Source organism: Heterodontus francisci, chromosome 8 (assembly GCF_036365525.1).
Source record: "Heterodontus francisci isolate sHetFra1 chromosome 8, sHetFra1.hap1, whole genome shotgun sequence".
Classification (NCBI taxonomy): domain Eukaryota; kingdom Metazoa; phylum Chordata; class Chondrichthyes; order Heterodontiformes; family Heterodontidae; genus Heterodontus; species Heterodontus francisci.
The window spans coordinates 121,971,250-122,043,338 of record NC_090378.1 but is presented as its reverse complement, the minus strand read 5'-3'; the positions used below and the strand labels follow the sequence as shown (position 1 = coordinate 122,043,338).

At 45.3% G+C, this 72,089-nt stretch overlaps 1 protein-coding gene across 1 annotated transcript; it reads left to right on the top strand.

The window, feature by feature from the left end:
* The first annotated feature begins 18,302 nt into the window (after positions 1–18,302).
* LOC137372600 (centrosome-associated protein 350-like) lies at positions 18,303–59,735 on the top strand. Its single transcript, XM_068036536.1, has 8 exons — positions 18,303–18,411; positions 25,291–25,358; positions 27,580–27,726; positions 28,779–28,954; positions 56,132–56,282; positions 56,404–56,501; positions 57,857–57,889; positions 59,652–59,735. The coding sequence occupies exons 3-5, from the start codon at positions 27,667–27,669 to the stop codon at positions 56,151–56,153; spliced, it is 258 nt and encodes an 85-aa protein (XP_067892637.1). The 5' UTR covers positions 18,303–18,411; positions 25,291–25,358; positions 27,580–27,666; the 3' UTR covers positions 56,154–56,282; positions 56,404–56,501; positions 57,857–57,889; positions 59,652–59,735.
* Positions 59,736–72,089: the final 12,354 nt, after the last annotated feature.

The following is a 72,089-nucleotide window of genomic DNA, read 5'->3' as shown; positions in this document are numbered from 1 at the left end:
CCTTTCCAGCCAGGCTGTCTGTTATCACCTCATGGACTGAGGTCTTCTTTCTTTCTTTCTTTTGGGCCTCCTTATCTCGAGAGACAATGGATACGCGCCTGGAGGTGGTCAGTGGTTTGTGAAGCAGCGCCTGGAGTGGCTATAAAGGCCAATTCTGGAGTGACAGGCTCTTCCACAGGTGCTGCAGAGAAATTTGTTTGTTGGGGCTGTTGCACAGTTGGCTCTCCCCTTGCGCCTCTGTCTTTTTTCCTGCCAACTACTAAGTCTCTTCGACTCGCCACAATTTAGCCCTGTCTTTATGGCTGCCCGCCAGCTCTGGCGAATGCTGGCAACTGACTCCCACGACTTGTGATCAATGTCACACGATTTCATGTCGCGTTTGCAGACGTCTTTATAACGGAGACATGGACGGCCGGTGGGTCTGATACCAGTGGCGAGCTCGCTGTACAATGTGTCTTTGGGGATCCTGCCATCTTCCATGCGGCTCACATGGCCAAGCCATCTCAAGCGCCGCTGACTCAGTAGTGTGTATAAGCTGGGGGTGTTGGCCGCTTCAAGGACTTCTGTGTTGGAGATATAGTCCTGCCACCTGATGCCAAGTATTCTCCGAAGGCAGCGAGGATGGAATGAATTGAGACGTCGCTCTTGGCTGGCATACGTTGTCCAGGCCTCGCTGCCGCAGAGCAAGGTACTGAGGACACAGGCCTGATACACTCGGACTTTTGTGTTCCGTGTCAGTGCGCCATTTTCCCACACTCTCTTGGCCAGTCTGGACATAGCAGTGGAAGCCTTACCCATGCGCTTGTTGATTTCTGCATCTAGAGACAGGTTACTGGTGATAGTTGAGCCTAGGTAGGTGAACTCTTGAACCACTTCCAGAGCGTGGTCGCCAATATTGATGGATGGAGCATTTCTGACATCCTGCCCCATGATGTTCGTTTTCTTGAGGCTGATGGTTAGGCCAAATTCATTGCAGGCAGATGCAAACCTGTCGATGAGACTCTGCAGGCATTCTTCAGTGTGAGATGTTAAAGCAGCATCGTCAGCAAAGAGGAGTTCTCTGATGAGGACTTTCCGTACTTTGGACTTCGCTCTTAGACGGGCAAGGTTGAACAACCTGCCCCCTGATCTTGTGTGGAGGAAAATTCCTTCTTCAGAGGATTTGAACGCATGTGAAAGCAGCAGGGAGAAGAAAATCCCAAAAAGTGTGGGTGCGAGAACACAGCCCTGTTTCACACCACTCAGGATAGGAAAGGGCTCTGATGAGGAGCCACCATGTTGAATTGTGCCTTTCATATTGTCATGGAATGAGGTGATGATACTTAGTAGCTTTGGTGGACATCCGATCTTTTCTAGTAGTCTGAAGAGACCACGTCTGCTGACGAGGTCAAAGGCTTTGGTGAGATCAATGAAAGCAATGTAGAGGGGCATCTGTTGTTCACGGCATTTCTCCTGTATCTGACGAAGGGAGAACAGCATGTCAATAGTCGATCTCTCTGCACGAAAGCCACACTGTGCCTCAGGGTAGACGCGCTCGGCCAGCTTCTGGAGCCTGTTCAGAGCGACTCGAGCAAAGACTTTCCCCACTATGCTGAGCAGGGAGATTCCACGGTAGTTGTTGCAGTCACCGCGGTCACCTTTGTTTTTATAGAGGGTGATGATATTGGCATCGCGCATGTCCTGGGGTACTGCTCCCTCGTCCCAGCACAGGCATAGCAGTTCATGTAGTGCTGAGAGTATAGCAGGCTTGGCACTCTTGATTATTTCAGGGGTAATGCTGTCCTTCCCAGGGGCTTTTCCGCTGGCTAGGGAATCAATGGCATCACTGAGTTCCGATTTGGTTGGCTGTATGTCCAGCTCATCCATGACTGGTAGAGGCTGGGCTGCATTGAGGGCAGTCTCAGTGACAGCATTCTCCCTGGAGTACAGTTCTAGGTAGTGCTCAACCCAGCGGTCCATCTGTTTGCGTTGGTCAGTGATTATGTCCCCCGATTTAGATTTGAGGGGGGTGATCTTCTTGATGGTTGGCCCAAGAGCTCTCTTCATGCCATCATACATTCCTCTGATGTTTCCGGTGTCTGAGGCCAGCTGAATATGACTGCATAGGTGTTGCCAGTAGTCGTTTGCGCAACGCCTAGCTGTTCTTTGTGCAGTACTTCTGGCTGCTTTAAGTGCTGCGGATGTTAAATCGCTGGGGGCTTTCTTGTAGTTCAACAGTGCAATGCGCTTAGCGGCTATGACAGGTTCCAGCTCGTCATTATGAGATTGAAACCAGTCTGCATTTCTCTTCGCACTTTTGCCGTAGGTGGTCAAAGCTGACTCATAGATGGCGTCTCTGATGTGGGCCCACTTGGTCTCAGCATCCCCTGTGGGAGTGTTTTGAAGGGCTGTTACAAGTGAATTTAGAAATTTTTGTAACAGCTGTGGATGAGAAATTCTGCTCGTGTTGATGCGCGGGTGGCCCTTCTGCTTGGAATGATGCAACTTCTTTGGTCTGAGTCTAACCTTGCTGCACACCAGGGAGTGGTCGGTGTCGCAGTCCGCACTGTGGAAGCTGCGTGTGATTTGAACACTGTTTAAGGCGGCTCGCCTTGTGACAATGAGGTCTAGCTGGTGCCAACGACGTGATCTTGGGTGCCTCCATGAAACCTGGTGACAGGGTTTAGTGTGAAAGAACGAGTTGGTGATGCAGAGGTTATGATAGGTACACAACTCAAGCAGTCTCTGCCCGTTCTCATTCATCTTTCCAACGCCATAGCGCCCAAGGCAGGAGGGCCATGAGTCATGGTCGGCCCCAACCCTGGCATTAAAGTCCCCCAGCAGGAATAGGTGTTCGGTGTTGGGGATGCTGCTAATGATATGGAGTTGTTCATAGAACTGGTCTTTAGCTTCAGGTGCGGAACAGAGTGTTGGAGCATAGATGCTGAGTAGGTGTACTGGACCAGAGGTGGTGAGCAGTCGGATGGACAGTATGCGTTCCGAGCCATTTGAGGGAGGCTCTATCATGCTGAGCAAGGAGTTTCTGATGGCGAAGCCCACTCCATGCTGTCTTGGTTCTTCAGGATCCCTGCCCTGCCAGAAGAAGGTGTAGTCTTGCTCTGCTAGAGAGCCACTCGCGGGGAGGCGAGTCTCCTGAAGTGCTGCAATGTCCACATTGAGTCTACTGAGCTCGTTGTTAATGATGGCGGTCTTCCGAGAATCGTTGATTTGTGTAAGGTCTTCCGACAGGCCAGGACACATAGTTCTGACGTTCCAGCTTGCAAAGCGAAGGGCTGGTACCTTCTTTCCTTTTTTCATGTTGTTTGGTGCGGTGTATCAGTCCACCTTTCGGGCAATGACCCTGAGCTCCAAGCACCCATTGAAGCAGGCAGACTGTGGCGGGACAGAACCTTATTGACCGGGGGCTGCCCGGTTTGAGGCGGGCGGTAGCTGTCCAGTGAGGTGCAATGACCTCTCCCACCGACAAAGGCAACCCGTGGCGCCCAGTTTCTACGCCAATTTATCTGGACTTGTAACCCGTAACTGCTGCCTTCCGTGTTGTTTCAGTCGCTGTGAGGCAACTATGGAGTGACCTCTCCATGTCGCATGCCTGGGCAAATTTATGGAGGTTGAGAGTTGCCCAGTCGTCAAAACCCCCCTCTCGGCCTTTCTGGTGGGGTCCAAAGGAGTGCAGGACACGACGTTTGGCACCAGTATGGCTGCAGGAACTGCCGGAAACATGCCAAAGGTGACACATGACCGCCTACGGGGTTCCGCTCCGGATTTTCTGTTAGGGTTTACTCCCTTAGCCTTGGTCTCTCCCGAGACGCGCACAAGGCAGTGGGGTTGTTGGGGCCCCTACACAGGTGTAGGATGGTGCCGGTGGGAGGAGGGGATGCAAGGGGGAGGGGTAGAGGGAGGGGGTGGGGGGGGGGGTGCAGGGGAAGGGGGTGCGTGGTGAAGATGGTGCGAGGGGGGGGCGGGCTGGGACGGGGTTGTGAGGGGGTGAGCTGAGAGGGTGGAGCAGGGAAGGGGACGGGGGTGGGGGGGAGGTGGAAGGGGGGGGGAGGGGGGGTGGAATCTGGTGCAGGTAATAAGCCATTTCCTCAGTGCCCACCATCGACGTCCGGAAAGCTCATCCACGTCCTTCGGGAGGTGAAGCATCATTTGGCAGACTTAGAGGTGATTACATTTGCTAAGGGTTTTTTTTTTTTGCAGTGGTTTAAATAAAGGCATGCAGCATTGCCGACAGTGCGCTGCAGATGCTCTCCGAGCCATCTCCCGCGGGCGCTTTGAAGTTGCGGCCGGGGGGGCCGTTCGTGGATGTTTTGGGTGTTCGGGGCACCTTTTCACAGGTCTTCTCTCGGGTCCCGCAGCTCCTTCTTCACCTCAATGGACTTACCGCATGCCGTGGCTGCAGACACTCTGGACTGTGAAGACAGCAGGATCGGAGATTGAAGTATCGGCAGCTGTGCTCGTCAGTTTCATCCGGATCAATTTCATTGAGAAAACAAAGAGCAGGTGTGGCTGGGGGAGGGCAGTGGGCCCAGGTAACATACACTAAACTAACTGTTAACTTTTAGATAGGGCTAAAATGAACTGCTTTAAAGAGCCAGGGGAATTTAAACAGTTTAAGAGGGCAGATTGGGGGAGAAAACGTTAGGGATGGGAGCAGATGGCCATGGATAGAGTTGAACAGCTAGGGAGCTTCCAGCCCAGGAGCCATCTTGAACAGTAGGACTGAGGTACCAGTGAGCATAACCCCAATTCCCCATTCACCGACACTCCCACACCTTAGTGACCATCTGTGTCCTCTTGGAAGCAATGAGGAAATAAAAGCCACCACAGAACAACCATTGCAAACTGACCTTATCAAGCAAAACATCTAATATTCCAAACAAAAGTCAAGTGAGCACCCTTGTGCATTCCCTTAGTGCCTGTATTGCAGGTGCTTAGCCTGTCCTAGTGCTCCTACGCACTTCTCCCAATGTGGCTGCAGCCTTGACTGGGGGAGACTGCAGATGACCTTGGAGAACACGCTCGAGTATCTGAATCTAGAAGGCCCAGCTTCAGACTGCACTATCTCAGTATGGGAAGCGACAATCTGGGCTGGCTGATGGACAGGCAACAGCAAGGGCACTGGTGGAGTGTAAGAGGTGAAAAGACATACATACGTACAAAGGAACATACATGAAAATTAGGAGCAGAAGTAGGTCATTTGATAAGATCATGGCTGATTGAATGTGGCCACATCTCTGCTTTCCTGTCTGCCCTTCATAACACTTGCCTCCTTTGTCTATCAAAAATCTATCTAACTTTATCCTGAATATATTTAATGACCCTGCCTGAACTGCTCTCTGAAGAAGTGAATTCCACGGATTAACAACCTTCAGAGAAAAAATTCACCTCACCCCCACCTTCAATGGGAGACCCCTTATATTTTTGGCAGTTTGAGTATCTGAAGCCATGATAGGTGCTATATAAACATGGATTCTTCTTCAATAAAACCTGGGGCTGAAACAAACTAGAAGTTAAAAAAGGGCCGTTAATGGAAATTGCATGACCCATGAACCATCTCGGCCTCCTGAATTCCCCAGCATCTAGATGCCAGTCTTTAATCAATTTGATTCCACGGGATATGAAGAAATGGCTGCAGGCGCTGGATACTGCAAAGGCTATGGGCCCTGCCAACATTCCAGCAATAGTACTGAAGACCTGAACTCCAGAACTTGCCGCGCCCCCAAGCCAAACTTTTCCAGTATGGCTACAACACTGGCATCTGCTTGGCAATGTGGAAAATTGCCCGGGTATGTCCTGTACATAAAACACAGGACGAGGAACCCGGCCAATTACCACCTCATCAGTCAAGTGACGGAAGGTGTCGTCGACAGTGCTATCAAGCAGCACTTGCTTCGCAATAACCTGCTCAGTGATGCTTTGTTTGGGTTCCGCCAGGGCCAGTCGGCTCCAGACCTCATTACAGCCTTGGTTCAAACATGGACAACAGAACTGAACTCGAGGTGAGGTGAGAGTGACTGCCCTTGACATCAAGGTAGCATTTGACCGAGTATGGCATCAAGGAGCCCTAACAAAACTGAAGTCAATGGGAATCGAGGGGAAAGCTCTCGGCTGGTTGGAGTCATACCTGCATGAAAGAAGATGTTTATTGGATGATCATTTCATCTCCGCTCCATAACAAGACTGCTAGAGTTCCTCAAGGTAGTGCTCCAGGCCCATCGATCTTCAGCTGCTTCATCAATGACCTTTCTTCCATCATAATGTCAGAAGTGGGATTTTTCACTGATGATTGCACAGTGTTCAGTACCGTTCGTGTCTCCTCAGGTACTGAAGCAGCCCGTGTCCATATGCAGCAAGACCTGGACAACATCCAGGCTTGGACTGATGTTTGGTGCCAGTGTTACTTGCCATTTAAGTGCCAAGCAATGACCATCTCCAACAACATAGAATTCAACCATCTCCCTTTGGTGTTCAATGACATTGACATCACTGAATCTCGTGCCATTGAAATTCTGGGGTTACCATTGACAAAAAACTGGATCAGCCACATAAATACTGCAGCTACAAGAGCAGGTCAGAGGCAGGGAGTTCTGCGGCGATTAACTGACCTGTCCCCCCAATGCCTGCCCACCAACTACAAGGCAGAAGTCAGGATTGTGATGCAATACTTTCCACTTGCCTGGATGGGAGCAACTCCAACAACACTCAAGCAGCTCGACACCATCCAGGACAAAGCGACCCACTTGACTGGCACCTCATCCACCACCTTCAACATTCACTCCCTTCACTACCGACGCACAGTGTCAGCAGTATATACCATCTGCAAGATGCACTGCAGCAACTCACCAAGGCTCATTTGACAGCTTCCAAACCTGCAACCTAGAAAGACCAGGGCAGCAGATGAATGGGAACACCACCACCTGCAGATTCCTCTCCAAGATCCACAACATCCTGACTTGGAACTATTTCTTCACTGTCACTGGGTCAAAATCCTGGAATTCCCTTCCTAACAGCACTGTGGGTGTACCGACACCCCAAGGACTGTGGCATTTCAGGAAGGAAGTTCACCACCTCAAGGATACTTGGGGATGGGCAATAAATGCTGGCCTAGCCAACGATGCCCACATCCCATGAACGAATAAAAAAAAAAGTGGAAACGTCCTTCTAACATCCACTCTTATTGGGTGCTGGAAGTTGCCAAGTTGGAACCGGCTCTTCCATGTTCCTTGACAGTGACCGCTACCCAACCTGAACCCACCCAACTCAATGACATGTCGGGGTCAGGTTGGGTCACTCTTCCGAGTCTGGCATTTGGGCTCGGGCTGGGTCGGACACAGTGACAGCCAGGACGCCAAGGTGGGGTATGTGCATTTGGACTCGGCACTGGTCTGCAGTGAACGATTTCATCCAAGGTAGAGCACAACCCCTTTAATATAAACAACTTTATTCTAGTGGTCGGGTTGGGCGCGGAAAAAATTTGAAGGTCTCAGGTCAGATGTAGTTCTGTTTGGCTCGAGTCGGGTTTCGTATGCAGACACAAGCAGGCCTTTAGCGACCGCAGGTTTTCTGACAGGCCTGAAAATGCACCAAGTATTTCATTGTGCTGAGTCAACAGCCTTTTTCTGTACGCTGCCCCATCAAAGTTCTCATCTGAGTCCTCTGCAGCAGAACTCATATGTGACCTCGCCCGACAGTGCATTGCTACCTGTGCTATCCTTTTTCTTGTGGCTGGTGTCTCACCACGTGCAGATCTCACCTCTGATCAATATCTGAGTTAGTGGCTGCGAATGTGATATTGAGTGACAATATTTCATTGTCATCAGTTTCCTGCTGCACTTGGACTTGACGCGCCCATAACATTGTCTGGCCAGGTGACAGTTCTTGGGTAGCTGAAAGGAGAAAAGCACAAGGGTAGGAGATTGAGAAGGAAAGCAAGTGGTACATATTTACACTATCTGCGGCTTGGAAATCAGAAGAGATTGTGGGATGAGGGGGAAGTGGCATGTCAGAAGGTGGATTAAGTAGGAACATCTGCTATTATTTCAGCCCCATCTCTGGCCATGACTTTAGTTACGGCTACTCCAATAATTGCAAGCACTGTCTCCTCCGTCAAGGTGAAGACATACAGCCAAGCCTATGCCCGCCGGTTAGGTGCTGCAGTCCCCAGTTATACCCCACCTTGCCATGCAAAAGAGAGGGAAGTGTTTCAGTGAGTGTGGTGCAATGTACCTGTCATTGATGAATAGCCGGCAGTGTGTGCAAGCTGTCAGGTGTGAATGTGAGGCTTGAAACTGTGTGTGAGGGTGAGGTGAAGTTTATGAAAGGTAGGAGTCTTTGATCAAGAATTTTGTTAAGTGAGTGAAGGGTGGTGGTGAATGGAGGAGTGTGTGAGGCTTGTTTTGAACGCTGGACTTTGTAGCATGACTGTTTTAAAAACTGGTTTTAATTTTGTTTAAAATGGTGTGAGAGAAATCAGGTGACCTTACATCAACTCCACTTAAAGACAAGGGTCTTGGTTACCAGGACAACAAAGAACCCCGATCAAAGACCTTTTTCTAAACAAGCAGAGGCATCTTAACATACAAAAATAGATTTGTTAAAGGGATACTGGCAAGTTCCTTTAACACCCCAAACTAAAGAAATATCAGCTTTTGTCACACCAGACGATCTTTACCAGTGCCGAGTGATACCATTCGGGCTAAAAAAAATGCTTTGGCAACCTTTGAGAGACTAATGAGACAAGTGGTAGTCAGTGTTCCTAACTATAGTTTATTCTGATGATGTGCTGGTATACAGTCTATTCTTGGAAGGAACACTTAAAACAGCTAGAAACTCGGTTTAAAAAAAATTCCAAGAAGCTCATTTAGTGGTAAATCTGGCTAGAAGTGAATTTGCAAAAGAGAGAGTGACCTACCTTGGGCATATAGTAGGCAAGGACAAGTGTTGCCAAGAAAGGTGAAAGTACAAGCCTTGGTGTAGTTCACTACCCCTAAGTCTAAGCAAGAAACCAAGAGGTTTTTGGGAATGTGTGGTTTCTACTAGAAGTTTGTACCAAATTTCAGCACTGTAGCTGCTCCGTTAATAGATTTACTGCAGAAAAAGAAAACCAAGTTAGTGTGTCAGGGGAGTGCCAGGCATCTTTTGAAAAGCTCAAGGCCACTTTAATGAACCAGTGTTGGCTGCTCCAAATTTCAGGAAGCCTTTCAAGGTAGCATTTAATGCTAGTGACCTGGGGGTTGGTGCAGCCCTGTTACAAGATGATCAGTTGGGCATAGAAAGACCAGTGGGATACTTTTCAAAAAAATAAATCAACATCAAAAAAGATATTCCACCATGGAAAAAGAAATGTTGGGTCTATTATTGGCTCTTAAACATTTCGAAATCTGCATTCGCCATGACTAGAGAGAACCGCTAGTATTTCCTGATCATAACCTCTGTGGAGAAGTTTAAAATGCAGAATGTCAGAATATTCCATTGGAGTTTACTGTTGCAGCCTTGTCACTTAAAGATTGTCCAGATTTCATGCAAAAATAATGTTATTGTTGGTGCTTTATCACAAATCTAACTTTGAGTTCTATGAGCAAAGATGGTACGAAGCAAAATTGTATTAACCACAAGGAAAGCGTGAATGGGGGATGAGTGTGGAAAATGTATTTTAGAATGTTTTCAACTTCTGTTTTTTTATACATTTCAATGAAAGGCATTCAAAATGGCATTTCATTTTGCCAAGGGTGGAGGTATTGCGAGAGTTTCTGTAGGTTTTGTTAAAACTTGGAATCTATGTTTTAAAACTGAAGAGGTTGAACTTTGGGTGTTTTTTTAAAAAAGGTAGATCAGTAAACAAGTTTTTACTGGAAAACATATGATTTCAATTCAACATAGGGTGTTTGACTTGAGAGCTATTTTTGTGTTTTGACAAGACAGAATTTAATTATCATGGGACTTGCCTGGAAAAGATTAGTTTCACTTTGAACTGTGAAAAGCCAGCTGTTTTTTGGACTAAAAGGAACAGTTGGACATCTGCATATGGACCTGCCAGGATCAGAAGAAAATCCAGACCACTGTTACCTGTCTTTGAAGCATTCCTGCTCTTGAAAAGCAAAAGCCTGTGTTACGACCAGATGAGAAAGGTGTCTCGGGATCCCTCTCTCAGCCTTCACCTGATCTTAACGTAACAGGGTTTAATTTTAAACACCCAATGTTTTTAGCTCCCCCTTGGTGAATCCATGTTCACTACTTTCCAATTATAAGGCAAAGAAACCAGCACAAACAGGTTTCTTAGGTTTAAAGGAGAAAGGTTGAAATTTATTAAATTTAAACTTTAATTTGGTTGAAGCTTACAGATACACGACGTGTCCACGCTAGCATGTATACGCGATACACACATCCAAAAAGAGAAGAAAAATAAAGTGGAAATGTTTGAGGCAATATATGAAGAGTTTTTCTTACGGTTCTTTCAGCTCACTGTAGCGTCCTTGATTGTAGGTAGGTCTTGCTTTTCGTTGAGGCCCAGTACTCCTCTTAAACCTTGTGCGCTGGAGAAGACTTTTCTCTCTTGGGGTTTATGTGTCTTCAGTGGATTCAGAGACTTGTGAGAAAGAGATGGGAGCAGACAGGAGAGATCTTCTTAGTCCAGGAGCAAATGGACATTCTGAGTTCAGACTCTGTGGCTAATTCAAAAAACCCTGGAACAGCCAGTTAGTCATGTGATCAGCTGGTCCAACCAGTCCTGGCCCCTGTGGATTGCATCATTCCAGTAGGCCCTGGAATGTGCTTCCACACCCCATCACTGTCCGGTGATCAACATCCATTGTGGGTTGAATGTGTCAGGAAATGGTCCTTTGTTGACACAAGCACTGTCTGTTTGTATGCAAATGATTTTGAATACCTCTATCAAGTCCCCTCTCAGCCTTCTCTTCTCCAGGGAAAACAGTCCCAACTTCTCCAATCAGTCTTCATAATTGTAATTCCTCATCCCAGGAATCATTCTTGTGAAACTTTTCTGTCCTCTGTCCAATGCACTCATGTATTTCCTAAAGTGTGGCGCCCAGAAGTGGATGCAGTACTCTAGCTGAGGCCGAACTTGTATCTTATACAGGTTCAATGTAACTTCCTTGCTCTTGTACTCTGTGCCCCTATTAATAAAGCCCAGGATACCGTATGGTTTATTAACCGCACTTTCAACCTGTCCTGCCACCTTCAATGACTTATGCACATATACACCGATGCCCCTCTGCTCCTGCACCCCCTTTCGAATTATACCCTTTATTTTATATTGTGTCTCCATGTTCTTCCTACCAAAATGAATCACTTCACATTTCTCTGTATTGAACTTCATCTGCCACCTATCTGCCCATTCCACTAACTTGTCTATATCCTTTTGCAGTTCTACACCATCCTCTTCACAGCTCACAATGCTTCCAAGATTTGTATCATCTGCAGACTTTGGAATTGTTACCTGTACGTCAAGGCCTTGCTCATTAATATATATCAGGAAAAGCAAGGGTCACAACACTGACCCCTGGGGAACTCCACTGAAAACCTTTCTCCAGCCTGAAAAACATCTGTTAACCATTACTCATTGTTTCCTGTCACTGAGCTAATTCCATATTTTTTAGCTCCCATCCTTTTTATTTCATGTCATATGTTCATTAACTTTTTGTTTAATAATAATTGCTTATCCTACGATCAGACTTGCATGTTTAGTTTAGAGATACAGCACTGAAACAGGCCCTTCGGCCCACTGAGTCTGTGCCAACCATCAACCACCCATTTATACTAATCCTACACTAATCCCATATTCCTACCAAACATCCCCACCTGTCCCTATATTTCCCTACCACCTACCTGTACTAGTGGCAATTTATAATGGCCAATTTACCTACCAACCTGCAAGTCTTTTTGGCTTGTGGGAGGAAACCGGAGCACCCGGAGAAAACCCACGCAGACACAGGGAGAACTTGCAAACTCCACACAGGCAGTACCCAGAATTGAACCCGGGTCGCTGGAGCTGTGAGGCTGCGCTGCTAACCACTGTGCCGCCCTGATGTCAAAAGGGTCATGGAGTTAAGGGACAGTGGTCAGTGGGGCTGGGTTTGCTGCGGTGTTATTGATGGAGACCCCATTTTCAATATGTTTGGGGAGCAATGGGATTATTCAGATGTATCTATGTTCTATAATTTCTCTCTGATGGAAAGTGAGTTACAAAGTCATCTGGCAAAAGGCTGAGAGCAACTCAAGTGAAACATTGCTGAATTAGCATGGCCCTTGCAGCCATGCAAGCCTCCAACTGCTGTGAGACCTGGGATGGTCTTCCTCCAATGCCTGGGCGCCAGGTTCCTCTGGACCTCCCCCTTTGCCGTTCTCTTCGTCCTCATCATCTCCACTGAGGAAGAGTGGCGTTCCAGCTTCTCTTCATCCAGCTCAGGTTTTTTTGTATTGTCATATTGTCAGCGCACAGCAAATGATCACAATAGGAGACCCCCTGGCTGTAGAGGCCTGCTACCGGACCCGAACCCAACGGGACCTGACAATGTGTGTCGGGTTTGGGTTGGGTCGGGCCCATCGTCAGGGTCCGGCTTTCAGGCTCGAGTTGGGTGGGGCCGAGTTCAGGTCGAGTCGGGTCAGGTTGGGCTGGACACACACGGTAAATGCTCTGCTGTTAAGTATTGAAATTAAAAAAACTTCCCTGAACTGGGAGTCCGGGATGAAACTGTGTCTGTGCAGTGAGCGAGTGATGTCGCAATGACGTCATCACACGTGTGCTGCAGCTGCTTGCAGGTTCGGTGTCGGGATGGACAGGTCAGGTTCGAGTCGGAGCTGGGTCGGGTCGGGCCCGGGGCTAAATCGGAGGGACTTGGGTCGGGTTCGGTTGGGTTTTGGTCGGGTTCCTTTTTCCCAATCTGAGCAGGCCTTTACCTGGCTGGTTCATACTGGAGGGCATCACCAGAGTGGTCAAGGTAACGGAAGTGCATTTTCAAGGTATCAGTAGTCTGTTCAATGCAGGTTCATGCCAGGAAATGGTTTTGGTTGTACTGCCTCTCTGCATCCGTGGCTGGCTTCTGAATGGGCGTCAGGAGTTGTTGCGTGTTCTCTTAGCCTTTGTGTTAACTGCTACTGTGCACAAAGCACTGACCACTCAAGATGGGATCAGCAGTGCAGTAACATGGATTCTTTATTTCAGGATGGTTTTGCATGTACACACAGGTCTTCACTGTACAGTTACTAACTTAAGTCTGCCCCAACCCAGAAGTCACATGCTGTGTTACATCACAACTCTTATTCTGCTGGCATGATAACATAGCCACACCTCTTAAATGTGTGCACACAATAGGCACAACCTTTTCAGAAGTTAAAACCCTTATCTCCCAGCAGCCACCCACAGAGCCTGGATGTTGGTTTGAGAGGTATGGCACCTGGGACTCTGGAAGAATGAAGACATCATGACACCTGCCTGGGAACCAGGCGCAGACCTGAAAGATGCATTTTCTGTGGTCATAGACTATCTGGACATTCATTGAGTGGAAGACATTTCTGTTCAGGCATCTGGCTGGTTGGTGCCTTGATAGTGTTATGGGTGCAATCGATGACCCACTGGATCTGAGGAATCCATAGATGGCACCAAACCCTAATGTCCTCTTTGCCTGCGTTGGCCCATCTATCTCAAAATGCATGTAATGTCTCTCCCACCGCCACCACTACACCAGCCCCCAGAATAGGGCATCCATAACCTGCCTGATAGCATGATGAGATGCCTGCAGGTGCACAGCTGATCGTTTGACCCAGATGAATAATAGTTCTGAGCGATGGTGACCTTTAGGAATTCAGGTAGGGGACTGCCATGGGGGCCGTGAAGTCTCAGGTCATTGTGGACCAGAGTGCAAACGTCCATCTACCGGGATAGGTGCAGCTTCCTACAGTACTGGCACTCTGTCATTTGCAGGTAGCTGACTCTTGCGAGGTACAGCTGATGTCTTGGGTAGTGCCTTCTTCCCGCTGCAGCTCCTCTGGCCTCCTCCCGACCAGGAGGATGCATCCTGCTGAAAGTCCTCCTCGTTACATTGTCCAGTGTCAGAGTAGCCTGTTCCCATCACAACTCCGTCAGCTACAACTTATTCATTCACCAGGCTGCTTCTAACAACCTCTGATGCCCAGTTGATGCCAGAAACCTCACGTCCCTCTCAGAAGTCCAACCACTCTGCTCACAAATGCAGGCCTCTCGGTACCAGCGATGGCAATTCTGTTCCACTGGTTGAACAGCCAAGCATAAATCTCCATCTTAAATTTGTTGACCAGTGCATCCATTAGCACTCGAGACTCCCCGTTGTGTTCATGACAGCTGCATCCTAACATATCACAGACCCTCAGTTTTCTCCATGCTCCCGATTGAAAATCTAAAACTGCTGTTCAAAAGCTTGTGAATGAGCTTCACAATGAGCTCAACAGTCAGTTAATTTGAGGGTTGCCTGCTCTCCTCCCGCCCTCCCTTTGAAAATCATGTTGCGTTCCAGAGATGTTGTGATCTAGTGATGCCATCGAGCATGCTATTTTCAATGCCGCCTGCACCTGTATGTGCCTCAGAGGCAATTGAAAATTCAACACCATGTATCTGGAATTCGACAAAAATCGAGAAGATTCAGTTTTATATTTCACTTTCATCTTCCTCAGCACTGAGCTTCTAGCACATAATAAATCTGTAGCAGAATACTGCTGATCATTCATAACAATTCTGAACTCCAGTTAGAGACTGGAAAGATGTATTTTACAGTTCACAATCTTGCCTGCAGTACAGCGATCCTCATGTTACCAATTTGGAAATCTCAAGCAGGTGAAATCTTCAGGAGTCCATCCAGTATATGAAATTTACTTGAGTCAGTTTCAGTCACAAGACTATTGGTCCTTACCATGCAGTATATTTCATGACGAGCAAATGTAAATAGATCGGACAGATGCAAACATGTGGAATCTGCCTTAGCTGTAGTGAGGCTAATTTACATTTCAGTCCTTCACTGAGAAATATTTGTGTTCCCAGCTCAAGCTGTTTTAGCCACCTTTTATAAATGAGGCATCGACACCGCCACATTTCTGTCCTCTTCCAGACTATTTTTGGTTCATAATTCTTCATTCCTTCGTTTCACCTAATCTCTACAAGGTCCAAACCAACTCACTGCTTTATGAATTGAATGCTCTGCCTGTTGCAAATTGCATGCATTCAAAAAAAAATTAAGATGGTGTCATTCAAGAGAATGGTCGTTTCAATAATTAATGGCCTGCCAATGAAAGTCTGATGTTTTCTAAACCACTTCATTCCATTATTTCAATAACCAGAGAGGGTGTTTGCCATTTTTATTGAAAAGAATTGTTCTTCAAGTCTTTTGCAGGTCAATCTCGCCTAATTGTCTTAATATTTAATTCTGTTTATGAAATTCTACTCATCAAATGTTGAAAAGAATTTATAGCAGAGAAATATCCAATACATAGATAAAAACCTGAATGCAGCCAGGCCTAGCCTGAGGATTGAAAAAATAATCTTTATCTTAATTTGTAATTGTAACTCTTGGCGAGCCCCACTATCGAACATAGATGATGGGTATGTACTCATTGTGGAAATGCTGAGAACTCACCTACATCACCTGTCATGGGTTACCTTCACTACCTAATAAATTCATTGCCTCGTTTCCATATGGAGCAGGATGTGTCACATGGATCGCCACTGCAGCTATCAACTTCAATCCTCTGGATGAGGATGTCTGAGCCCAGAGGTCTGTAAATACTAATATTATGTCATACATTACTGAACAAAAACAAATTTGCATTTAATGATTCCACTTTAGGATTGTTTGGATATCTGCTAATTCTAACACTGGAGGGTAGTAATCTCAGTTCTACTTTTAGTATTTATTGTGCTGAAGATTTTTAACGAGACAATAGTGAGTCCTTTCTAAGGGCAGTAACTTTTCTTGCATTTACTATTGTTAAATTTATTGGGATAATAGATCACAGATGAAGAGCTCAGTTTTACAAACAATGATGTTGTCTTAATGTCAGTTTGGGACTGTTGGTAGCATTTTTTTGTGGGTTGAATCCTCTGTATGGAGTTCAGCATATAATTCAAGCCGACACAAATTGACAGCCACATCTGCCTACATAAATGGCTGCGATTTGAAAGCAATCCATTAGCTATAAAGTGTTTCAGGATGTCATGAAGCAACAAAATCAGCCAACAATACAATTTTGTTTCTGGCAGAACATGCCAAATTAATTCATTGAAAGTCTGGGAACTACTCCACCATTATAGGAACACCAACACAGAATTCCATTATTCTAGCACCAGTAAAATGCCTCCATTGTATAAAACATGGAAATCTAGACCAAAGCATTCCACATTGATAAATTTAATCAAGATAAGAGGGATACATTTTAATGGTTGAAAATTAGAGGGAGAGTGAGAAGAAGAATACAATGTTACAAATTCAAAGAAAAATCAACTTATTCACTTATTTACTAATAATTGGTAGTGTTTAAAACACTCGAGTCAATCGTAGAAAAGGTCACTCATTTGGATTTCTTGAGTGGAAAGATTGTTTCAAACTTTTTGAAAAACTCTCGTTTGGTTAGAGCTTAGGGATTCGAATTACAGCAGCCTTCGGAACACCAACTTTGAATCTGATCAAGCTAGTGGTGATAGGAGATAGATAGATACACATAGATATTGGGAAGGAGAGTAGATGGGGATACAAGGAAAATTGAGGAGATGCCAAAGGCAACAGCAAATGAAGCCAGACATTTCAGCATGGGCTGGGGGCAGACATTACAAAATAGGGAATGTGGAAGCTGGCCACGCAAGAAGTTTGAAATCAGATTGTTCAGATCACCACTTGGGTGAATACCTTTTTGACTCTTACACTAAAATGGAGGGGATAGGGGGGCGGGTGCAAGAGGGTTGGGCGGGGTTTGAAAATCATACTGACTGCACCAGATATTCTTTGGATATGCCCACTGTCATTTTCTGCATGACGATAAATACATTTTAAAAAAAAGAACTTCGTGGTGAACACTGGTACAAATCAGGAAGCTGTATAAAACACGAGTCAGGCCACAACTGGAGTACTGTGTACAGTTCTGGGCAACACACTATAGGAAGGATGTGATTGCACTGGAGAGGGTGCAGAGGAGATTTACCAGGATGTTGCTTGGGCTGGAGCATTTCAGCTATGAAGAGAGACTGAAAAGGCTAGGGTTGTTTTCCTTAGAGCAGAGAAGGCTGATGGGGGACATAATTGAGGTATACAAAATTATGAGGGGCATTGATAGGTTGGATAGGAAGAAACTTATTCCCTTAGCGGAGGGGTCAATAACCAGGGGGCATAGATTTAAGGTAAGGGGCAGGAGGTTTAGAGGGGATTTGAGGAAAAAAAATTTCACTCATAGGGTGGTTGGAATCTGGAATGCACTGCCTGAAGAGGTGGTAGAGGCAGGGACCCTCACAACATTTAAGAAGTATTTATATGAGCACTTGAAACGCCATAGCATTCCAGGCTGGTGCCAAGTGCTAGAAAATGGAATTAGAATAGTTCAGTGCTTGATGGCCGGCACAGACACGATGGGGTGAAGGGCCTGTTTCTGTGCAGTATAACTCTCTGACTCGAAGAAGAAAAAATGACCTTGAAGAATGAAAATAGTTCACAATAATATTTTGTAAACAGCAACTAGGCTATTGAAGTTTATGTGGCTTTGTTACTCTGTTCTGATCAGCTGATGCAAAAATGTGGCAACGCTGCTGTTACCCAATCACTGGCCTTGATTTCTAGGATACGGCTTTCAATAATGGTCAGGTTGTCTGGTTCAGGTAGGTGATCTCTCAATGCATGAAACATGCAGATGTGAGTGGTTATGAGCAGCGAACTCACACTATTTACATATGACTAGCTGGTTTGGCCATCTAGTGTCTCTTTGTGTATTCACATGCTTTCCAGTAAGAACTTGTTTACTGGTCAACCTTTTGTTGAACTGCCTTTCAAAAAAAAACACCCAAAGTTCAGTTTTAAAATATAGATTCCAAGTTTTAACAATAAATATGGACTCATAACAATATACAAAATAAGAGTTCAATATAAAGCTGAACATGAATTCAAAACAAGTGCAACATCAATGGCAATGATAAACTTTTTCCTAATTTCTTGCAGTTGTCCTTCGTTGAAGGCAAGTCTGATTCAGTGCATGCAGAAGAGATTAAACCACTACAAAAATAAGAGAGAAGGCAGGAAAAGTCTGCTGAAGCATTCAAAGGCCAATCGAAACGCGTTTGTTGAAGTATTCATCGTCTAGCCAGTGACTGGATGGCAGGCGGTTCACTTGTTACAAAGGACCATGGAAGAACCCGAGCCAATTCAATCGCAATTAGTCGACATGATCGTACGTAACAAAGGTTTATTTTCTCTTTCAACTGATTCACAAGCACACAATCTTCATCAAGTCTGTGGCTAGCCTGCAAACACTGGTGACGGTTCAATCCTCCATCCTGTACAAAGCCCAGCCTTGTTTCGAAAAGGCTGACGTGCAAAACATATCAACAGCAGACAAGCATTGCATTAGAGTTTGGGGTTCGGTTAATGTTCTCCATGTTGTCCAGTAATTTAAGTAGAATTCTGCCAAGGTGACTTATTCACATATATTCCAGGGTTTTCAATACTGAATGGTAGTCACAACTGCATGAAAGGTTACTCTCCTCATCGTGTAATCTTGCTTAGTCAGTGCATTCACTGTTCCCTTTTTGGGTGCTTTGGGTAGTGTCAAGCTTGACTGAGTTTGCAGCTTAACCCGGTTTGTCTGAGTTTTGATTTCTCAGAACAAAGCCAAAATTTGCAGGATGCCGACCATAAAACATTGGGGCGGCACAGTGGTGCAGTGGTTAGCACCGCAGCCTCACAGCTCCAGGGGCCCGGGTTCGATTCTGGGTACTGCTTGTGCGGAGTTTGCAAGTTCTCCCTATGACCGCATGGGTTTTCACTTGGTGCTCTGGTTTCCTCTCACAGCCAAAGACTTGCAGGTGATAGGTAAATTGGCTGTTGTAAATTGCCCCTAGTGTGGGTAGGTGGTAGGGAATATGGGATTACTGTAGGATTAGTATAAATGGGTGGTTGTTGGTCAGCACAGACTCAGTGGGCCAAAGGGCCAGTTTCAGTGCTGTATCTCTAAGTAAACAAATAAATATTGGCATTGTCCAGGATCACCAACACCAAGCAGAGGAAATGTACATTGTTATTTACACATTCATTTTGATTGGATGAAGCATATAACTGTAATCCAGATCTAGAATTATGAATGGCTAGGAGTAATAGGACTGTAATTTGCTACAAGGTTCAGATGGTAGAACAAATCACAGGAGAAAAGTTTGTGGGTTTGCACCATTGTTGGATAGGCTGAATAGCTGAGAAAAAATGTTTTTTTCATCCATTCTCGGGATATGAGTATTGCTGGCAAGGCCAGAATTTATTCCCTGTCCCCAGTTCTCCCTGAGAAGATCGGTGCTGGCCGCCTTTTTTATCACAGTTTGATAGAATTGAGTGGCTTGCTAAGCTTCTTCAGAGGGCTGTTAAGGGTTGACCCTGCATGGGCCAGGCCAGGTAAGGATGTCAGGTTTCTTTTCCTAAAGAACTTTAGTGAACCAATTGGGTTTTTACTCTGGTCCAACAGCTACGTGGTCACTTTTGCTGATACCAGTAGTGAAGTTTCATGCTAGGTCCCCACCTGCCAAGAATGAGGCACATTAATTTTGTCATGAACATTGAATTTAAGCTGTTACTGGAGGTGAGAAAGGACATGTTAAACACATCAGCCGTAGCTGGAGAAGATATTTGCATATTAACAGACAGTGTTTCGAAGGACAAAGCAGCCACTCCCTAACACATTCAACCCACAATTGACTTTTGATCACCAGATGTTGAAGGTGAGGGAGCTCATATTCCAGGTTGACTGCTAAAATGACCAAATATACAAACAGACATGGTCAAATCAACTAGTCACATGACGAACCTGCTGGGAAACCTGAGTTTTTGAATTTAGAGTCATAGAGTCAGAGTTATACAGCACAGAAACAGGCCATTCGGCCCATCGTGTCTGTGACTGCCATCAAGCACCTATCTATTCTAATCCCACTTTCCAGCACTTGGCCATTTGCCTTGTATGCTATGGCATTTCAAGTGCTCATCTAAATACTTCTTAAATTTTGTGAGGGTTCCTGCCTCTACCACCCCTCAGGCACTGTGTTCCCAACTCCAACCACCCTCTGGTTGAAAAACATTTTCCTCAAATCCCCTACAAACCTCCAACCACTTACCTTAAATCTATGCCCCCTGGTTATTGACCCCTCCATGAAGGGAAAAAGTTTCATCCTACCTATCCTATCAATGCCCCTCATAATATTGTACACCTCAGTCAGGTTCCCCCCTCAGTCTTCTCTGCAGTAAGGAAAACAACCCTAGCCTATCCAGTCTCTCTTCATAGCTGAAATGCTCCAGCCCAGGCAACATCCTGGTGAATCTCCTCTGCACCCTTTCCAGTGCAATCACATCCTTCCTACAGTGTGTTGCCTCGAACTGTACACAGTACTCCAGCTGTGGCCCAACTAGTGTTTTTACAGCTCCATCATAACCTCTCTGCTCTTATATTCTATGCCTCGGCTAATAAAGACAAGTATCCTGTGTGCCTTCCTAACCACCTTATCTACCTGTGCTGCTGCCTTCAGTGATCTATGGACAAGTGCACCAAGGTTCCTCTGACCCTCTGTACTTCCAAGGGTCCTACCATCTATTGTATATTCACTTGCCTTGTTAGTCCCCCCAAAATGCCTCACACTTCTGAGGATTAAATTCCATTTGCCACTTCTCTGCCCATCTTACCAGCCCATCTATATCGTCCATCTATATCATCCTATGTTCTATGTATTCTGAGGCTTTCCTCTTCACTATTTACGACACCACCAATTTTTGTAACTTTACCTGCCTGATTTGCAGTCACACCCTCCTGACCCTGAGCAGTGACCAAAACAAATGACCCTATCCTGACAGGTGTGACTACCTTCTGGAACAAAGTGTTCAGATACTTTTCCCCCTCCCTGATGCATCACAGTGCCTACAGCTCCGGCTCCAGCTCAGCTACTCTGAACCGAGGCTCCTCAAGCCACAGACACTTACTGCAGCCATGGATTGCCGTGGCGTCCAGGAGCTTCCACATACTACATCCACGATACATCACCTTTCCAGCCATTATTATTGTGTTAATTTAATTTATTTTTTCTTAATTAATTTATAGCTCCCCTCCTTACCAAACTCTCTTCTTCACACTGTGTCCTCCAGCAGTACTCAGTGCAGTGCAGGATGGTTCCAGATTCAATTTGCATTCTTTGCTATGTTAGTTAATCTCAGCTGGCATGGTGGTGGGATTGCCACAATTGGCCTCACCTACCCTCTAATTAGGGAGGGCAAAATGATCATGGCCCTTGCTCCTGATTGCTATCTAGTGACATCCATGTGTGTGTATGACACTGGTTTGGGTTCAGTTGGGTTGGTGATCTCTCTCTTGCTTCCCCCCTCTGCTCTCTGTGCGGTCAGTTAGGCTGCGAGCATTCACTGTCCTGGCTCAAACACAAATGGCTGCTTTGGAGAAGTGCCTCAAAGCTACAGGTATATGGAACTGTGAATACACAAAGAGTCAACCTTTTCTTTGAGTGGAGGGAGGAAAATTGGCTGGAACGGAAGAAAAAATAATCTATTATCAAAGTGTTGCACTGGTTTCATGATGAGAAAGGATTTCTTCTACTTTTGAAAATGACTTCCCTGCAGTAGAATTTTGTATGACAATTCAAAGTCACCTTCATGTTACTGGTACAGGTAGAATAATCGTGATAAACAGCTGGTATCATGTTGGGATTGTCCGCCGCCTTGCTCCCCCACCCACCCCCAACCCACCCTTACCCCACCACCAAGCGCTTGCTGCTCTCTATCCCCACATGACTCCGCTAAAGGTAATGCACCTCCGGTTTTCTTCGAGTCATACAGCGCAGGAAGAGGCCATTCGGCCCATTGGAGCACTGCCAGCTTTTTGAGAGAAATAGCCAATTGGTCTAATTCCCTGTTCTTTCCCCATAGCCCTGCAGATTTTTCCTTTTCAAGTGTACAGCCAATTCCCCTTTAAAAGGTATGACTGAATTGGCTCATGAAACAATGCAGCACAAACAAACTTAAAGGCAGTAATTGCCGATTTTCAGTCCCTGTGATAAAGTTTGGTTTTGGCATCTTGACTGACCATCTATAAGAATTTTCATGGGGGTTGGGAGACTAGAATGAATTTTTTTTTATTCGTTCGTGGGATGTGGGCGCGTCACTGGCTAGGCCTGTAGTTCGTGTCCACTGACTCAAAATCCTACACTGTTATTGCCTATCAGGCAGGTTCTCCCCCTGGTGTCCCTGTCAAACATATGAACATGTGAATCAGGAACAGGAGTAGGCCATTCAGCCCCTTGAGACTGCTCCTCCATTTGATAAGATCATGACTTATCTGAATGTGGCCTCAACTCCACTTCCTGTCTGCCCCCCAAAGCACTTGACTCCCTTGTCTATCAAAAATCTATCTAACTCAGCCTTGAATAAGTTCAATGACCCAGCCTCTACTGCTCTCTGAGGAAGCAAATTCCACAGACGAACGACTCTCTGAGAGAGAAGATTTCTTCTCATCTCTGTCTTAAATGGGAGACCCCTCATTTTTAAACTGTGTCCACTACTTCTAGTCTCACCCATAAGGAGAAACATCCTTCCAGTATCCACCCTGTCAAGTCCTCTCAGGATCATATATGTTTCAATAACATCACCTGTAATTCTTCTAAACGCCAATGTGTGAACATTCAGTCAAGTGAACCTTCTCTTAACTGCTTCTAATGCAATTTCATCCTTTCTTAAGTAAGGAGACCAAAATTGGACACAGTACTCCAGTTGTGGTCTTACTCAGACACTGCACAGCTGTAGCAAAACTTCCCGACTTTTATATTCTATTCCCCTTGCAATAAATGACAACATTCCATTTGCCTTCCTAATAACTTGCTGTGCCTGGATACTAACCTTTTGTGATTCAAGTACCAGGACACGCAGACCCCTCTGTACTGCATAACACTGCAGTTTCTCTCCATTTAAATAATATTCTACTTTTCTATTCTTCCTGCCAAAGTGGGCAAGTTCATATTTTCCCATATTATACTCCGTCTGCCAAACCTTTGCCCACTCACTTAACCTACCCATATCTCTTTGTAGACTCTCGAGGGGGCGGGGATTTCATGCACTCCCCTGCGGTGGTTTAGAGGCGAGGGGACTTCGCCACCATCCAGCTTCCACTCAAATTTAGTCCAGACGGGAAGGTCTGTGAACGGCCTTCCCGCCCCACTGCCAATTGTGACCCTTAACTAGGTAACTAACCCTCAATTGAGGACGACCTCTTGTCGCAGCCGCAATTACCCGTGTGACGGGCAGCCCTGTCACCACACGGGAAACACGGCGTGAAAAACCATGCTGGCTGTTTCCCAGCTGCAAGGTGGGGGGGCGGGGGTGGGGTGCAGTGGTGGGAGTCCCTCATTCAAAATCACTCAGTGCCTGAATGAGGGACCTGTCATCAGGAAGGAGGGCCCACTGAAGACCACCATCCTGCCCTTGCTGCTGACCCTCCACCCCTGTGACCCCCACCCTGCGAGAGTCCTCCCGCCCTGACCTACTTTGAGCCTGGTTCCAGCGCCGCTTCTCAATGTCTGGTGACTGCAGCTATAGCAGCAGTCACCACCTCCATGGCGGCACTGCAGCTGGTGGCCTCTGATTGGCCAGCAGCTCGGCAAGATTGGGACTTTCAACGACGGGGTCCTAAATCGTACGGATGGCCGTCCGCAGTCAAGTTAACTGTCTGATTGGCACTAAATTCGGCGTGCCTTCTGCACAAGAGGTGATGTAGGGATTTCAGTGTCAGTTTCCCCTAATGTCGAGCCCCTCACCGCCAGCATAAAATTCCACCTTTATGGTCTCTTGACAACTTACCTTCCGAGCTATCTTTGTGTTATCTGCAAATTTAGCTCTCACAGATTCGGTCCCTACATCCAGGTTATTGATGTGGATTGTAAATAGTTGAGGCCCCAACACTGATCCCCCTGGCACTCCACTAGTCACATCCTGCCAAACTGAAAATGACCCATTTATTCCTACTCTCTGCTCCCTGTTAGCTAGCCAATCCTCTGTCCATGCTAATATGTTACCCCCTCCACCATGAACTCTTATTTTGTGTCGTAACCTTTGATGTGGTGGCCTATTTAATGCCTTTTGGAAATTCAAGTACACCAAAACTGCAAGTTCCCTTTTGTCCACGTTGTTTGTTACATCCGTAGCTGCACTGATGCCTGTTCTTTTCACAACAATCGTACACTAATCTCTTGCCACTTTTCAGGCAGGATTTAGAGAATAGAATCATTTAAAGTTTTACTTCTCCAAATCACATTTATACAGTTGATTTCAGTCTCTATTGTTTGAAAGTTTCTTTTTGTCCATGCTCTCAGGAGAGTGTAAAAGATGCCATGGCACTATTTGATGGAAGAGCAGGGAAGCATCTTGTGTCCTGAACAAGATTTATTCCTCAACCAACACCTTCAAAATCAGATGAACTGGTCATTATTTCATTGTTCTTAGTGAGACCTTGCTGGGCATAAATTGACTCCTGTGTTTCCTACATTTAATGACTACACTTCTAAAAGTACTTGATTGGCTGAAAAGTGCTTTGGGACATTCTGAGGTCAAAAATGTTGGAGTGTTTACCCCCAAGCCTCCATCTCAGGAGGGTTATCCAGTGAGCTACATAAACTTGCAATTATTTAGCACCTTTTAATGTAGAGAACCATCCTAAGGCACTTCAGAGGTGTAAGGGAGGGTAAGTGAAAGGAGTTATACAATCTACAAAGGCCCAGTGACTGCTGAGGTAGCTACTGTTCACTGAAATAACAATAAAAGTCCTTGAATTAGTCTCGGCATTTCTGGGATAGGGAGAGGAAAGTTGGCCAGGAAACCAACCATGCTGCAATCCAGAGACTCCTGCTTGAATTGCTGACTTCACTGTCCAAGATCACCTGGGCTTTATGGTTGATATTGGAAACTAGTTCCTGTGGAACTGTATTGCACTAAAGAGAGGAAAATCAATATTTAGTTATTTCTGGTGAATATATTCCCTTGTCGCATACCTCTTATTTATTTTCAGTCGTCTTTTCCTTTTCAGAATACAATATTGAGAAGACAATGTGCTTTAAAGTCAAGCGTTCCAGACGATGATTGCAGTCATTCAAGGTATTCTATTGAGCTGTTGTAATGTTTTCTGAGTAATCAGTCCAGTGCAGTTTGCTGTGTTTTTGTTGTTGTAATCGGAGACTGTTACTAAATCTCTATACTCACCTGAAATGTCTGGGTCAGCAGACTAAGGAGTCATTGCGATCTGTCCACTGTTGATGACAGAAAACCAAATCTTCCAGAACATCTGCAAAGTGGCTTTTAATCGACTTGCTTGTTTTGATAACATTCGCACCTACTCCAATGTCGGAAATAACTCTGGACATTTCAGAGATCTTTTTCTTTCAGGAGCGAGGTGTTATATATACACCCATCCACACCACCCCAACTAAAGAATGTTCAATATGCTTCATTGTAAATCCTGCTGTGTAATATAGGTGACATTCTACCAACCTTGCTGCACATCAGAGGAACTTAGCGGGAGGAACTTATCACAGAGGTTTCATTGTAAAGAAAGGCTTGCATTTATATAGCACCTTTCATGACCTCAGGATATCCCAAAAACGTTTTGCAGCCAATGAGGTATTTTTCACAGAGAATTACAGAATCGCAGAATTGTTGCAGCACAGAAGGAGGCCATTTGGCCCATCATGTCCGCACAGGGTCTCTGAAAGAGTAACTCCCTCAGTTCCATTCCCCTGCCTTCTCCCATAACCCTGCACATTCTTTCTTTTTATATAACTACTAATTCCCTTTTGAAGGCTTCAATTGAACCTGCCTCCACCACGTTCTCAGACAGTGCATTCCAGGTCTTAACCACTCATGCATGAAAAGCTTTTCCTCATGTCACTTTTGCTCCTCTTACACATTACCTTAAATCTGTGCCCTCTCATTCGCAATCCTTTCAGGAATGGGAACAGTTTCTCTCTATCTACTCTGTCCAGACCCCTCATGATGTTGAATACTCAATCAAACCACCTCTCAGCCTTCTCTTCCCCAAGGAAAATAGTCCTAACTTCTCCAATCTATCTTCATAACTGAAATTCCTCATCCCTGGAACCATTCTCGTGAATCTTTTATGTACTCTCTTCAATGCCCTCAGGTATTTTCACGAGTGCGGCGCCCAGTATTGGACACAATACTCCAGCTGATGCCGAACAAGGGTCTTATACAAGTTCAACATAATTTCCTTGCTTTTGTATTCTATGCCCCTATTAACAAAGCCCAGGATACTGTCTGTTTTTTTAAATACTCTCTCAACCTGTCCTGCCACCTTCACATGCACATGTACACCTATGCCCCTCTGCTCCTGCACCCGCTTTAGAATTGTACCCTTTATTTTATATTGTGTCTCCATGTTCTTCCTACCAAAATGAATCACTTCACATTTCTCTGCACTGAACTTCATCTGCCACCTGTCTGCCTCTTCCACCAACATGTCTCGTCCTTTTGAAGTTCTACACTATCCTCCTCACACTTCACAATGCTTCCAAGTTTGGTATCATCTGCAAACTTTGAAATTGTGCCCTGTACACCAAGGCCTAACCTCTCCCATCAAACAGACTTTGCTCCCCTCAGCTCTGAAGGTGCTGATTGTTGCTGGTACGTGGTTGGCACAGGTGCTGCCAGTCTGCAGGTAGCTTCACACAGACCTGGTTTTTTGCCTTGTGGAGCCCATCACGGACAGGTCACATCCTGTGTTCAGTCAACATTGGCACACTTCCCAGCAGGAGCCACAAGGCAGTTCTCAGCAATGGGAATTCTGGCTGTTTATCCTGCTCCTTTCCTCCCACCCCATCCCTAAGCAGAAGGGGACTGAGGATAATTTTCAGATTTCAACAGCCCAGATGAGTTATAACTTGCCACAGACCAAGAAGAAAACTTGGGACCTGCTGAACTAAAACTAGACACTGGAAACACTCAATGTTAGACAGCATCTGTGAAAAGAGGAAAAGAGTTAATGTTTCAGGTCAATTTTTCATCTGGCACCTACTGATCTGTTTGGGTTAGTCCTACACACAAATTTCATCTAAAAGATGAAGTTTGCACTATGAACAAGCATTACCTGTTGTAAAAGATCATAATTCCACCTTGATGTGTTGGTCTGTGTAGCTTGTAACGCAGCAGGCTTTGGAGTTGTGTAGCCTGATCTCATGACTTTTGACCCTGGTCAATATGCAACAAGCCATTTGTTGACCGTTGACATCCCTTTGCCTTGTTTTGCTTTGTCTCTCGTTTTCTGACGTAAAACCTTGCCCCCCCCCCGCAACTTTTACTACAGGCTGAAATCAAACGTCTACAAGAAGCCAACAGGGCTGCTCACAAGGAGAGGCAGCTGATCCTGAAACAGCAGCAGAAGATTCGACGCATGCGCCAGACCACTATCAAAATACAGGAGAAACTCAAATCAGCTGGAGAAAGCAAGCTGGTCAGTATTCCACCTTTTACACAATGCGTGGAAGATGTACACTCTTAAACTGTTCCATACATGGTTACTCTGAAAATAAAGAACTACTTGCGCATGAGCATTAATGGGGGTGATCATGTACAATGAAAGCTTTCTATTCAGCATAGTTTGTATTCGACATTAGGATTACAATACAAATGAAAATGTTAACATTTTACTGGGAAAAATAGAAGTGCAGGTTAGTCTGATGGTGAGGAATGCCAACTTCAGCGCCTCAGTAATTTTACTAAAATGATAACATGTTTACATGTAATCTTCTATAAAGGCAAAACCTCTGGACTTACAACTGCATGCCTAATCATAATTGTTGGTGTCCAAGAAAGTATTTTGACTTTGCCTTCATCTTACTGACCTTGGTTTTGTAGCCCTTAATAAGTACCCTTAGCCAAAAAACTAACAATCTCAGTTTTGAAATTTTCAAGTCATCCCCAGCCTCAAGGATTTTTCTTTGTAGGGAGCAAGATTTGGGGATCTCCACTACCCTTTGTGTGAAAGAAGTGATTCCTGAACAGCCTAGCACTAATTTCAATAATTGTAAGATTACGTCCCCTTGTTCTGGTCTCCCACACCAGAGAAAATAGTTCCTCTGATCATATCAACACCTTTATTCATAAACCTTAACCTTCCATACTCAAAGGAATACAGGCCGAGTCATAATTTAACCCTTTTAGCCCTGGCATCATTCCTGTGAATCTGCACTGCCCCCTCTCCAAGGCCAGTATATCCTTCCTGAGGTGCAGTGCCCAGAACTGATCACAGTTACTGCAAATGCTGTGTGCATGCGCACAACTGTTCATTCCTTATGTGTTAGACTTCCTGTCCTCAAACAACAAAAAACTCTCTCTACTTGCGATGGATAAGCATACTCTTCAGTTCTGGAAAGCCATTCTGAATCCCAGCTGCTTTTTGTCCTAATACATTTCACAACTGAGTTCCTGTTGAACCTTTCCACAGACCTATCTTGGTTTATTCTCGGGCTCAAGCTCTTCTTAATTTTTTTTTAATCATTTTAGGAGCAGCGGAGCACAGAACAATATGAGGTAGAGTATGTTTCCAAAGTGAGCCACGCTTCCAGCCCCTTGCTGACAGATGTGGAGATACGGAGCCCCTCCCCTGTTTCTATCTCTGGGAGTGAGACCAACAGCATCATGCAAAAACTGAAGAAGATGCGCAGTCACATGGATGAAAAGTAATACAATGCACACTTATCTATTGGTGCTTCTTATAATGTCTACTGTTGTGAAAACCTGGCAAACCTAACCTATTACATTGCAGCCCATCCGATGTTGGAGAGGGAGAGAGAGCTGACATTGCCAAGATACAATATGTAACATCCCACTTAACTCCTCCTTTCCCAAAGCCAGTGGCACGTGCTCCAAGGTGGTGGTACATTTGATCCCAGGAATGGGCAGCCAAGTCCAAACGTGACCTCACCAAATGCCCTCCAAGCAGGCCTCCGTGAGAAGTCTAGCAGTCATTTTTTTCTTTCCTTGTCATTTGTGTCAGCACCCTTTGCTTCACTGCCCTGGCCCAGCCCTCATGGAATTGGATTGTGAAAGTGAAGACTTTCACTAATGAAGAACTCACTTTGCCTATGGGTGGGGAAGTGGCGATACATACAGATTTTACTGGTGGTATTGTCAGATTTACGTCATTAATGCAAACTTTTTCTTATGTAAGGACAATTGCTAATTTGATGCTTTTTATTTCTGCTTTAAATGACTGTTTTTTTGGGGAATTTTGATATTTTCATGAAATTAAAAACAATACTCTTCAGTTCTGGAAAGCCATTCTGAATACCAGCTGTTTTTTGTCCTAATACATTTCACAACTGAGTTCCTGTTGAACCTTTGCACAGACCTATCTTGGTTTATTCTTGGGCTCAAGCCTGAGCAGAATCATGCAAAAACTTATTGTAGTTATTCAAAGCAAGAAGCCCTTGTCCAATGCGGCACTGTATATCTCTTCCCCCATATCATTGCATAGGTTGTGATGGGCGATTAAAAAGAACAAAGAAAATTACAGCACAGTAACAGGCCCTTCGGCCCTCCAAGCCTGCGCCGATCCAGATCCTCTATCTAAACCTGTCGCCTATTTTCTAAGGGTCTGTATCTCTTTGCTTCCTGCCCATTCCTGTATCTGTCTAGATACATCTTAAAAGACGCTATCGTGCCTGCGTCTACCACCTCCGCTGGCAACGCGTTCCAGGCACCCACCACCCTCTGCGTAAAGAACTTTCCACGCATATCCCCCCTAAACTTTTCCCCTCTCACTTTGAACTCGTGAGCCCTAGTGATTGAATCCCCCACTCTGGGGAAAAAGCTTCTTGCTATCCACCCTGTCTATACCTCTCATGATTTTGTACACCTCAATCAGGTCCCCCCTCAACCTCCGTCTTTCTAATGAAAATAATCCTAATCTACTTAACCTCTCTTCATAGCTAGCGCCCTCCATACCAGGCAACATCCTGGTGAACCTCCTCTGCACCCTCTCCAAAGCATCTACATCCTTTTGGTAATGTGGCGACCAGAAGAGAGTGGTCCGAAAGGAAGAGTGCTAAATTGGGGGAAGGCCAACTATACCAAAATTCGGCAGGAGCTGGGGAATGTAGATTGGGAGCAGCTGTTTGAAGGTAAATCCACATGTGATATGTGGGAGGCTTTTAAAGAGAGGTTGATTAGCATGCAGGAGAGACATGTTCCTGTGAAAATGAGGGATAGAAATGGCAAGATTAGGGAACCATGGATGACGGGTGAAATTGTGAGACTAGCTAAGAGGAAAAAGGAAGCATACATAAGGTCTAGGCGGCTGATGAAAGACGAAGCTTTGAAAGAATATCGGGAATGTAGGACCAATCTGAAACGAGGAATTAAGAGGGCTAAAAGGGGTCATGAAATATCTTTAGCAAACAGGGTTAAAGAAGCCTTTTATTCATATATAAGGAGAAAGAGGGTAACTAGAGAAAGGATTGGCCCACTAAAGGACAAAGGAGGAATGTTGTGCTTGGACTCAGAGAAAATGGGTGAGATTCTAAACGAGTACTTTGCATCGGTATTCACCGAGGAGAGGGACATGACGGATGTTGAGGTTAGGAACAGATGTTTGATTACTCTAGGTCAAGTCGGCATAAGGAGGGAGGAACTGTTGGGTATTCTAAAGGGCATTAAGGTGGACAAGTCGCCAGGTCCGGATGGGATCTATCCCAGGTTACTGAGGGAAGCGAGAGAGGAAATAGCTGGGGCCTTAACAGATATCTTTGTAGCAACCTTAAACACGGGTGAGGTCCCGGAGGACTGGAGAATTGCTAATGTTGTCCCCATGTTTAAGAAGGGTAGCAGGGATAATCCAGGTAATTATAGACCGGTGAGCCTGACGTCAGTGGTAGGGAAGCTGCTGGAGAAGATCATGAGGGATAGGATCTATTCCCATTTGGAAGAAAATGGGCTTATCAGTGATAGGCAACATGGTTTTGTGCAGGGAAGGTCATGTCTTACCAACTTAATAGAATTCTTTGAGGAAGTGACAAAGTTGATTGATGAGGGAAGGGCTGTCGATGTCATATACATGGACTTCAGTAAGGCGTTTGATAAGGTTCCCCATGGCAGGCTGATGGAGAAAGTGAAGGCGCATGGGGTCCAAGGTGTACTAGCTAGATGGATAAAGAACTGGCTTGGCAACAGGAGACAGAGAGTAGCAGTAGAGGGGAGTTTCTCAAAATGGAGACGGGTGACCAGTGGTGTTCCACAGGGATCCGTGCTGGGACCACTGTTGTTTGTGATATATATTAATGATTTGGAGGAAAGTATAGGTGGACTGATTAGCAAGTTTGCAGACGACACTAAGATTGGTGGAGTAGCAGATAGTGAAGGGGACTGTCAGAGAATACAGCAGAATATAGATAGACTGGAGAGTTGGGCAGAGAAATGGCAGATGGAGTTCAATCAGGGCAAATGCGAGGTGATGCATTTTGGAAGATCCAATTCAAGAGTGAACTATACAGTAAATGGAAAAGTCCTGGGGAAAATTGATGTCCAGAGAGATTTGGGTGTTCAGGTCCACTGTTCCCTGAAGGTGGCAACGCAGGTAAATAGAGTGGTCAAGAAGGCATACGGCATGCTTTCCTTCATCGGACGGGGTATTGAGTACAAGAGTTGGCAGGTCATGTTACAGTTGTATAGGACTTTGGTTCGGCCACATTTGGAATACTGCGTGCAGTTCTGGTCGCCACATTACCAAAAGGATGTGGATGCTTTGGAGAGGGTGCAGAGGAGGTTCACCAGGATGTTGCCTGGTATGGAGGGCGCTAGCTATGAAGAGAGGTTGAGTAGATTAGGATTATTTTCATTGGAAAGACGGAGGTTGAGGGGGGACCTGATTGAGGTGTACAAAATCATGAGAGGTATAGACAGGGTGGATAGCAAGAGGCTTTTTCCCCAGAGTGGGGGATTCAATTACTAGAGGACACGAGTTCAAAGTGAAAGGGGAAAAGTTTAGGGGGGATATGCGTGGAAAGTTCTTTACGCAGAGGGTGGTGGGTGCCTGGAACGCGTTGCCAGCGGAGGTGGTAGATGCGGGCACGATGGCGCCTTTTAAGATGTATCGAGACAGATACATGAATGGGCAGGAAGAAAAGAGATACAGACCCTTAGAAAATAGGCGACATGTTTAGATAGAGGATCTGGATCGGCGCAGGCTTGGAGGGTCGAAGGGCCTGTTCCTGTGCTGTAATTTTCTTTGTTCTTTGTTCTTTGTTCAGAACTGCACGCAGTATTCCAAATGTGGCCGAACCAAAGTCTTATACAACTGTAACATGACCTGCCAACTCTTGTACTCAATACCCCGTCCGATGAAGGAAAGCATGCCGTATGCCTTCTTGACCACTCTATTGACCTGCGTTGCCACCTTCAGGGAACAATGGACCTGAACACCCAAATCTCTCTGTCCATCAATTTTCCCCAGTGAATCTGTGAGTAAGTCCAGTTGCCTTTTAGGGGAAATGGTGAAAGAATATTTCAAAAATATTTATCTTAGAGACAGAGTTTGGAGTTTGAACAAGAATTCTGGGAAATTAATGAAGCTTAATCTTGAGGATAAACTTTGACATAACTATGTTGAAAAAAGCCTTGTTGTTTGGTTAATGGTCATGGAAATCAAACACTTAATAAGCTTTCATTTGTCAAGAGACTTGAGTAGCTTTTCATGTGAAATGACTTAAACAGTCAAGCCTACATATATCCAAAGACTATCTGAAACTGTTCTTCACGATGCCTGTTGATATCTGCTGCCATAAGAGTAATAGAAAGATATTATTCCACAGATCAGGTGAGTATTGGAGCTTGACCTTTGCAGCAAGTCTCCAATTTGAATGCATTAATTTGAATCTTGCACGATTTTATGGGCTGCTTGTGTGTGGTTCTGTTTTATGCACAGGCCTGTACGCACTAACAAAACTTACTGTTAACCTCTGAGTCGGGAGGGATTTTCACCTTACAAAATGTACATCCTCACACCATTAGCAAGTTTTCTGTGTGGTTCTAATTCAGTGCTCCAGCTTAAAAATGTGCACAGGGTGGCGCAGTGGTTAGCACCGCAGCCTCACCGCTCCAGGGACCCGGGTTCAATTCTGGGTACTGCCTGTGTGGAGTTTGCAAGTTCTCCCTGTGACCGCGTGGGTTTTCGCCGGTTGCTCCGGTTTCCTCCCACTGCCAAAGACTTGCAGGTGATAAGTTATTTGGCCATTGTAAATTGCCCCTAGTGTAGGTAGGTGGTAGGGAATATGGGATTACTGTAGGGTTAGTATAAATGGGTGGTTCTTGGTCGGCACAGACTCGGTGGGCCGAAGGACCTGTTTCAGTTCTGTATCTCTAAATAAATAAATAAAAGCATCAGGCCAAAAGTGTGTGTGAATTTGTGGGCTTCTGCCATTGCTTTATGAATTTGATTTTGATAACAAAATGATATTGCAGCTATCAAAAAAGGTCGAGGAGTTACTGAATTTCTCAATCCAGCCCAAAAACTTATTCATCCTTCCCCTGAGGGTCTTTTAATTCCCAATTTTACACAGTGAAAGTAATGATATGTAATTGGAAAGAGATTGCCTGAGGAGTGAGATTAATGATGGGAAATGTGCTTAAAAGGATTACGTTTGTTGAAGGGGAGGAAGTCATGGCATTTAACAATACTTGACAGCTTTGGGAAGCATAGGCATTGTTTGGAAAGTAGATTACCATTAGCTCTGCCATACTTATGTAAGCCAAAGTCCTTTGGTGTTGTTCACGTGCGCATGTTGGCTGCTACTCCCACCCAATCCCTACCCCAAACGATAATTGCTCCTTTACCTTTCTATTCTTCTCCCATTCCAGGCTTAAACCTTCAAAAACCAAAAAAACCAAAAAGGTGCAGTACGTTTTCTAATTATTTGTTTAGTAAGAATTGGCCTTTATAGCCACTCCAGGCGCTGCTGCACAAACCACTGACCACCTCCAGGCGCTTACCCATTGTCTCTCGAGACAAGGAGGCCAAAGAAGAAAGAAGCTAGCTAATTACCAAAGACAACTTGCTGTAATGGTGAAACCTCGGCACTGGAGTCCAGAACTAGTTTTTGAAATATTCCATATGATCTATATATTAAATGCATAGTGGTTACAATCTGGAATGCTCTGCCTGAAAGGGTGGTGAAGGCAGATTCAAATCATGTCTTTCGAAAGGGAAATGGATAGGTACCTGAAGAGAAAAAAATTGCAGGGCCATGGGAAAGGGCTGGGGAATGGGACTAGCTAAATTGCTGTTGCAGAATGCCGACACAGGGCCGAATAGCAGCCTCCTGTGCTGTAACCTTTCTGTGATTCCATTCTGTACCATCTGTGCTTCTCTTGACATTCTCTGATGGACCCACGAAGATGCCTGTCGCTGCCGACCCATGAACAGAAACCCCAATTGCCCCATCTTCAACTTTCTACCCTGTGATGAACATTACCCATCTCCTTCCTGGCCCACTCACACCACTTCTGTTGGACTCTGCCTGCGGATCAATCATCATCCCGCTCCACATTTTCTTCCAGAATGCCTATTAAATCAGGAACCAGATGCTTGCAATTCACAACCTTATTTTGAATAATTACATTGACATCCTGGCTATGACTAAATCTTTAGCTTAAAGATGGTGACTCTTTTCCCCCTAATGAAAGTGGCTGTACTTTCATAAATCACTGTGATGATGGTCTGGTCCTTGTCACTAAGGCACAGCTTGGTTTCTTCCCCCCTACTCTCAAATCCCTTCGCTTCCTTTAATCTTCTCATTGCTTTCTACTCCCTCACCTCTAGTTTAAAGTTCTCATTGTCTATCCCATCTTGAGTTTTTCCCCAAGATCTCCTTCCTTTCCTCCCTTAGTCTTTGCACTGATGAATATTGTTCCCTATTGATTTCAAAAATGTTCTTGCCTCTCCTTGCTTCTCTTTCAATTTATTGCCCTCCTGTCTTCACTTAACCTCTTCTATCCATGTTGATGGCCTTGCCATCTCCGATGGTCTCTCTTCCTGTTCTCTTGCTTGTTTCCGACTCTTGTATTCTTCGCCACCCTTAATCTCCTATCTCTTTCCCATCAGATTTCCTTCTTCCTCTGTCCTTTGGAAGAAACTTACCATCAAGTCATTTACAACTGAATTTTTAAACTCCTAACTGTCTTCCCTTTACTCTCTCTTTATTCTGGCTGTTCCCCTGGTATAGTCCCTATTTTCGTTCCCTGATGTCCAAAGGAGGAGTTGAGCATATCTGGCACACACTGGGTGAACTATCCATTATTACTCTTATCAAAACATAATTTTGAACACATCTACCAAGTCTTTTCTTAACCTTCTCTGCTCTAAGGAGGACAACCCCAGCTTCTCCAGTCTCTCCACAGAGCTGGTGCCATTCTAGTCAATCTCTTCTGCACCCTCTCTAAGGCCTGGATATCCTTCCTAAAGTGTGGTGACATTGTGATGATTCTGTAGTTCTGCATCCTTGTTTGAGGTGATGTGCATGTAAATGGAGCTTGCCCCATCTAACCCTCAGAGCTTCTGTTCCACCTCATGTCTGGCACAATTGCTGTTAACAGATGCTTTCTGTGCAGTGCTTCTATAAAATCTCAAATAGCAGTCCCAAGTATCCATTTACTAAAGATTCAGTGATATGTACTACTTGCAGTGGGAGTTTGAAATCATTATTTCACACACAATTGGCACACTGCTATACAGCACTAATGTACTGTGTCATATGGAGTGTTGAAACCAGCCCTGTAATTCCTCACTTGATAACCTGTAGTTCATGATGGGGGAGTGGTGTTTGGAGACCCATGTACTTCACCACATGGAGGGATAAAGAATGAAGGTCTCGATCAGTTTGGTTTACTTCAGCTCACTGCCAGCTGGAGGTGAATTACTAATTGCCTGTCCCTTCAATTAGCAAATGGAATGTATCAAGGAGGGGCAGGAAGAGTACATTTTAAATGGCTCTTGAGGCTTTTATTCCGATCTGCATCTTTTCAAAATAATTATAACTGACGCTTCGGGACAGAGTCTGGAAGACAGTTATGACAATTTGAGCAGAGTGTCCCTAGTTTGTGCAGGGGTTTATATAACATTCTTTATCATTTTTAACCCTTGTAGACTTGGTAGTGTTGTGGCATCCATTTCATTACACCAGCTTCTGCTTGTTTCAGGCTCTTTTAGTTATGTGAAGTGAGGGTTGTGGCTTTGTAGATCTCGCTACCTCAGCAGAATGGTGCAGTTCCAAAAATCAAAAGGGAGGAAGATGGCAATCCTCTGACAACCAATGTGAATTGCAGTCCTGTGTCTGTTTGGTCCAGTCTCGTTGCCAGATGAGCTAAGGTTTGAATCCCTGCGACGTTTCTGGGAAGTTCTGCAAGTGGTTACAATTAGTACTGCAGTAGTGAAAGTCAAAGACTAAATTTAGCTCTTTGCTAACACCAGTGGTTGTTTGGAAATGGAGAGCTCTGCCTTGGAGTCAACTTATTAGAGAGTTTTGGGGTTGGAGGTGAAATGAAATGGGATGGGGCAGTCGTGTGAATCTGGACTATTGTTTTAATTTGCCCCTCTTTCATTTCCCTCGCCCACTTCCGAGAGCGGATATGTCATTGCACAGACGGAGAACGTGAGGAGCGTCCGTTCACATCATCTGCAATTGTAGATTCAGATCCCAATGCTGATTGCAACTCTCAGCCATATTAAAATGGGCTTGTAAGAGCTGCTGTTGACTTTGGTGAGTATCGTTGCCATTTGAAGTCACAGAATCTCTCCCAGCAGAAGCAATAGGATGGAGGCAAGAGGTGTAGGGAGGTTTGAAACCAAATGGCTTTATGCTGTAAGTGGAATTTCTGCTTAAAATGTGAGGTTTTCTTTAGTATCTAAAAGATGAAGTAATTTCAGGATAATCCTCAGCTTTTTTTTCTCCTGTTTTGCCTCCTTTTTGTAGACACTGCTCTCCTGTCCACTACTTCTTCTCTGTCCTTACTTCTCACCACTGGGCCTCTCTCGGTGTCTGTTTCCCCAACCTACATCCCAAATTCCAGCTGTACATCTGCAACCAGCTGGTCAGGTACTGTGAAACCTCTGCTTCTCACTGATCGAGCACGCTCTGTTTCATCACGTGCACATGGATGGGGTTGGGGTCAGCGGTGGGGAGGAGGGGAGAGAAGTGTGCAGAGAAAATGAGTTCCTCCGTATCTCAATTGTGGCTTCATGTAGATGTACTGAGCTGCTGGTTGGCAATATGCTGCAGACTTCACACTTGAACTGAAACTTGCTTACTAAAGGGGCATTATCATGTAAGTGAGAGATCAAAGTTACACGAAGAGTCTGAACTGCTAATGCCGACAGAACGTTATTGAAGATTGGATTGTTTAAAATCTTGCACCTAACATTTGGAAATATTGTGGCAGAGCTGCAGCTCACTGATCTCGTTGAATGCACTTTCAAGTTATGTATGTAAATTTGTATCGCAAGCCTGAATCTCTGGATGGCAGTGCCCCTTTAACTGTACAAATGTGTCTTTGGTGAGCACTTGGGATTTTTCCACTTTCATTCTCTTAATAATTTTAGGTATTGGAAAACTTATTGGGACATAATTGTCACAGAATACACCTTATAGAATGTCTCCAAAGTGTGCATGTAATGATTTTCATTTAAAAAGTGCTAGTAGGTTTCAAATCTTTGATTTAGAATTTAAAATTGTCATTTACTCTAAGAATTGCAAGTACAAATATTTGCCAGGGCACAGTACTGCATTAACCAGCACACTGGGCAAGCTCGCAGGCAGATGGGAAAATTCCAGTTATTGCAGGAATTGCCAAGTGGTATTTGATGCTGCTTCAGAACTGTTATATCCTCCATGTTTATTTTGCATTAAACTGCATTAACAATGAAGTCAGTTACCTTGTTGCATTTCTCCATCTCTTCCCCCCCCCCCCCCCCCCACTGAACTAAAATACGATTTCCTCCCGCATTTCTTGCCTTGGAATCAGTATTTTTAAAATTGATTGGTTTTTCTACTGTACAGGATCGTTGGGGCATTGATTTACCACTTTCCCCCTGTTCAGTTTTCAAGAAAGAAGCACCTGGTACTGATAGCTGGACACAACTTGTAATACAGACATCCTCCCTATGATTACAGATCCTGCATCCTCTGTGCTGTAAACTTGATCTTTTTAAGTACAGTTCTTTTATTTTGTTAACCCTCTACATCCAGCTGAATGGGCCATCATCAGTGGAGAGAAAACAACTTCTTGTTGTCATGTGGCAGCAGTGTTTGGGCATTTCACGATCATCCTATTTAATTCATGACCTCTTTATCTCGTACAAGTGTTGTGAGCATTTAGGCATTATGGCCTAGAATTCCTGCTAGGTTGTGTTGCTTTTTTTATGAAGTGCAATTAGCCCGAAATTGGTGAAACCAGCGCAAAAGATTGTGGAATTTTAAGCACAAATTACATTCAAAGCAAATCTAGTTTCCGCAATCTTTTGCGCTATTTGAGAAAACATTGTGCTAGAAGCTGACACTCTCTCTTTCTCCCTCCCCTTCCCTCCCCCAGGGTGAATTAATTACCACGGGAAGTTTCTGCTAATTGTGCTCCTTGGAGAGCCTTCAAGGAAGCTGTAAAAATTAAGCTAGCTCTTTTGGGCACAAGGATGACTGTTAGCATGTTTTAAAAGCTTTTGATTTTTTAGTTTACTAAGAAATTGACGACTGTGCATTAGCAAATGTATCTCTATATTTGAGTCAGTTATTTAAAATCGGGTTGCTGATAGGTGGTTGACTTGCCGCTTTGATTAAAATGCTTATTTTTTGTGAAAATCCCTTTTTCAGCTGTATTAATCAAACTGCACCGAGTGACCACTCTTAAATTTATCTCAGAATATTTTTTAAAGCAAATTTTTAAAAAAGGCTTGTGTTCTAAAATGCTGCCTGATTATGCTGGTTCATGGCAGATTTTGCATTCAGTGATATGCAAATGAGTTTGAACGGAAACCTGAGAAAATAAAACACTTCTCAAAACAAGTGCAACTTTGGATGCAATTTGTGGCTGGATCGCAGATTGCACCCAATGTGGAAACTCAACTTCTAAATCTTTAACCCTTTAACATCGTATTTGACATTGCCATCAGCATAGTTTTGTTGGTCACTTTATTCTGTTTTTCCTGTCTTCAACCTGGTTTCACCAATCTTGTTTATAAGTCTATGCTGTGATCATTCCCAAGAGGTTAAAGTTTACCTCAAACAATATTACAAGTTAAACCAAAAAAGTTGAACAAGAGAGCAGAGGCTGAAAGTAAGGCAAGATCAATTTAGGATGAAGAAATATTTCAGACACCAAGTGCTCAACACTGGAAATGATATGCCAGGTAGAGATGTGGAAGCAGCAACATTTTCATTCAAGAATTTCACCTTTAGCAGCCAAGGTATAATAGAATGATACAATAAAAAAGGAGGCCATTTGGTCCATTGTGTCTGTGCTAGCTCTTTGAAGGAACTAACCAATTAATCCCACTGTCCTGCTCTTTTCCCATAGCTGTGCAAATTTTTCCCTCCAGGTATTTATCCAATTCCTTTTTGAAAGTTACTATTGAATCTGCTTTCACTGCCCTTTTAGGTAGTGTGTTCCAATTCATCACAACCTCCTGCGTAAAACAGAAAACCTCTGATTCTTCTGTCAGTTGTCTGAAATCCGTGTGTTCTGGTTACTAATCTTCCAACCAGCAGAAACTGTTGGCCCTACTTTACTCTATTTTAATCACCCTCATAATTTTGAACACACCTATTAAATTTCCTTTTAACCTCTGCTTTACGGAGGTGGCTGTTAAAGATACCATGGCACTATTGCAAGGAAGAGCAGGGGGGTTCTCCCTGGTTACCGGCCAATATCTATCCCTTGACCTACATCATTAAAAACTACATCATTGCTGTTTGTAGCAGCTTGCTCCTACATTACAACATTGACTACACTTCCAAAATTACTTCATTAACTGGAAAGTGCTTTGGAATGGCCTGAGGTGGTGAAATGTGCAATATAAATGCAAGGTCTTATCTATGTATTTTGGTGACATGGAATTATTAAACTATATGGGGAAAGGAGTAAGCACAGGATGAGGCCATTCAGCCCCTCCAGCCTGTTCTGTCATTCAGTGGGATCATAATTGATCTGAACTCCATCCACCCGCCTTGGTTCTATATCCCTTAATACTCCTGGCTAGCAAAAATGTATCTATCTCTGATTTAAAATTAATTGAGTGAGCACCTACTGCTTTTTGTGGGAGGAGTTTGGCCACCCCTTGCACGCAGCTTCTCTGCTGAATGGGCTGGCTGTGATTTTAAGGTCGGGATCCCTCTCCCCACCCCCCACCGCCCCCGTCCTAAAGCTCCCTCATGAGCAGAGGAAATTACTATACCCGACCAATTCCTTCTGAAATCCTAAAAACTTCAATCAAATCAAATGTTTTAAAATCCTGGAAAAGTCATTGACTGAAGTGATGCATGATTGCTGATTTTAAAAAATAATATATTTATGGGATGTGTACGTCACTGACACGGCCAGCATTTATTACCCATCCCAAATTGCGCTCGAGAGGATGGTGCTGGTGAGCTGTTGGCCTTTGACAAGTAAGTGGCTTCCTAGTCCATTTCAAAGGGCAGTTGAGAGTCAACCACATTGCTGTGGGTCTGGAGTCGCATGTCGGCCAGACCAGGTAATGCTGGCAGATTTCCTTTCCTAAAAGACATTAGTGAACCAGATGGGCTTTTACGACACTCGGGGAGTGACATGGTCACCATTAATTACTGAGACTGTATTTAAATTCCCGAGCTGCTATGGATTTAAACTCGTGGCTCTGGATTACTCGTCCTATAACATAATCACAATGCTACTGTTGTCACCCATCTCGCCCTCTTCCTGCCGTTGTCTGCTGCTAGGCCAATACAGATTGACTTTGCTGAACCTGATCACACAGAGTCATTTTCAGCACAGAAGGAGTCTGTTCGGCCCATCAAGCTTTTGCTGACTCTCCACGGAGCTATGCAGTCAGTCCCACTCCCTGGCTCTTTTATACCATCATTCCTTTGCAGCAGAACTCTTCCCTCATCTAAAACCTTCACTGTGGTTCATACGTTGATCATGGGTAAAACAATCTCCTAAACCTCAAACTTGCAAAGATTTACAAAACTTCTCCCTCTCCAAGGTAAAACTTTCTTCCCTCCCTCCCCTTAAAGGATTGTCAATCAAGATGTGGTAATGAGTTAACAATACCACTCCACTGGACTAATAATTAACAAGATGTTAGGTTAGAAAAGTGTTGGAACTTGTTACTAGGGTCACCTGCAATTTCCTGTCTGATCCTCCCCCGGCTGGGCTGGTGCTGAGTTTAACAGCGTCACAATTCAGATACTGACGCGTTAGAAAGTAACAATTAGCCCCCTGCTCTCACTCTGCAGACACTTCTCTCACTGTGGGGGGTTTATACACCTGTCCAAGCACCTCCAACCGAAAATGAGTGAGTCAGGTAAAATCACAACAAAGCTCTTTTGCATGATGTATATATAATTTCCCGAAACACTCCTGAACCTGCAGTGCGCTCTCAAATTCAACAACCTTATTGTGTAATATTTAGGTTTATTTTCAAACGCAGGAACGTCTGTTGAATGCTTCCATTTTTGTTTTTAAAGCGAGCCATCCACAAAGGTCTCTCTTTCAGTTCGGTCTCAATGCCTCTTTAGATCCTATTAACCGCAGTTGGAGGTAAGTTGTTAAAAGAGACCCGTCCCGATGCTGTTTTGGAAGTGGAAATAGGGTAGAAGAATCCCACAAGGTTTTATTTGGAGGTGGGGGCCTGGGGAGCACACCTCGCCTAGGACCTTTAGATCAAGGATATTGCTACTAATATAGAAATCAGAAAGTGGGGGTTTCCACCAGGGGTTTCCAGTGACTCCATCAATTAAAAGTATGCCCAGCCTCCTGGTGTACGTATCTGCAGGGAGGGGAAGGCTGGTTTGAGTCAGTACTTTTCTTGTACCGAGGAAGAGCCCCAAGAATTGACATCTCTGCTCCCCAGTTTTCTGCTCTATACAGTTGCCAACTCTGGGCACATACTGGAGGTTTCATCATGTGACCTTCCACCTCCAGCTACCACCCCCACCCCACCCCACCCCAGACATTAGTCATCCAACATGTCCGTCTTCATGGTGCCCCTCTTCCCTGGGCAATCAGAGATGAACAGGTTCTTCATTACCTGAATGGTAGGCTCTTTGACAGATGGTCAAGAATCATTCTTTCACCTCCAATAGTTTTGATAATTGGTAAACAAAAGTGTTTAATTTTTTTTAAAGATGCCTTTGTTTTTCTCTCCTGGGCTGCTTACAGCAGGTGTCCTCAAGATTAAGCTTGAATTCTTGGAGACTCCAGGGCAATCCTGGACAGGGTTGATAACTCTACTCACCTTTCTTGCTCGGGTATGTGCTGCATGGGCATCAAGTGACCTCTGGCATTCCACCCAAATTCCTGCCCCACACGTGGATCCACAATGCAGGTCGGTCAACTTGGAGGCATCACAGCCCTGGTCCAGTTTGTTGGCATTTGAGGTTTTCCCCAATTCTGGTCCTTTGGGTTCAAAGGCGTCTGTTACCAGGAAAGTAAGATTGGAGTGTTTGTATCGGTGTCAGTACGGGAGCTGGGACTGTGTGTCCGTTATTATATATTATACATAACTGTGGGATGTGTCGGTGCAGGAGGGGGGACTGAGTGTCCATTATTATATATTATCGATAACTGTGGCATGTGTCAGTGCAGGAGGTGGGACCGTGAGTCCATTATTATCTATTATATATAACTGTGGATTGTGTCAGTGCAGTAGGGGGGTCTGAGTGTTCAGTATGATATATATAACTATGGGTTGTGTGGGTACAGGAGGTGGGATTGTGTGTCCATTATTATATATTCTATATAACTGTGGGATGTGTCGGTACTGGAGGGGGTCTATGTGTCCATTATTATTTTTTTATTCATTTACGGGATGTGGGCGTCGCAGGCCAGGCCAGCATTTATTGCCCATCCCTAATTGCCCTTGAACTGAGTGGCTTGCTAGGTCAGTCTGAGGGCATGTAAGAGTCAACCACATTGCTGTGGATCTGGAGTCACCTGTAGGCCAGACCAGGTAAGGACAGCAGATTTCCTTCCCTAAAGGACATTAGTACAACAATCGACAATGGTTTCATGGCCATCATTCGACTAGCTTTTAATACCAGATTTATTAATTGAATTCAGATTCCACCTTCTGCTGTGGTGGTATTCGAACCCATGTCCCCAGAGCAATAACTGGGTCTCTGGGTTACTAGTCCAGTGACAATACCAGTATGCCATTGCCTCCCCTTTTATATATTTATTATATATATATAATTGTGGGTTGTGTCGGAACGGCAGGTGGGACCGTGTGTCCATTATTATATATTATTTATAGTTGTGGGATGTGTGAGTACGAGAGGTGGGACTGTGTGTCCATTAATGTACATTACTGTGGGATGTGTCGGTGCGGGAGGTGGGACTGAGTGTCCATTATTATATATTATATATACCTGTGGGATGTGTCGGTGCGGGAGGTGGGACTGAGTGTCCATTATTATATATTATATATACCTGTGGGATTGGTCGGTAGAGGAGGTGGGATTTTGTGTCCATTATTATAATAATATACGTAACTGTGGGCTGTGTGAGAATGGCAGGTGGGATTGTGTGTCCATTATTATATATTATACATAACTGTGGAATGTATCGGTGCGGGAGGTGGGACCCTGTGCCCATTATTGTCTATTATATATAACTGGGATGTGTCAGTGCAGGAGGTGGGACTGAGTGTCCATTATTATATATTATACATAACTGGGATGTGTCGGTGCAGGAGGTGGGACTGAGTGTCCATTATTATTTATTATATATAACTGTGGGATGTGTCAGTACAGGAGGTGGGACTGAGTGTCCATTACTAGATATATATAACTGTGGGTTGTGTCAGTACAGGAGGTGGGACTGTGTATCCATTATTATGTGTTATATATAACTGTGTATTGTGTCAGTGCAGGAGGGGGACTGAGTGTCCAGTATGAGATATATAACTGTGGGATGTGTCAGTACAGGAGGTGGGACTGTGTGTCCATTATTATATATTATACAAAATTGTGGGATGTGTCAGTACAGGAGGTGGGACTGTGTGTCCATTATTATATATTATATATAACTGTGGGATGTGTCAGTACAGAAGGTGGGACTGTGTCCATTATCATATATTATACAAAACCGTCGGTTGTGTCCGCACTGGGGGTGGGACTGTTTGTCCATTATTATATATTACAGGTAACTGGGATGTGTTAGTGCAGGAGGTGGGATTTGTGAGTATGGGAGGTGGGACTGTGTGTCCATTATTATGCATAACTGTGGGATGCGTCGTTGCTGGAGGTGGGACTGTGTGTGCATTATTATCTATTATATATAACTGTGGGATGAGTCAGAGCAGGAGGTGGGACTGTGTGTCCATTATTATATATTATACAAAACTGTGGGATGTGTCAGGGTTGGGGCCGACCATGACTCATGGCCCTCCTGCCTTGGGCGCTATGGCGTTGGAAGGATGAATGAGAATGGGCAGAGACTGCTTGAGTTGTCTACCTATCATAACCTCTGCATCACCAACTCGTTCTTTCACACTAAACCCTGTCACCAGGTTTCATGGAGGCACCCAAGATCGCGTCGTTGGCACCAGCTGGACCTCATCATCACAAGGCGAACAGCGTTCAAATCACACGCAGCTTCCACAGTGCGGACTGCGACACCGACCACTCCCTGGTGTGCAGCAAGGTTAGACTCAGACCAAAGAAGTTGCATCATTCCAAGCAGAAGGGCCACCCGCGCATCAACACTAGCAGAATTTCTCACCCACAGCTGTTACAAAAATTTCTAAATTCACTTGTAACAGCCCTTCAAAACACTCCCACAGGGGATGCTGAGACCAAGTGGGCCCACATCAGAGACGCCGTCTATGATTCAGCTTTGACCACCTACGGCAAACGTGCGAAGAGATATGCAGACTGGTTTCAATCTCATAATGAAGAGCTGGAACCTGTCATAGCCGCTAAGCGCATTGCACTGTTGAACTACAAGAAAGCCCACAGCGAGTTAACATCCGTAGCACTTAAAGCAGCCAGAGGCACTGCACAAAGAACAGCCAGGCGCTGCGCAAAGGACTACTGGCAACACCTATGCAGTCGTATTCAGCTGGCCTCAGACACCGGAAACATCAGAGGAATGTATGATGGCATGAAGAGAGCTTTTGGGCCAACCATCAAGAAGATCGCCCCCCTCAAATCTAAATCAGGTGACATAATCACTGACCAACGCAAACAAATGGACCGCTGGGTTGAGCACTACCTGGAACTGTTCTCCAGGGAGAATGTTGTCACTGAGACTGCCCTCAATGCAGCCCAGCCTCGACCAGTCATGGATGAGCTGGACATACAGCCAACAAAATCGGAACTCAGTGATGCCATTGATTCTCTAGCCAGCGGAAAAGCCCCTGGAAAGGACAGCATTACCCCTGAAATAATCAAGAGTGCCAAGCCTGCTATACTCTCAGCACTACATGAACTGCTATGCCTGTGCTGGGGCGAGGGAGCAGTACCTCAGGACATGCGCGATGCCAATATCATCACCCTCTATAAAAACAAAGGTGACTGCGGTGACTGCAACAACTACAGTGGAATCTCCCTGCTCAGCATAGTGGGGAAAGTCTTTGCTCGAGTCGCTCTAAACAGGCTCCAGAAGCTGGCCGAGCGCGTCTACCCTGAGGCACAGTGTGGCTTTCGAGCAGAGAGATCGACCGTTGACATGCTGTTCTCCCTTCGTCAGATACAGGAGAAATGCCGCGAACAACAGATTCCCCACTACATTGCTTTCATTGATCTCACCAAAGCCTTTGACCTCGTCAGCAGACGTTGTCTCTTCAGACTACTAGAAAAGATTGGATGTCCACCAAAGCTACTCAGTATCATCACCTCATTCCATGACAATATGAAAGGCACAATTCAACATGGTGGCTCCTCATCAGAGCCCTTTCCTATCCTGAGTGGCGTGAAACAGGGCTGTGTTCTCGCATCCACACTTTTTGGGATTTTCTTCTCCCTGCTGCTTTCACATGCGTTCATGTCTTCTGAAGAAGGAATTTTCCTCCACACAAGATCGGGGGGCAGGTTGTTCAACCTTACCCGTCTAAGAGCGTAGTCCAAAGTACGGAAAGTCCTCATCAGGGAACTCTTTTTTGCTGATGATGCTGCTTTAACATCTCATACTGAAGAGTGCCTGCAGCGTCTCATCGACAGGTTTGCGGCTGCCTGCAATGAATTTGGCCTAACCATCAGCCTCAAGAAAACGAACATCATGGGACAGGACGTCAGAAATGCTCCATCCATCAATATTGGCGACCACGCTCTTGGGAAGTGGTTCAAGAGTTCACCTACCTCGGCTCAACTATCACCAGTAACCTGTCTCTAGATGCAGAAATCAACAAGCGCATGGGAAAGGCTTCCACTGCTATGTCCAGACTGGCCAAGAGAGTGTGGGAAAATGGCGCCCTGACACGGAACACAAAAGTCCGAGTGTATCAAGCCTGTGTCCTCAGTACCTTGCTCTATGGCAGCGAGGCCTGGACAACGTATGTCAGCCAAGAGCGACGTCTCAATTCGTTCCATCTTCGCTGCCTCCGGAGAATTCATGGCATCAGGTGGCAGGACCGTATCTTCAACACAGAAGTCCTCGAGGCGGCCAACATCCCCAGCTTATACACACTACTGAGTAAGCAGCGCTTGAGATGGCTTGGCCATGTGAGCCGCATGGAAGATGGCAGGATCCCCAAAGACACATTGTACAGCGAGCTCGCCACTGGTATCAGACCCACCGGCCGTCCATGTCTCCGCTATAAAGACGTCTGCAAATGCGACATGAAGTCCTGTGACATTGATCACGAGTCGTGGGAGTCAGTTGCCAGAGCTGGTGGGCAGCCATAAAGACTGGGCTAAAGTGTGGCGAGTCGAAGAGATTTTGCAGTTGGCAGGAAAAAAGAAGAAAGCGCAAGGGGAGAGCCAACTGTGTAACAGCCCCGACAAACAAATTTTTCTGCAGCACCTGTGGAAGAGCCTGTGATTCTAGAATTGGCCTTTTCGCCACTCCAGGCACTGCTCCACAAACCACTGACCACCTCCAGGCGCTTACCCATTGTCTTTCGAGATAAGGAGGTCAAAGAAGAAGGGATGTGTCAGTACAGGAGGTGGGACCCTGTGTCCATTATTATCTATTATGTATCACTGTGGGATGTGTCAGTGCAGGAGGTGGGACCGTGTGTCCATTATTATCTATATATATCTGTGGGATGTGTCAGTACAGGAGGTGGGACTGTGTGTCCATTACTATATATTATTTATAACTCTGGGTTGTGTCAGCACTGGGGGTGGGACTGTTTGACCATTATTATATATTACAGGTAACTGTGGGATGTGTTAGTGCAGGAGGTGGGACCGTGTCTCCATTATTATATATTATATATAACTGTGGGTACTGTCAATGCAGCAGGTGGGATTTGTGAGTACGGGAGGTGGAACTGTTTGTCCATTATCTTACATTCTACATAACTGTGGGATGTGTCGGTGTGGGAGGTGGGACTGTGTGTCCATTATTATACTTTATACATAACTGTGGGATGCGTCGTTGCTGGAGGTGGGAATGTGTGTCCTTTATTATACATAACTGTGGGAAGTGTCGGAGCGGGAGGTGGGACTGTGTGTCCATTATTATATATTATATATAACTGTGGGATGTGTCAGTACAGGAGGTTGGACCATCTGTCCATTATTAAATATTATATATAAATGTGTGATGTGTCGGTGCGGGATGTGGGACCCTGTGTCCATTATTATCTTTTATACAGAACTGTGGGAAGTTTCGTAGCGGGAGGTTTCATGGAGGCACCCAAGATCGCGTCGTTGGCACCAGCTGGACCTCATTGTCACAAGGCGAGCCGCCTTAAACAGTGTTCAAATCACACGCAGCTTCCACAGTGCGGACTGCGACACCGACCACACCCTGGTGTGCAGCAAGGTTAGACTCAGACCAAAGAAGTTGCATCATTCCAAGCAGAAGGGCCACCCACGCATCAACACGAGCAGAATTTCTCGCCCACAGCTGTTACAAAAATTTCTAAATTCACTTGTAACAGCCCTTCAAAACACTCCCACAGGCGATGCTGAGACCAAGTGGGCCCACATCAGAGACGCCATCTATGATTCAGCTTTGACCACCTACGGCAAACGTGCGAAGAGAAATGCAGACTGGTTTCAATCTCATAATGAAGAGCTGGAACCTGTCATAGCCGCTAAGCGAGCTCGCCACTGGTATCAGACCCACCGGCCATCCATGTCTCTGCTTTAAAGACGTCTGCAAACGCGACATGAAATCCTGTGACATTGATCACACGTCGTGGGAGTCAGTATCCAGCGTTCGCCAGAGCTGGCGGACCGCCATAAAAGTAGGGCTAAAGTGTATACATATCTGTGGGATGTGTCGCGACGGGAGGTAGGACTGTGTGTCCATTATTATACATTACACATAACTAGGATGTGTCAGTGCAGGAGGTGGGAATGTATGTCCATTGTTATATATTATTATATATTACATATAACTGTGGGATGATATTGAGGTACCTGGGGAGTTTGAATGAAATAATTTGATTGGATGGTAATTAAAGGGGTGAGTGTGAAGAGGGAAAGCTAAGCAGAAGAGATGGAAAGAATGATCAATTGTGTAAAAGAGGAAGAAACAGGAGACGGCAAAATAGTCACACTTTGTAAAGGTTGGAGGCAATGCATTGACGGCAGGTGGCCTTTATTTTAGAAATTTATTGCAACCACATAATTTTGTAAGCATGAACTTCCCATAATTTCTCTTGTCAGGGTGCCTGAAAATTATCAGTTTATTTTGCTATCATTATCTTAACTGGATTGAAATGTGATGACATAAAAACAACAAAAGCATTATATCCACCAGTGCTTTGTCAAAACAAGGAAGTGAATGATACATAGCTCATGATTTTTTGATTGAGCTCATAAAACAATGCAGCACAAACAAAACTTAAAGCCAGTAATTACTAATTTTCAGTCCTTGTGATAAAGTTAGGTTTTGGCATCTTGACTGACCATCCATAAGAATTTTCATGGGGGTTGGGAGACAAGAATGAATTTTTTTATTATTCGTTCATTGGGTTGTGGGTGTCACTGGCTAGGCCTGTAGTTTGTGTCTACTGACTCAAAATCCTACACTGTTATTGCCTTTCAGGCAGGTTCCCCTCCTGGTGTCCCTGTCAAACATACGAACATGTGAATCAGGAACAGGAGTAGGCCATTCAGCCCCTCGAGACTGTTCCTCCATTTGATAAGATCATGACTTATCTGAATGTGGCCTCAACTCCACTTCCTGTCTGCCCCCCAAAGCACTTGACTCCCTTGTCGATCAAAAATCTATCTAACTCAGCCTTGAATAAGTTCAATGACCCAGCCTCTACTGCTCTCTGAGGAAGCAAATTCCACAGACTGACGACCCTCTGAGAGATAAGATTTCTCCTCAACTCTGTCTTAAATAGGAGACCCCTCATTTTGAAACTGTGTCCACTATTTCTAGTCTCACCCATAAGGAGAAACATCCTTCCAGTATCCACCCTGTCAAGTCCTCTCAGGTTCATATATGTTTCAATAAGATCACCTGTCATTCTTCTAAACTCCAATGTGTGAACATTCAGTCAAGTGAACCTTCTCTTAACTGCTTCTAATGCAATTTCATCCTTTCTTAAGTAAGGAGACCAAAATTGGACACAGTACTCCAGATGTGGTCTTACTCAGGCCCTGCACAGCTGTAGTAAAACTTCCCGACTTTTATATTCTATTCCCCTTGCAATAAATGACAACATTCCATTTGCCTTCCTAATAACTTGCTGTGCCTGGATACTAACCTTTTGTGATTCAAGTACCAGGACACGCAGACCCCTCTGTACTGCAGAGCACTGCACGTTCCCTCCATTTAAATAATATTCTACTTTTCTATTCTTCCTGCCAAAGTGGGCAAGTTCATATTTTCCCACATTATACTCCATCTGCCAAACTTTTGCCCACTCACTTTATCTATCCATATCTCTTCGTAGACTCTCTGGGGGGCGGGGATTTTATGCACTCCCCTGCGGTGGTTTGGAGGCGAGGGGACTCCGACACCATCCAGCTTCCACTCAAATTTAGTCTGGACGGGAAGGTCTGTGAACGGCCTTCCCGCCCCACTGCCAATTGTGACCCTTAACTAGGTAACTAACCCTCAATTAAGGGCTTCCTCTTGTTGCAGCTGCAATTACCCATGTGACGGGCAGCCCTGTCACCACACGGGAAGCACGGCGTGAAAAACCATGCTGGCTGTTTCCCAGCTGCAAGGTGGGGGGGCGGGGGTGGGGTGCAGTGGTGGGAGTCCCTCATTCAAAATCACTCAGTGCCTGAATGAGGGACCTGTCATCAGGAAGGGGGGCCCACTGAAGACCACCATCCTGCCTTTGCTGCTGACCCTCCACCCCTGTGACCCCCACCCTGCGAGAGTCCTTCCCGCCCTGACCTACTTTGAGCCTGGTTCCAGCGCCGCTTCTCAATGTCTGGTGACTGCAGCTATAGCAGCAGTCACCGCCTCCATGGTGGCACTGCAGCTGGTGGCCTCTGATTGGCCAGCAGCTCGGCAGCGTTGGGACTTCCGACGACGGGGTCCTAAATCACACGGAAGGCCGTCCGCAGTCAAGTTAACTGTCTGATTGGCACTAAATTCGGCGCATCTTCCGTACAAGAGGCGATGTGGGGATTTCAGTGTCAGTTTCCCCTAATGTCGAGCCCCTCACCGCCAGCATAAAATTCCACCTTTATGGTCTCTTGACAACTTACCTTCCGAGCTATCTTTGTGTTATCTGCGAATTTAGCTCTCTCAGATTCGGTCCCTACATCCAGGTTATTGATGTGGATTGTAAATAGTTGAGGCCCCAGCACTGATCCCCCTGGCACTCCACTAGTCAGATCCGGCCAACCTGAAAATGACCCATTTATTCCTACTCTCTGCTCCCTGTTAGCTAGCCAATCCTCTGTCCATGCTAATATGTTACCCCCTACACCATGAACTCTTATTTTGTGTCATAACCTTTGATGTGGCGGCCTATTTAATGCCTTTTGGAAATTCAAGTACACCAAAACTGCAAGTTCCCTTTTGTCCACGTTGTTTGTTACATCCGTAGCTGCACTGATGCCTGTTCTTTTCACAACAATCGTACACTAATCTCTTGCCACTTTTCAGGCAGGATTTAGAGAATAGAATCATTTAAAGTTTTACTTCTCCAAATCACATTTATACTGTTGATTTCAGTCTCTATTGTTTGAAAGTTTCTTTTTGTCCATGCTCTCAGGAGAGTGTAAAAGATGCCATGGCACTATTTGATGGAAGAGCAGGGAAGCATCTTGTGTCCTGAACAAGATTTATTCCTCAACCAACACCTTCAAAATCAGACGAACTGGTCATTATTTCATTGTTCTTAGTGAGACCTTGCTGGGCATAAATTGACTCCTGTGTTTCCTACATTTAATGACTACACTTCTAAAAGTACTTGATTGGCTGAAAAGTGCTTTGGGACATTCTGAGGTCAAAAATGTTGGAGTGTTTACCCCCAAGCCTCCATCTCAGGAGGGTTATCCAGTGAGCTGCAGAAACTTGCAATTATTTCGCACCTTTTAATGTAGAGAAACATCCTAACACACTTCAGAGGTGTAAGGGAGGGTAAGGGAAAGGAGTTATACAGACTACAAAGGCCCAGTGACTGCTGAGGTAGCTACTGTTCACTGAAATAGCAATAAAAGTCCTTGAATTAGTCTCGGCATCTCTGGAATGGGGAGAGGAAAGTTGGCCAGGAAACCAACCATGCTGCAATCCAGAGACTCCTGCTTGAACTGCTGACTTCACTGTCCAAGATCACCTGGGCTTTATGGTTGATATTGGAAACTAGTTCCTGTGGAACTGTATTGCACTAAAGAGAGGAAAAGCAATATTTAGTTATTTCTAGTGAATACATTCCCCCGTCGCACACCTCTGATTTATTTTCAGTCGTCTTTTCCTTTTCAGAACACAATATTGAATGAGAACACTATGTGCTTTAAAATCGAGTGTTCCAGACCACAATCGCAGTAGAGGTATTCTATTGAGCTGTTGTAATGTTTTCTGAGAAATCCAGTGCAGTTTGCTGTGTTTTTGTTGCTGTAATAGGAGACTGTTACTAAATCTCGATACTCACCTGAAATGTCTGGGTCAGCAGACTAAGGAGTCATTGCGATCTGTCCACTGTTGATGACAGAAAACCAAATCTTCCAGAACATCTGCAAAGTAGCTTTTAATCGACTTGCTTGTTTTGATGATAACATTCGCACCTACTCCAATGTCGGAAATAACTCTGGACACTTCAGAGATCTTTTTCTTTCAGTAGCGAGGTGTTATATATACACCCATCCACACCACCCCAACTAAAGAATGTTCTTTGTGCTTCATTGTAAATCCTGCTGTGTAATATAGATGACATTCTACCAACCTTGCTGCACAAGGGAATGGCAGCATAGAAATATTGCTGGTCTAGTAATCCAGAGGCCTGGACTAATGCTCCAGAGACAGTAGTTCAAATCCCACCATGGCAGTTCTGGGAATTTAAATTCAATTAATAAATTTGGAATTAAAAGCTAGTTTCAGTAACGGTGACCATGAAACTATGGATTATCATAAAAACCCATCCAGTTCACTGAGGCCGTTCAGGGGAGGGAATCATTTGTCCTTACCCGGTCTGGTCTGTATGTGCGTCCAGACCCACAGCAATGTGGTTGACTCTTAACTGTCTTCTGAAATGGCCTAACAAGCCTCTCAGTTGCACAAACTGCTGAAAAGAAGTCAGTGAAGAATGAAACTGGACAGACCACCCGGCATTGACTTAGACACTGGAAACGACAAAGGCAGACCCTGCCTAGTCAACCCTGTAAAGTCCTCCTCACTAACATCTGGGGACTTGTGCCAAAATGGGGAGAGCTGTCCCACAAAGTCATCAAGCACCAGCCTGACATAGTGATACTCACTGAATCATACCTCACAGCCAATGCCCAAACTCCTTCATCAGCATAATAATACAAAATAATGCAGATGTTGGAAATCGTAAATAAAATCAGAAAGTGCTGAACATCAGACCTGAAACGTTAACTCTGTTTTACTCTGCACAGATGTTGCCAGACCTGCTGAGTATTTCCAGCACTTTCTGTTCTCATATCTTTTTCATATATTGTGCAAATGGTGATGATCTTTAGTGTGGCTTTTCCTTTGCCACACTGGAGAGGGAATGGTGGGAAAGGAATCAAAAATTAATTGAAGCAAAAAATGCTGTAATCCAAATATTTTAAGGACTCTCCCTACTTTCCATGCCTGACTTAAATCCTATCATATCAGTGACACTTTAGGTTCCTGGAAAGCACAGAGCAAAAGGAGCTGTGTGTGAGCAGAAAGTTGCTTTTATTTGTTTTGAGGCATTTCACATTCGCTTACCGTATGTTTGTTTGGAAGGTTTCCATTATACTTATCTGTTGTCACGCTCATGCAAGGAGTAACTATGAACTATGAAGTGAATGATGAATTAAACTCCAAAATTGGCCCACTTTTGATATAAGACAAAATGGAATAAGAGGTCACGTGACCTCCCCTGTACTGAGAATATACACTGACTGCTGGTGACGGAAGCCATCATCATGTCTGGACCAGCCTGGAGAAAGCATATTGAAATTCAAACTGTCTATTCGATGTTAATGGCCCCTATCTTCAAGGATTGGGTTGACCATGACTTCACGGACAGAGAGACTCCAAACTCCAAGCCAAGATAATAAATGTGAAATACCACCACTTTATCAAAAGGGGCAACATTCAAACGCCATTGCCGAGCAATGACCACACATTCAGAGACATTATACGAATACAACAGGGGAGACCAGTTTTAGTCGCCTGAAAGAAACCAAGCCTGATTTTTTTTTCAAAAAGACACTTTTATGTGCAGAAATCCAGAGAGCAGGAGACAGAAAGCCAGCAGCCAGGAGGCTGAGAGATATCTGTTCCAACCAAGAAGACCCTGCCAAATTACCATCTTTCAAACACAGAGGTAGAGACTGAAGGTGACCTTGAAAACTCCCCATTTAAGAAATTGTAAGAGGATTTTCATCACCGAACTTTGACTGAGTTTTAACCAAAGGATTCTGCAGTAAAACATCCGATCACATGAATCTTTCCACGTTCCAAATTCAGTAAAGCGGGAAAAGAAAACCCAGGCATGCACCTTTTAAAATTTCCTCCCAGGAAAACCATCAATGGTTCACAGTTAACTCTTAAACAATCGGACTTAAGTGCATACTATCCTTTAATCTCTATTTTTTTCTTGTGTGTGTGCATGCATGTGTGTGTGCAACTGGGTGAATTTGCAAATTTTCTGTATTGTTTAAGAAATATTTATCTGTCTTTTAATCCTATAAGAAAGCCTGTTGTTTGTCTGTTCATTTGACCATTAAAACGCTTAGGGTTAAAGACTTTTAAAAATCACATTGGGCTGAATTTTATTAGCGCGTGGGATCTCATTACCATAGAGGCCACGCGAAGCTCTCCCCAGATTATGTGGGGTAGGGTGGGACAGCCGGCACTTTATTGGAGGAAGCCGGCACAGCTGAGAGTGATGTGCTGGGGCTTTATTTAAAGGACAGACAGTACAGCAGCTATGCCTGTACCCACAGAGAGTCCCTGGAAATGAGACTGCTGCAATTCAAGATCTGAATGGAGAGAGAGGGGCATGCCAGGGTGGCACCATGGTTTAGTTTTAGTTTAGTTTAATTTAGAGATACAGCACTGAAACAGGCCCTTCGGCCCACTGATTCTGTACCGACCATCAACAACCCATTTATACCAATCCTACACTAATCCCATATTCCTACCACATCCCCACCTATCCCTATATTTCCCTACCACCTACCTATACTGGGGGCAACTTATAATAGCCAATTTACCTACCAACCTGCAAGTCTTTTGGCTTGTGGGAGGAAACCGGAGCACCCGGAGAAAACCCACGCAGATACAGTGAGAACTTGCAAACTCCACACAGGCAGTACCCAGAATTGAACCCGGGTTGCTGGAGCTGTGAGGCTGCGGTGCTAACCACTGTGCCGCACAGTGATGCTCCCTGACCGCTGTCCTCCAGGCTGTGCGGGAAAGGCGGACGCCCTCTTCCGCAGCGATGGCAGGAAGAGGCCCTCCCGCCTGACCAAGATAGCCTGGCTGGAGGTGGCACAGGAGCTCACCAGCCATGATGCCATCTGCCGCAACTGGGTGCACTGTCGCAAAAGGATGAATGACCTGCTAAGAAACGTGAGAGTAAGTGCCAATGTCGATCAGGACTGCACTGAATCTGGGTGCACCCACACAGAGTGGCATATGTGTACCACTGCTAAAGAAAGGGATGTTTGGTGGGGAGGGAAGAAGCGACCTGAATGGTGCAATGTATGACAGAACTTACACTAGTCTGGTCTTCGGGCAATGGCATCTACATGAGTGGCTCACTAAGTAGTGCACACCGAGTACCCCCCACCTTTGCGACCAGCCAGGCTCTGTTGACGTGTCGTCCTGTTGCAATGCCATTGTTAATATCTGCCTCCTTGCTCCTCCAGGCGAAGAGGGCCCACAATTTGAGGGAGGCATCCCGCACCGGTGGAGGTCCACCACAAATACAAAGGCTGACGGACGCTGGGGAGGAGACTCTGCAGCTGGAACCACGACAGCCACCACACTCATTTGGCCAAATTGACATGGGGGTCCAAGGTGAGCAAACATCGAATCAATATTAAAGATGAGCACTGTGGAATGTTGGTTCTGTAATGCAATGTTGCTGCAATTATGAAAAGTACTCGATCAAGACTAACAATGTCCTCTTCCCAAACAGAACCGATCCTGGCTGCACGGTTGATATCCCATACCTCGGAAGAAGGACCAGACGCTGAAGCAGCAGGGTCCGAGGACACGAACACACCTTCTACCTCGGTAGGTACCCGTCCGGCCTTAGAGTGTGGCTCACAATGAACCACAGAAACCACAGAAAAATTATGGCACAGATGGAGGCCATTCAGCCCATCGTGTGTGCGCTGACCAAAAACAGAAACAGCCACCCAAACTAATCCCACCTTCCAGCACCTGGTCCGTAGCCTTGCTGGTTACAACACTTCAGATGCATATCAGGCACATTTTAAATGAGTTGAGGGTTTCTGCCTCAACCACTGTTCCAGGCAGTGAATTCCAGACATGCACTCTGGGTGAAAAAGATTTTCCTCATGTCCCCTCAAATCCTTCTACCAATCACCTTAAATCTGTGCCCCTTGGTAATTGACCTCTCCAATAGGGGAAACAGGTCCTTCCTGTGTACTCTATCTAGGCCCCTTATAATTTTGTACACCTCAATTAAGTCACCATTCAGCATCAACCCTAGCCAATGCAATCTTTATTCAGAGCTCCAACTTTCAAGCCCTGGCAACATTCTTGTAAATCTCCTCTGTCCGCTCTCCAGAGCACCTATGTCCTTCCAGTGGTGAACAGAACTGTACGCAATACTCTTGCTGTGGCCTAATCAGCATTTTATACAGTTTCAGCATTACATCCCTGCTTTTGTATTCTATACCTCGGCCAAGATGCCAGAATTGGAGGAGCACAGATATCTGAGGGTTGTAGGACTGAAGACGTTTACAGAGATAGGGAGGGGGAGGTCATAGAGGGATGTGTCAGAGCAGAAGCCAATATAGGCCAGTGAGCACAGGAGATGATGGGTGAGCAGGAACCGGTGCAAGCCAGGACAAGGACAGCAGAGTCCCGGATGTGCTGAAAGAGGAGCTGAACTAAACTGCGGTTGACTTTGAGTTGGATTCTGGAGAGCTGATTCACAATGGCTCTTCCAGAACTGATCTTCCTTCAACAGGTGGGTTTTGTTGCACCATCTGCATTATGATGCAAAAGAATGCCTGTTCAGAGAACGGGAAAGCTTGATGTTTAGTTTAATCAGGAGTGGTGGTGGCAGGGAAGGGTGATAATTCTTCATTTAGCGGGAGGAACTTATCACAGAGGTTTTATTGTAAAGAAAGACTTGCATTTATATAGCACCTTTCATGACCTCAGGATATCCCAAAACGTTTTGAAGCCTAGTCTATTTTATGAAATAATGACTTAGCAGTGCATGTATTACACCTTTGGTGTTGTATACATGATTGAGTTTTGGCCGCATACTAATTTGGAACCAAGTTTACAAGGTTGTATTTTGCTCCTGACCATTCAAGTCCATAATTTTGTCGTACAATCCAACCTTTCTACAAATCGAATTCATGTTTTTTGTCCTTGTTTCTTTCCTGTAGGGTGATTTGAACAATTTTGTAAAGAAACGAAGGGTTAGTATGAATTACTACATTTTGAAAAACTTTCAAAGTTGTGTGTGGGGGGAAAACATGCCCCTAAATGTTATTGGGCTTTCTTTTTCACTTGGATAGTGGTGGGGGGATCGGTGAGGGGGGTGGGGCGATTCCAAAACTAGGGGCCATAAGTAGTTACTAGTAAATCCAATAAAGAATTCATGAGAAACTTCTTTACACAGAGAGTGGTTAGAGTGCAGAACTTGTTACCTCAGGCAGTAGTTGTGATGAATAGCGTAGATGTCTTTCAGGGGAAGCTAGATAAGTGCATGTGGGAGAAAGAAATAAAACGATATTCAGATCAGGTCAGATGAAGTCGGTGGAAGAAATATAAACATTGACACAGACCAGCTGGCCAAATAGCCTTTTTCTGTGTTGTTAACTTGATGTAATTTACCTTTCAGCAGTTATTGCCGGTACAGCCTGTACCCAGTGTTGATACGTGATTGAAATTATTACTGAATTATGTCTCGGTGCGACTGCAAGTTTTTCATTAATCATGAAAGCGGATGAATAATTTCTCAATATTTCACACAGTATTTTCCTTCAGAAGATAGACATCAGTTACATTCATGACACATCAGAGATTCCAAGTGCAGCTCTTAGGTTAATCACTGGTGATGGGCATTTTTCCTTCATATTTCTGATGTTGCTGGTACCAACTTTTCAAACATGCATTTATTGCCAAGGTTACTGTTCAGGATATTTGTAGCAATTTCATTTCATGTCACAGCATTCTGCAGAGAACCTGAAAATGATAACATGATAAGAACTTGACGATGTGGAAAGCAGTGAAATTTCATTTCTAAAAGTGTAACGTGAGTTCCAATTTTAGCCTAGCCCGGGAATTGAGTGGGTTCAGGTAAGATGCAGTTTACACCCTGCTCAGTTTGACTTCAATAGATCATAAAATCAACTGGGATGCAAAATGGGCATCTGTCCCAAACCTGTAAGATTCCAGTGAGGTGAATAGGTTAAAATTGGGGCTATAAATCTATCAAATGGCTGCTCTAAGCAGTGGATGATTATAAAGTGTGCATATTTTAATGGGCCTGATGAATACTGGCTTACACTTTATATCCCAACAGTAACATGCTGTTGTCAACGTTTGATGGGAAAAGTCTTTCCCATTTACCTGTCAAACTGTCACTGAATACAAGATGTAGCAGAGAACCCACAAGTCATAGAGTCGCAGTGTTATACAGCACAGAAACAGGCCCTTTGGCCCATCGTAAGTGATCAAAAGAAAACACTGCAGTGTTGTGGTTCAGAATATTCTAGCCGCTTGCAGTCCACAAAGTTCACTCTGGTGCAACATCTTGGATCAATAACTGTAGATGAGCTTCTACTCATCAGAATTTCTTTCAAATAAGGCAGCAATCTTGAATAAATTTTCTTCTCTCCCAGTCCTTTATCAGTTTGATATTGTTCTAAAATGAATGTTTGATTAATATTTTTTCAGACGATTCATCTTTCAGGCACTGCTTTGAGAGGAATTGTAGCCTGAAAGCAACCTTGGATAACCTGTATAGATTCATCTCTTTGGTGCCACGTCTGTGCCATTTTTTCCCACTGCAGTGAGACTTTGAGGCATGATTTACTGTGCATTGAGTATCCAGCAAACAAAACGTATTTCAAGTAGTTTTTGGTCAGGAGTTAAAAGTACCAGTGACTAGGTGTAGCGGTAGCAATGCTTTGTGTATTTTTTAAACTTTTACTGTTTCTTTCCATGCTCTTTCAGGAGTTTGAAGTGCTTGCACAGATTAAACTGTTGCAGTCTACTTGTAACAACTACTGTATCTGCCCAGTCCGAGGTTTCTCAAATGGTTCCACAGTCAACAATATTTAACTGATGAAGAAAGGTAAGTGGTATTGTGAGAATGTGCTGATCAAACCATGAAGTGTTGTATATGTAATCTTCTAAAATTTTAATGGCTGTTCAATGTTTGTGAGCCTGTCAGTACAATTAGGTGTAGCGGTAGCAATGCTTTGTGTATTTTTTAAACTTTTACTGTTTCTTTCCATGCTCTTTCAGGAATTTGAGGTGATAGCACAAATTAAACTTTTAAAGTCTACATGTAACAACTACTGCATCACCCCAGTCCCTAAGTTTCTTAGGTGGTTCAACAATCAACAATATTTGACTGATGAAGAAAGGTGAGTGGTATTGCGAGAATGGATGTTCATATTGTGTTGTCTGTGTCATCTTCTATGATTTTAATGGCTGTTCAATGTTTGTGAGCCTGTCAGTACAATTATTCTCTTCCCGTTCCCTGATTTCAAATAATTTTGTAATGGAATCTGACTGAGCAGGATAGTGCTCACAACCCATCACAAGAGTTCTATCGTTGTATCAAAATGGGTTTTATTAGTATATTGTAACACACACCATGACAAGATTGAAAATGCTGGTCCCTTTAATGAAACGGGTCTCATTTCAGTGTTAATAGGGAGCAGGTGATACTCATCATAGTTATGAATTTGAGGGCTGGGTTTTTGCCCAGTTGGGGAGTTGCCTCTGGACAAAGAGTTAGTCGAGAAATTGTATAAAACATGGAAATCTAGACCAAAGCATTCCACATATAAAATTTAATCAAGATAAGAGAGATACATTTTAATGGTTGAAAATTAGAGGGAGAGAGTGTGAAAGAAAGAATACAATGTTACAAATTCAAAGCAAAATCAACGTATTCACTTATTTACTAATAATTGGTAGTATTTAAAATACTTTCCTTCCAATCGTGGAAAAGGTCACTCATTTGGATTTCTTGAGTGGAAAGATTGTTTCAAACTTCTTGAAAAACTCTCGTTTGGTTAGAGCTTAGGGATTCAAATTACAGCAGCCTTCGGAACACCAACTTTGAATCTGATCAAGCTAGTGGTGATAAGAGATAGATAGATACACATAGATATGGGGAAGGAGAGTCGATGGGGATACAAGGAAAATTGAGGAGATGCCAAAGGCAATAGCAAATGAAGCCAGACATTTCAGCATGGGCTGGGGGCAGACATTACAAAATAGGGAATGTGGAATCTGGTCACGCAAGAAGTTTGAAATCAGATTGTTCAGATCACCACTTGGGTGAATACCTTTTTGACTCTTACACTAAAATGGAGGATATGGAGGGGGGTGGTGCAAGATATTCTTTGGATATGCCTCTGTCATTTTCTAGATGACGATAAATACATAAAAAAGCTTAGTGGGGAACACTGGTACAAATCGGGAAGCTTTATAAAACGTGAGTTCGGCCACAACTGGAGTACTGTGTCCAGTTCTGGGCACCACACTATAGGAAGGATGTGATTGCTCTGGAGCGGATGCAGAGGAAATTTACCAGGATGTTGCCTGGGCTGGAGCATTTCAGCTATGGAGAGAGACTGAAAAGGCTAGGGTTGTTTTCCTTAGAGCAGAGAAGGCTGAGGGGGGACATGATTGAGGTACGCAAAATTATGAAGGGCACTGATAGGTTAGCTAGGAAGAAACTTTTTCCCTTAGTGGAGGGGTCAATTACCAGGGGGCATAGATTTAAGGTAAGGGGCAGGAGGTTTAGAAGGGATTTGAGAAAAAAAAATTCACTCATAGGGTGGTTGGAATCTGGAATGCACTGCCTGAAGAGGTGGTAGAGGCAGGAACCCTCACAACATTTAGGAAGTATTTATATGAGCACTTGAAACGCCATAGCATTCCTGGCTAGGGCCAAGTGCTGGAAAATGGGATTAGAATAGTAGGTGCTTGATGGCCGGCACAGACACGATGGGCCAAAGGGCCTGTTTCTGTGCTGTATAACCCTATTCCTCTATGACTCGAAGAGTGGGAACTGATATTTGGACTGAACTATGAATTGGCAATAAACAAGTTGTGGATCAGAGACTGTCATCAGCTTCCTCATTTTGGTGAATGGATATCTGCCTATTTAACACATCATAATAATAAGTCAACAAATACAGGAGAAATACAAAGACTTACTGAGAGAATGATACAGAGAGCCCATTTTGAAAACCTGGCCCAGAGTTTCCACTTTGGGCACAATTGATAATCCAGATGTAAATTTCAGCAGTTTTTGAGAAGTATTTCTTTTCCTCTCAAAAGCAATGCTTCAGATTTGATATGCAAATATGTTTTCGCATATCACAAACATAAAATTTGCAATAGCCCAACACAGTTGATCAGCTTTTTTGAAAGTAATTTTAAAAATAGGTTTGCCTGAAAAAATATTCCTTGATCTAGTGATAATATGGTGCAGTTTTATTAATACAGCTGAAAATGGATGTATTACAAAAATTAAACATTTTAATCAGTGGCTAGTCCACCACCTGTGAGTAAGCAGAGTTTAAAGAACTAAAAATTACTTTAAAAAATGTTACGACCAGGTGAGAAAGGTGTCTCGGGGTCCCTCTCAGCCTTCACCTGGTCTTACTGTAACAGGGTTCAATTTTAAACACACTGTTTTTCTCCTCCCACCCGCCGCCCCCCCCCCCCCCCCCCCCCACCGCCGGTGAATTCTTGTTCACCACTTTCTAATTATAAGGCAAAGAAACCAGCACAAACAGGCTTTCTTAGGTTTAAAGAAGAAAAGTTGAAATTTATTAAACTTAAACTCTAATTCGGTTAACGCCTACAGATACATGATGCACCCACACTAGCGTGCATACGCGATACACACATGCTAATAGAGACAGAAAAGAGCAGAAGAAAAATAAAGTGTAAAAGTTTGAGACAATATCTGAAGAGTTTTTGTTACGGTTCTTCGAGCTCACTGTAGAGTCCTTGATTGTAGGTAGATCTTGCTTTTTGTTAGGGCCCAGTATTCTTCTTGTACCTTATTCACTGTCGGAGACTTTTGTCTCCTGGGGTTCATGTGTCCTCAGTGGATTCTGAGGCTTGTGAGAAAGAGATGGGAGCAGGCAGACAGGAGAGATCTTCTCAGTCCAAGAGCATACAGACGCACTCAGTTCAAACTGTATGTACAATTCAGAAAACCCCAGGTTGCCAAGGAGGTTAGTCATGTGACTAACTGGTCTGACCATGCCTTGGCTCTGTGGATTGTATCATCTTAGCAGGGCCTGGAATGCTCCTCTTACAGACAATACCTGGTGAGCAAGGTCCATTGTGGGTTGAATGTGTCAGTGCTTTGTTCTTCAATCATCATCTGTTAATATGCAAATATCTTTTCCAGCCACAACTGATCTGTTTAACAAGTCCTTTCTTCACTCCAGTAACAGTTTAAAATCAATGTTCATGACAAAATTAATGTGCCTCATTCTTGGCAGGTGGAGGCCTAGCAGGACAAAAACAATACAAACTATTTACTTGCTACGTTCGTTTGCAGACGGTGGTTTCTTAGTAAATGGGAAAAGAGTTTTTGAGATGTGCCTGTTAAGTATTCTTGCGTCTTTTTGTTTAAAAAAGGGCTTAATTTTAAGCACCTCCTTGGGCCACAAATCCACTTGACTAGCGGGTACCCACAATGATGATTAATTTGATCTGGGGACATGGTCAGTTTTGTGGGTGGGGCCAGCTTCGAGTATGATATTTAAACTAGCGCAAAGCATCACAGAAACTCAGTTTGCACTGAACATAAGTTGCACTTCAAATTCTAAGATGTTTTGGCTGATTTTCAGTGAATTGCACTGAAGATTCCAGAGCCATTTAACATTAACTCTTGCTCCTATGTTTTGTCTTCTCTTTACTGCTGGTTAACAGGACCCACTCTCTCATTTTAGTATCACTGGACCTAGCATGTTGAGTGTTCTCCACCTGAGGTGACTGATCCTCCTCTTTCTTTCATTCCTTGTGAAATGTCCATTCCCAGCTGTGTGCATTCTCATAGCAGTGCAGTTGACGCCAGGTGCTTGCTTTGTTTGTTGTGAATCTGCAACTTTTTCTATCACTCTAAGCACTGGAAGTTCAACTTCCAATTCTAACCAGTACACTTTCTATAAGCCCAGTGCTTATTAACTTTCCTCCATCCAATGTACAGGTTGCACCATATTTCTGCTCCCTTCAGTGTGTCCTGCAAAAAAGCTGTGAAGGGTGATGGCGGCTGCCCTCTGAGAATGTCTGACACGTGGAGTTACATACTTCTCTTGCTGCTTTTCACACAGCAGAAAAGATTGTGGCTGCAATAGTGAGAACCATTCTGGTTGTTGCACCTGTCAATCATTAATCAAAGTAATATGAATTATTCTCTTGCCTGAAAAATAAGTGCCTTTTGGAAGTAAAATAATCATTAGTGTGAAAAATGAATTCTCAAAAATGACAAGAACATTAAACGAGAACATTGTTTATTTTTAGTTGCACCTCGTCTGAAATGTGCTTATCTGCCATCCTGCAGCTATAATGTGTCCCGTGAAATAGAGGCAGCCCCCGACAGCAGTCCATCATCACCAAAGGACAGAAAGTGTGGTCAAGTGCCTCAGCCTGTAAGTATCACATAATAAGCAGAGGAGACACTTCATCTGGTTACTTCAGAGGACAGCATCCTTTATTATAGGATCAGTGAACAGACATGATGTGCAACAGCTGCACCGTGAATGGAGCCTTTTGATGTGTAGCCATTATTGTTTTACTGTCTTGGGAAGATTTGGTGGTTGGTACAGTTTGAATAATTTGAGGCATGTGATAAGTGCAGCATAATTGGGAAGAACAAGTGACTTTGGACTCAAATCGCTCCAACACTGGGGTTTCCTCACCTCATACCGACATCTGTTGTAGACTAATTGATAGAGATTGAACACTATGTCTCGTCAACAACTGCATTATCATTGTATCATATGATTATTGGGATGGTAGAAGGTGAACCAAAAGGGCCGAGGTCTTTTCATGTCTAGTGATTTCTATGTGTTATTCCTCTCCCAGTATCCATTGATTGCAATTTATGCACCGTGGTTAGATTCCACCTTTTCAAAATTGTATGTAGAAGAGGGAAAAGAAAAAGGCTGCGTTTATTGACAACAGAACCACCAGGTGGTGTAGTACTGGCACATGTACAAATGCAGCCTCATCAACTGAAACGTCACTATCTGTGATGTCTCAGACAGCTGCCAGTAATAAAAATGCCTCTGCTCAATTGTCACAAAAAATTAAACCCAAACTCTATCAGTGTCTGTAGTCACCACCTCCATCACATCCCCAACAGTATCCCACTCCCTCCCACCATTGCACTTCTCTTCGTCGCTCCATTCTGCACCCGTCTCCTCACTGCTCACTACCTGCCTCGCCACTGCCTCCCCTCAGCTACCCCCTCCCTGCCTTGCTGCTGCCTCCTCTCAGCTACCCGCTCCCTGCCTCCCCTCAGCCACGTGCTCCCTGCATCGCCGCTGCCGCCCCTCAGCCACTTGCTCCCCGCCTCACCATTGCTGCCCCGAGCTATCCGCTCCCTGCCTCGCCACTGCCTCCCCTCAGCTACCCCCTCCCTGCATCGCCGTTGGCTACCCTCAGCCACTTGCTCCCCGCCTCACCATTGCCTCACCTCAGCTACCCCCTCCCTGCCTCGCCGCTGTCTGCACTCAGCTACCCCCTCCCTGCGTCGCATCTGCGTCCCCTCAGCCACTTGCTCCCTGCCTCGCCGTTGCCTCCCCTCAGCCACTTGATCCCTGCCTCGCCGTTGCCTCCCCTCAGCTACCCGCTCCCTGTCTCGCCGCTGCCTCCCCTCAGCTCCTCCCTCCCTGCCTCGCCATTGCATCCCCTCAGCTACCTGCTCCCTGCCTCGCCGTTGCCTCCCCTCAGCTACTCCCTCACTGCCTCGCCGCTGCCTCCCCACAGCTACTCCCTCCCTGCCTTGCCGCTGCCTCCCCTCAGCTACCTGCTCCCTGCCTCGCCACTGCCTCCCCTCAGCTACCTGCTCCCTGCCTCGCCGTTGCCTCCCCTCAGATACTCCCTCCCTGTCTCGCCACTGCCTCCGCTCAGCTCCCTGCTCCCTGCCTCGCCACTGCCTTCCCTCAGCTACCTGCTCCCTGCCTCGCCTTTGCCTCCCCTCAGCTACTCCCTCCCTGCCTCGCCACTGCCTCCGTCGGCTACCTGCTCCCTGTCTCGCCACTGCCTCCCCTCAGCTACTCCCTCCCTGCCTCGCCACTGCCTCCCCTCAGCTACTCCCTCCCTGCCTCGCCACTGCCTCCCCTCAGCAACCTGCTCCCTGCCTCGCCACTGCCTCCCCTCAGCTACCCGCTCCCTGCCTCGCTACTGCCTCCCCTCAGCTACTCCCTCCCTGCCTCGCCGCTGCCTCCCCTCAGCTACTCCCTCTCTGCCTCACCACTGCCTCCCTCAGCTACCTGCTCCCTGCCTCGCCACTGCTTCCCCTCAGCTACCTGCTCCCTGCCTCGCCACTGCCTCCCGTCGGCTACCTGCTCCCTGCCTCGCCACTGCCTCCCCTCAGCTACTCCTTCCCTGTCTCGCCGCTGCCTCCCCTCAGCTACCCGTTCCATGCCTCGCTACTTACTCCACCGTCAGCAACCTGATGCCCACCACTTCTTCAGTGGTGCCGCAGAGAGCGACTGGCCGACGGCAGAGAGATGATAGCAGGGAGCGAGCAGCTGGGGTGGGGCGCGGTAGTAGAGAGTGATTGTGGTGGGTTGTGGGTAGGTGGTAGCAGGGAGCGAGCGGTGGGGGAGCGGGGTGGAGGGGTGATAGCAGGGAGCGAGCGGTCAGGGTGCGGGGTCGGGGGGTGGTAGCGGGGAGTGAGCGGTCGGGGTGCGGGGTGGAGGGGTGATAGCAGGGAGCGAGCGGTGGGGGAGCGGGGTGGAGGGGTGATAGCAGGGAGCGAGCGGTCAGGGTGCGGGGTCGGGGGGTGGTAGCGGGGAGTGAGCGGTCGGGGTGCGGGGTGGAGGGGTGATAGCAGGGAGCGAGCGGTGGGGGAGCGGGGTGGAGGGGTGATAGGGAGCGAGCGGTCAGGGTGCGGGGTCGGAGGGTGGTAGCGGGGAGCGAGCGGTCGGGGTGCGGGGTGGAGGGGTGATAGCAGGGAGCAAGCGGTCAGGGTGCGGGGTCGGAGGGTGGTAGCGGGGAGCGAGCGGTCGGGGAGCGGGGTGGAGGGGTGATAGCAGGGAGCGAGCGGTGGGGGAGCGGGGTGGAGGGGTGATAGCAGGGAGCGAGCGGTCAGGGTGCGGGGTCGGAGGGTGGTAGCGGGGAGCGAGCGGTCGGGGTGCGGGGTGGAGGGGTGATAGCAGGGAGCGAGCGGTGGGGGAGCGGGGTGGAGGGGTGATAGCAGGGAGCGAGCGGTCAGGGTGCGGGGTCGGAGGGTGGTAGCGGGGAGCGAGCGGTCGGGGTGCGGGGTGGAGGGGTGATAGCAGGGAGCGAGCGGTCAGGGTGCGGGGTCGGGGGGTGGTAGCGGGGAGTGAGCGGTCGGGGTGCGGGGTGGAGGGGTGATAGCAGGGAGCGAGCGGTGGGGGAGCGGGGTGGAGGGGTGATAGCAGGGAGCGAGCGGTCAGGGTGCGGGGTCGGGGGGTGGTAGCGGGGAGTGAGCGGTCGGGGTGCGGGGTGGAGGGGTGATAGCAGGGAGCGAGCGGTGGGGGAGCGGGGTGGAGGGGTGATAGCAGGGAGCGAGCGGTCAGGGTGCGGGGTCGGAGGGTGGTAGCGGGGAGCGAGCGGTCGGGGTGCGGGGTGGAGGGGTGATAGCAGGGAGCGAGCGGTGGGGGAGCGGGGTGGAGGGGTGATAGCAGGGAGCGAGAGGTCAGGGTGCGGGGTCGGAGGGTGGTAGCGGGGTGCGAGCGGTCGGGGAGCGGGGTCGGGGGGTGGTAGCGGGGAGCGAGCGGTCGGAGTGGGGGTCGGGGGGGTGATAGCGGGCAGCGAGCGCTCGGGGTGGGGGTCGGGGGGGCACTAGCGGGGAGCGAGCGGCTGAAGTGGGATACTGTTGGGATGAATGGAGGCAGTGATTGCAGCCATTGAGGGGGTGAGGCAATGCGTCTGTTGTTATTGGTGGTGACGTCACCGTGTGCATGTGCAGATTCATCCTGGCAAGCTGGCAAATGTTCAGATGCACTGATGACGTCAGCGATCGCTGTGCGCATGCTCTGCATTGTCAGGAAAGACTCCGAAAGAAAACATGTATTAAAATGAAAGGATTTAGCACTTAGTTGTGAGCCTACGTGATGGAAATTAAATATTTGAACGATTTGAATGAAAATCAGATCTACGTTCCACTTTGTCTGAAATTTAATCTATTGTCAGGTGGGTCAGCAGCAGCAAAAAAGAACTCCACCTTGCTACTTTATCTTTGGGAATTCATGTTTGAAGCTTCACTGCAGTAATCAGATATGTTTTTATGTACAAGGTAACATAGAGCCGTGTTTGTGTGTGTGTTTGTGTCCGTGTTTGTGTCCATGTGTGTGTCTCTGTGTTTGTGTCTGTTTGTGTGTCTTTGTGTGTGTGTGTGTGTGTGTCTTTATTTGTGTGTCCGTCTGTGTCTGTCTGTGTGTGTGTGTTTAGAACAAAGAACAGTACAGCACAGGAACAGGCCATTTGGCCCTCCAAGCCTGCGCCAATCTTGATGCCTGCCTCAACTAAAACCTTCTGCATTTCCGGGGACCGTATCCCTCTATTCCCATCCGATTCATGTATTTGTCAAGATGCCTCTTAAACGTCGCTATCGGACCTGCTTCCACCACCTCCCCCGGCAGCAAGTTCCATGCACTCACCACCCTCTGTGTAAAGAACTTGCCTCGCACATCCCCTCTAAACTTTGCCCCTCTCACCTTAAACCTATGTCCCCAAGTAACTGACTCTTCCAACCTGGGAAAAAGATTCTGACTATTCCCTCTGTCCATGCCGATCATAACTTTGTCAACCTCTATCATGTCGCCCCTCTACCTCCGTCGTTGCAGTGAAAACAATCCGAGTTTATCCAACCTCTCCTCATAGCTAATGCCCTCCAGACCAGGCAACATCCTGGTAAACCTCTTCTGTACCCTCTCCAAAGCCTCCACGTCTTTCTGGTCGTGTGGCGACCAGAATTGCACGCAATATTCTAAGTGTGGCGTAACTAAAGTTCTGTACAGCTGCAGCATGACTTGCCTATTTTTATACTCTATGCCCCGACCGATGAAGGCAAGCATGCCGTATGCCTTCTTGACTACCTTATCCACCTGCGTTGCCACTTTCAGTGACCTGTGGACCTGTACGCCCAGATCTCTCTGCCTGTCAATACTCCTAAGGGTTCTGCCATTTACTGTATACTTCCCACCTGCATTAGACCTTCCAAAATGCATTACCTCACATTTATCCGGATTAAACTCCATCTGCCATTTCTCTGCCCAAGTCTCCAACCGATCTATATCCTGCTATATCCTCTGACAATCCTCATCACTATCTGCAACTCCACCAACCTTTGTGTTGTCTGCAAACTTACTAATCAGATCAGCTACATTTTCATCCAAATCATTTATAAATACTACAAACAGCAAAGGTCCCAGCACTGATCCCTGCGGAACACCACTAGTCACATCCCTCCATTCAGAAAAGCACCCTTCCACTGGTACCCTCTGTCTTCTATGACTGAGCCAGTTCTGTATCCATCTTGCCAGCTCACCTTTGATCCCGTGTGACTTCACCTTTTGTAAACAGTCTGCCATGAGGGACCTTGTCAAAGGTTTTACTGAAGTCCATATAGATAACATCACTGCCCTTCCTTCATCAATCATCTTTGTCACTTCCTCAAAAAACTCAATCAAATTAGTGAGGCACGCCTCCCCTTCACAAAACCATGCTGTCTCTCGCTAATAAGTTCGTTTGTTTCCAAATGGGAGTAAATCCTGTCCCGAAGAATCCTCTCTAATAATTTCCCTACTGATGATGTAAGGCTGACCGGCCTATAATTTCCTGGATTATCCTTGCTACCCTTCTTAAACAAAGGAAAACCTGTGTATGTGTGTGTCTGTGTATGTGTGTGTCTGTGTATGTGTGTGTCTGTGTATGTGTGTGTCTGTGTATGTGTGTGTCTGTGTATGTGTGTGTCTGTGTATGTGTGTGTCTCTGTGTTTGTGTGTGTGTTTGTGTGTCTGTGTCTGTGTGTATCTCTGTTTTTGTGTGTGTGTGTCTCTCTCTCTGTCTCTGTGTGTCTCTGTGTGCGTGTGTGCGTGTGTGTGTGTGTGTGTGTGTGTGCAGGTAAAAAAGCTTCAAACTTTTTGGCCTGGATTGTTGTCCTGTTGCCAGGAGTGGCGGAGGGTGCAGAAAATGGTGGCCACACTGCATTCTGTATCTCTGCCATTTCTGTGTTCCCCTCTATTAACTCTGCAGTCTAATCCTCCAAAGGAGCAACACTCACTTTAGCTACTGTCTTCCCTTTCATAGACTCAGAGTAGCTTTTGATATCCATTTTTATATTTTGCGCTAGTTTTCTTTCATAATTTATCTTCGCTCTTTTTATTATCTTTTTAGTAACCCTTTGTTGATCTTTAAAAGTTTCCCAATCTTGCAGCCTGCCACTGGCCTTTTCAATATGGTGTGCCTTAGTTTTTGTCTTTGTTATCCATAACTTCCTTGCTGAGCCATGGATGTTTTTCCCCCTCTTAAAATCTTTCTTCCTCTATGGAATACATTTTAGTTCGGAGGAATTGAATATCTCCTTAAACATCTGCCACTGCTCATCAATTGTCCAACCTTTTAGTCTTCCTGCCCAGTCCACCTAGGGCCAAATCTGTCCTCATGCCTATGTAATTACCTTTGTTTAACTCCAGAACACTAGTGTGGGTCTCCAGTTTCTCGCCCTCAAACTGAATTTGAAATTCTAGCGTGCTATGATCACTCTTCCCTAGAGGATCCTTAACTATGAGATCATAAATTAATCCCACCTCATTACACAATACCAAATCTAGAATAGCCTGCTCCCTGGTTGGTTCCACAACATATTGCTCCAGAAAACAATATCTAATACATTCAATGAACTCTCCCTTGAGGCTACTCTTGCCAATTTGATTAATCCAGTCTGTATGCATATTAAAATCACCCAAGATTATTGCCATACCTTTCTTACAAGCCCCCAGTATTTCCTGGTTTATACTGTACCCCACTGCGGAACTACTGTTTGGGGACCTATAGATTACTCCCACCAGGGACTTCTTTCCCTTGATATTTCTTATTTCTGCCCAGACTGGTTCTATGTCTTGATCTCCAGTTCCTATATCATTTCTCACAACAGCACTGATCTCTTCCTTTACTAACAAAGCTACTCCGCTTCCTTTTCCTTTCTGCCTATCCTTCCGAAATACTGAGTACCCTTGGATATTCAATTCCCAAACCTGATTTCCCTGCAACCACGTCTCAGTAATTGCCACTAAATCATACCCATTCATCTCTATTTGTGCTGTTAACTCATCCATTTTATTCCAAATGCTTTATGCATTCAGATACGAAGTCTTTAAGTTTGTCTATTATCAAATTTCCCTACTCTTGTATGATTCCTTGGTGCAATATGACATTCACACACTCTGTGGTGTGATACATGGCTGCCTTGACCATATGTTATATAGAAACCAAGAAAGAGAAGGGAAACACTTCATTCACTGCCTGGTAAACTTCTCTCACTATTACTATATGGTTTTTATATGTGGTTTATGTAGGCTAATGTGGCTTCATTGTTGTCACGCTCTAAGAACCACAATGTACAGTCTAGTGTATTTGATTTGCAATATGAGATTGCAAACTCACTGTTCTTGTTCCTTTGTACCATTTAATGCCTACTAATGTCAGCATGAGGGATTTAAAGTGCTAAATTATCATTTTGTTTGCATCATCCCATCTGTGCCAAACAACTGGTTTACTATTTACGCTTATTTCTGTGGATCAAACTGCAAGGACTGGAAAACAGCCAGTGGGGCTAATCAATTATTCCCTCAGAATTGCAGATCCTTACAGTAAATCATTAGTTGATGCTTCACTTTATTTCAAGTGACTATTCAGAAGTCATTAGCTAATTTGGCTGTTGCTGTTCTGTAATTAGTTACTCATTGAGAGTCATAGAGTCACAGAGAGATACAGCACTGAAACAGGCCCTTTGTCTGAAAACAGGTGCCTTCCAGTAACTGTTTTGTTGACCTCTTTTTACAAAAAACACAAATTCCATCTATGGAATTTTTTTTCAGTTTTTAAAACACAAATCTTCAAAATTTAACAAAAAATGGTAGCGCTCATAACAATGGTTGTCACAAAGTTGCTGCCAGATTGTTATTAGGGGTTGCTGTGCTTTCCACA

Coding starts and splice junctions, on each gene's coding strand:
- LOC137372600 (XM_068036536.1), top strand. CDS start 27,667: ATGCGCCAGACCACTATCAAAATACAGGAGAAACTCAAATCAGCTGGA. Junction 27,727..28,778: donor CAGCTGGAGAAAGCAAGCTG/GTCAGTATTCCA, acceptor TAATCATTTTAG/GAGCAGCGGAGCACAGAACA. Junction 28,955..56,131: donor CGCAGTCACATGGATGAAAA/GTAATACAATGC, acceptor TTGCTCCTCCAG/GCGAAGAGGGCCCACAATTT.